Here is a 72,089-nt window from a genome sequence, read left to right as displayed (position 1 = left end):
TTGAGATGGAAACCCTTTCAAAATATAATCTATTTCTGCCACCTGTTTTTTTTTGTAGAAAAAGAATCCTTACTAAATAAGAAATCTACAAATAATAAGAAAATAAATAGTCAAACCTATACAACAACTTTTAGCCTAAATTTAAACATGTCGTTGTCTCTTATATAGATGAATTAATAGGTCTACCATTTATGGATGTAAATATTGAGATGTCTAGTTTTCAACCCAACTAGAATTGCAGTAAAATTCTATTTATAACTCCAAATATGGACAAAACAATGCATAAGGGTTTAGTCCAATAGATTTGCAACTTGTTAACATAGATATCTAGAATTATGCCAATCAAAATCATAGAAAAAATTCTACTTATAGCTTTAGATATAGACCAAACAATACATAAGGGTCTATTCCAATAGATTTGCAACTTGTTAACTAATTAGTACTTAAAAGTGCATTTTCATCAATATTTTATATTATCATATTACACTTAAAGTATCATTAAATGCCCTAACTTGAGCATGTTTTATAATAACAAGTCCGATAATATAAGATATCTTTAATTCATGGTAAATGCTCATTTTAAATGTAGGAATATCTCACAATTTAAAGGATTGATTGATGTGTTTAACTATTGAAGTTGAGAAGATAAAGAAAGGGCTAAGCTTAGAGAAGAGATATTGATTTAATTCACACTGGAACACCATTCGGTTATTGGGTCATAACTGGAGTTGTAGACCTTGGATTTAGGTCTGGATTATCTTGATGGAAAGTTAAGATATAGGCTTAAAACATTCGTGAAGAATCCAAGATTCAAAACCGTCGTTTTCAAGCTCAAATCGTAGCAACAAAAGAGAAGTCTGAATATGTCTTACAGGCCAGACACTGATACTTATTTTAAATGCAAGAATATCTCACAATTTAAAAGATTAATTGGTGTGTTTAACTATTGAAGTTGAGAATATAAAGAAAGGGCTAAGCTTAGAGAAGAGATGCTGATTTAATTCAAACTAGAACACCATTCGGTTATTGGGTTATAAGTGGAGTTGTAAACCTTGGATTTAGGTCTGGATTATCTTGATGGAAAGCTAAGATATAGGCCTAAAACTTTCGTGAAGAGTCCAAGATTCAAAACTATTGTTTTTAAGCTCAAATCGTAGCAACAAAAGAAAAGTCTGAATATATCCTACAGGCCAGACACTGTTAAGTGTTCTACCCATCTCAAGTTCTAGAAGTCCAATGAGTTCGTGCTTTTTTTGGTGGAAAGTTGAGACAAATGCCCATAATTTTGATGAAGATTATCTGTTCAAATTATGATGTTAGAAATGACGTTTTGTCCAGCCAATAAGTCAATAGTTAGCCACCAAGTCAATAGGTGGCCACCAACTCAATAATTAGTCATCAAATCAATAGTTCCAAATTTTAGCCTATAAAAGGAGGTATTTGCCACATATTTAGGCATCTTGGTTTCCAGATCAAGATCTTGCTCTTACTCTCTTTCTTTGTATTTTGTAATGTTTAAGTTTTATTTTATGTTATATTTTCATTAATATTTTATTTATGCATTTCATTTCCTTTACTATACTTAGTTAACTTATATCATACTTATGTTCTTATGTTGTTTATTTATGTTTCTCTTCTTCATTATGTTTAGCTAAGTTTATTTTGTCAAGGTGAAAAGGTTACACTAATGGTGTAAGAATAATTACAATATAAACTCAATATAGACTTTAATGTTTGATATTAATATGTTTATAATTGTTATATTATTCACTCTTAATATCTTACTTGTTAAATAGTTAATCTATATTTGTGTTGTACAACCCTTGGTACAACAAATAATTGATCCTTTCATAGTTTACTGTATGGTATAACTAACACTTGTACTATGAAAGGAACTTGATTTGTTGTTGATATAATTATCACCATGAATACCTGACAACATTTACAAGTATTGACATTACTCAAATAAAATAATTAATAAGATCATGTTAATAATTTATAATCCGATTGGAACCTCCTTTGTGTGTGGTTTCCAGTTGAGTAATAAAAGGAGTTTATATTATACTTATTTGAAATACCATTAGTGGATCCTCTAACTTTTACAATTGTTTTATCTTTATTTAATCCTTACATCAATATCTCATCTTAAAAATTCTCTTGAACTCCTTTTCATTTATTATTTGTAATTTTATATAATTGACATCCCTGTGGTTTGACCTCAGTCTAGTCAGGTTATTTATTACTTTGACACTCTTGCACTTGGGATAAGACATCAATCTTTTGATCGTGTCATTAATCCAAATTTCTACAATCAACCCAATCAATTCCTCTTGAATCCTTTTAGTTTTCAACCTTATAATAGACCCAATTAGTACCTCTATTGAATCCTTTAATGATGCTTATCGATTCACATCATTCCTCCCCTCACTTTAAAAAAATTCGACCTTGAATCATCACTCTGCTTGAATGTTAACTTTATTTAGAAAGATATATTAACATGATTTTGAGATTTTGATCTTCCTTTCTATATATATATATTGTAAGTAATCAGATAATAGATAAATTTTTTTTAACTTTTATTGCAATTAGGTTCTAGATGATAACAACAATCAAATAACGAGAAAACTAAAAGATAAAGAGATATAACCTAATTTTAGAGTTTTACTCTAATACCAAATGATGTGAACCCTAATGATATAAAGACCTAAAAACCCACAGTTAAATTAACCCTTCCCAAGAAAACTAAATTCAGGCTTGTGATTAAGTTTGACATATCGATAACCTCTATAGAGACACCAAGATTATAAGTAATTGAACTCTCACCTAACACCTATAAAGAGATACTAACAAAAAGTATAGAAGACACAACAAAGCTTGGTTGCTTTTTTTATAAGTCAAAATAGTTTCATTAGGAACCAAAAGTAAGAGCAAACTCTCATACATAAGTTTTCTTTCTGAATAATCAATGCATCTTTTATTAAAAGAATTTTTAAAAATAAATACAAGCTAATTAACCTTGTTTTACAAGGTAAAATGTCCTAAAAATGCTGAAAAAATAATAAAAAAGTTCTAAGTAAAATAGGAAAAAGATTCCTAAATCAATTGGGAAATTAATACAATTCCCACATAGTATCTTCTATATCTTATCACAAGGCTTTCTTGAACTCTTATCATTATGAAATCTTTACCTTATATAAAACAAGGTTTGTGAAATCTTCTGGTAAAATTTCAACTCAATATTATTTTTTATAATGATCGGATTAGAAACTATCAAGCGTAAAACTATGCATTAGAAAAAATAAGTCCAAAACTGCCTCTAATGTTCTTGAATGACAAGGAAACCCTGTAAAGGAAAAGTCCACAAAACAAAAGGAAACATAAGTTGGTGACATGGAAACCCTTGTCAAAACAATTCTAATTGTTGCCACCTATGCTTTCCTTGTAGAAAAAGAATTATTGCTAAATAAGAAGTCCACAAATTATAGGGAAACAAATAGTAAAACTTGTACAACAACTTTAAGCTTGACATCAAACACATTGTTCTATCTTTTCTAAATAAATTAATAGGCCTATCATATATGGATGTAAATATTAAGATGTCATGTTTCCAACCCAATCAAAATCATAACAAAATTTTACTTGTAGCTTTATATATAAACCAAACAATATATAAAGGTCTAATTCAATAGTTTTGCAACTTGTTAACTTAAATACCCAAAATTAGCCCAATCAGATTCGTAAGCAAATTCTACTTATAGCTCTATACATGAGCCAAATAATACATATAAATCTAGTTTGATAAATTTGCAACTTGTTAACCCAAATATTTAGAATAAGTCCAATCAATTCCTCTTGGATCATTTTGTTTCAGACCTTATAATAAGCCCAGTTGATATATCTAATGGATCCATTGGCAATGCTCGCTGATTTATATCATTCCCTCTCTCCTCAAAATGTTTCTACTTCAAATCATCACATTGCTTGGATGTTGACTCATTTTTAGAAAACATTAACATGATTTGAGATTTTGATATTCTTTTTATTTTTTATATAGATAAATTATAAACAAGCAGATCATAAATAATCTTTTTAAAAAAACTTTTGTCACAACTAGGTTCTAAATTGAGATAACAATGAAACTAAAAGATAAAAGGATATAACCTAATTTTAGAGTCTTTCTTTAATACCAATTTATGCAAACCTTATAGATATAAAGATCTAGAAACTCACAATCAAATTGGTCATTCCTAGAAAAGCTAGGTTTAGACTTGTGATTAAGTTTGACACATCAATAATTTGTAACCAGACATCAAGATTATAAATAATCGACCCCCCAACCAACACCTATAAAGAGACGCTAATGAGAAGTGTAGAAGACATCATAAAGCCTGTTTAGTTATTTGATAAGTCAGAGAAGTTCCATAAGGAACTAATAGTAAGAGCAAACTCTCACATACATGTTTTATTTCTAAATAATCAATCCATCTCTTATTAATTTTTTTTCTTTCAAAAAACTCAAATACAAGCTAAATAGCCTTATTTATACTAGGTAAAACATCCAAAACAATACTGTAAAAATAATAAAAAGAGTTCTAGATAAAATAGGAAATATAATCCTATATTAACAAGGAAACTAATATAATTACCACATACTAACGTCTAAACCTTATCACAATGCCTTCCGATCGTTATGAAATTTTATCCATATATAAAACAAAGCCTCTAGAAGCTTATGGTAAAATCTAGCCAAATACAACAGTCGAATTAAAAATTATGCTTGATAGTATAAAACTATACATTTGGAAAAATAAGCCTAAAATCACCTCTAGTGTCCTTGAATGATAAAGAAACTTTATCAATGAGAAAATCCACAAAACAAAAGAAAACATAAGTTGCTGACATGAAAAACCTTGCTAAAATAATTTAATTGTTGCCACCTAAGCTTTCCTAGTAGAAAATGAATCTTTGCTATAAAAAGTCTATAAATTATAAGAAAAAAATAACAAAACTCATACAACAATTTTCGGTCTGACTTCAAATAAGTCGTTATCTCTCATTTATATGAATTACTAGGTCAATCATATATCGATGAGAATCTTGAGATGTCTAGTTTTTAGTCTAGTTTGAATTGAAGTAAAACTCTAACTGTAGTTTCAGATATGAACCAAATAATACACAAAAGTCTAGTTTGACAGATTTTCAACTTGTTAACCCAAATATCTAGAACCAACTCAATCAATTTCTCTTAGAACCTGTTAGTTTCATACGTTATAATAGACCAAATTAGTACATCTAATGGATCATTTGGTGATGTTCATTGATTCACATAAACGAATTTACAAAAATATCCATTTAAGTATATAGAAAATTTCCTTTTTGGTAAAAAAAACATTTACATGCAATACATATGATCATATAAGAGATTTAACTATTGTTTTGATATATATATATATATATATATATAAGTGATTTAACTCTTATTTTGAATCCTTGTAATAATGCATGTGTGTTTTTTTTTATTGATATGAGTATGTACTTTTATTAATTTATATTGGAATCAACCACATGCTATATACATGGTTGTGAAATTTAACAAAAGTTACTTTGGCTTAGAGATATATTAGAGAATATTTATTATTATTTTTATTTAAAGGTTTGATTGATAAATGATGTAATATATAAAGATATATTGATAGATATCCTAAGAATATATGGACTTTTAAGGCTTGTTTGAAGACAAATCAATAAATAAAGTTTTGATAAATAAATAAAAATCCAATTGTTAAATTACTTTAGGTTCAATGGAAAAATGTTTGAATTCAACAATTATTTAAAACAAAAATGATTGAAAGTCATTATAATTAAACGAAGTAGTGGTTTTTGGATAATGAAAAGGAAAATGAGAGAGAAAAATTACAAGTATTGAAAACAATTGAAAATGTTCTTAATATCAAAAGACTCTAAATAATAGGACTAAAGTAGAAAGTAATATGAATATAGAGGATAAAAAACCAATCATTCTAATTGGTCTGTGTAATCATTGTTGTTAAAATCGCGAGTTAACTCGTAAAACTATATGATTTTACGAGTCAACATATATGATTTTACGAATCAACATATATCTAACGTGCAAAATCGGACTCCAAAACCAGGAAAATCGGACTTAACTCGTGCAAAATTAGTAAACTCGGTCCAATTTTACAAGTTTACTAAATTTGTGATATGAACTAAGTCAAGTTCAAATTTGGCCTTAAAATGTTTGCTGACCAGTCTTGCGAGATTGAACGTATCTTTCAAACCGTATATTGGATAGAGCTGAAATTTTATAGGGAAATATTAGACACATGAAAATATATTGTGGTAAATTTTCAACTAAAATGGAGTTTGGAAACATAATATTTCAGAGGGTCGAAGTTAGTAGACGAATCTTGTCAAATATGTCACTAGACCTTCATGTACTGTTTGAGACATATACTGAGCTACTAGTGTAATTTTGCTGCGATTAAAGTTGGGATGAAAACTAGACATCTAAAGCTTTTCAACCATATATTTTGGGCCTAGTAATTCATCTAGACGAGATAGAACAACATGTTTGAAATTAGGATTCAAATCCACCAAGAATATATGAAAATTGAAAATTCGGGCTACATGAAGGAATTTTAAAATGAATTTTTTTTATTATTCTATTTATTTATTTATTTATTTATTTAAAATAATTATTTAAAATAATTATTTTAAATTTAAATTTTTTCTAGTGCATTAGACATTGCTTAGGAGTTTATTTTATTATTGAATTTATATTAGTTAATTACTAGTTTATGTTTATTAGCTTGCAACCCAAAATGGGTCTATTAGGACTTATTGTGATGGGAACAACTATGTTGTCATCAAGTTCATGTGTACTTTTTATTATTCAGTGATTTCTCTTTATTGAGACCTTTTGTTTTGAGACTTTTTATTTTTTCATGTTATTAATTTATTGATTCATATTATCCATATCTCTTATTTTATTTATATCACTTATTGATTATAATATTATTAACTATCTTTATGAGATTTTAATATAATTTAATTTTTTGATTATAATTATTAATATATAATTAGTTAAAAAAATTATTTATAATTTTATAATTTTACCATTAAAATTTATATTGTATTTTTTATATAGCTTAAAAAAAATATTTTTAACAGCTTTGCGTGTAATTCACTGTCAAAGCAACGTGTCAGGAAGATTAAAAATCATGGGCGGGGGCGGGGGCGGGAGCGGGAGGCAGGGACAGGGCGTTTCATTTTCAAACCGACAACCAAAAAAAAAGAGAAAAGGTGCCTTTCGTGTATCTTGGATTTCGTGCACAAACTATTTTTCTCTCTCCAAAAAAAGCAAAAACACTCTTTTTTTTTTTTTAGAAGTTCCAAGGCCGCGCCTTTCATGGTGTTTCTCTCATGCTGCTTCAGTTCCCAGAGAGCTGGTTACTTACCCCACTAAGTAATTCCCTTTTCATTTGCAGATAAAAGAAATATATTGTTCGTTTCTTCCTTTAGTTAGGGTTTTTGTTTTTGTTTTTTTATTAAGGTTCAGAGTGTTAAAAGGTGAGATTTCGTGACCTTGTTTTTTGTCCTTCTGTGTTCGACCCCTTTTGAGTTCCTTCTGGGTTTATCGTTAAATCTTGAATTTGTTTTTTGAGGCTAGTTTGCTGTAATTGTTTTCCTTTCACATGTTTATGTTGAATTATGGCTCTTTAATGAGGGGGTGAGTGTGAGGTTTCTATGCTTTGAATGAGCATTTGTTTTTAATCTTATGGGTTTTGTGATTGTGTTGGAAATTCCTTGGGGTTCTCTAAATTGTGTTTTTTCTGTGCCATCGTTTTTTTTTCTTTTGTGTGTGTGTGTTTTATGAAATTTGCTCTATCGGTTCCATAGTCATGGATTTCATAACTTTAGGGCTCATATATGCTGTGGCTCTGCAGAGAAGAAGGTTGTATCTGACTAAAATATATGTTTTTTTTATCTTCACTGTTAGCACCGCTCAAAATCAGGATGGCGATTTTAGTAGATTTCCTTTGCTTCTGGTTTTAACTGCTAATTTGCTAATCAAAGATTCATATTGAGTAAACATGAGTTTAAAACCTTTTCTGCACAATATTTGATATTTTCAACATCTAGGCTCTACAGTGGGCTATGATTGTGGAGTCATTTAACTCTAAATTAATAATGAAGGTGAATTGTACACATCTATATATTCATCCAAATAACATATGTGGTGTCTAAGACTTGTTGCCCTGTGTATTTCCTGCTGATTTTATTAATGTTAAGGTATTCATTTTTTTTCTCATGCAAATATTAGGGAAAGTGAAATGCAGGTATTGATTTCTGGAATTTAAGGCTTTAGTCTTACAGGGAACTTGGTATGGTTTTTGTGAGGATTTATGTGCATCAGAGATCAGGCCTTCTTGGATATATTTGCATGTTTTATTTACTTCCCACCTGGGGATTTACTCTTGTAGTTGTTGGCATGGACATTTGATTTTGCTGTTTTTCTACTCAGTTTCATATGGTGTTTTGCAATTGCAAATTCTGTTTGTTAAGTGCTCAAAAGTGAAATCTCTTGTTTTCCAAACTCATTTTAGGCTTTGTTCAATTAACGGGGAAATATGCGAGTCAAAAAGCATGACAACAACACCACTTTTAACTCTTTCTTCATCAATGATCTGCCTTCTAGTATCCTGTTTATCACCCTCCCTTTAATCTTCCATAAGATACTTTGGTATGCTCAGTTTTGTGTACCACCAAAATGTCATTTTGGGATTTTAATCAAATGCAAGAAATGTTCCCTGAGATGCATATATTGGTATCTGTAGTTGTAGTTGTAGATGGGGGCAAATGAAATCTGCAAGTTCTAATTTTCCTAACATTCTACTGTTGAGATAACTGTTTTCAGATATGTTAATCGTGTTTGCCTGCTGATTTCCTCTTTTTTTTTGGTTGTCTAAAGGTTCTTGTATCTTGTTATGTTGTTCAGTGCTCTCTTTGTTAATTCCTTTTGTTTTATTCTTTTAGGTTCGAAGACAATAGTGATCTAGTTGATGCCAGCTGTAAGGATTATGATCTCTTCGAGCATTGAACATGAAAGATTACTTGCTACAAGGCACTGGAGAAATAATGGATTAATATAATTGAGATTTGGAGTGGGGAATGAAGCCATCGGTCCGTGTATAACAGGGTAGATGTATTATATTTGACAGTTTCTGTAAATTGTTAATGGATTCTGAAAGTCTTTAGCTGATAGAGATGATATAAAATTTGTATTTTTTTCTTTCTCTTTTCACTCCTGTGCCATTATCTATTAATACTCTTTCTCTCTCTCTCTCACACACAGGCACAGGGAGTTTCTTTAGATTATTCTCTCTCTAATAGCATGATTCTTAGGTCTGATAGATAAATTTTGTTGCAGGGCTAATGTTAGTTGGCTTGTTATTTGGCAGAACAGAGCATGTTACTATTTTTTATTACCTGTTTTGTTACTAGTTCCATTGAGCCCATTGCTTGATGCGATGATGATATTCTCCTGCTTGCAAGTACTAGGTGCATTTTCAAATTTCAGTAGCTGTCAGCTCATGTAAAGATATACTGAAGGACGAGACTTTCGGTTCTTTTTGGAAGATCCTATTAATGACTTGTATTTTGTCAATGGTCGAGTTCATGTATTAGCTGGTGGGATGGAGAATACTGCATGGAGAGAAATAGGCTCTCAGTTTCCGCCTTTATGGAAATTAGAGGTTTCCTGAGCTACAAAATGGGAAAAAGAAATTCTAGAATAGGTGTTCCCGTAGTGTTTGGCCTTTGGAGTGAAGGAAAGTGTATTTGTCTATTGCAATTGAAGGTTTTTGGTCAATTCAGGAGTCTTGCACTTTATTCTGCTGTGGCCTCTCGCAACTTGAATGAAATGCAGATGCATCTACAACAGAGCGAGAAATGTCTTACAAAATTCAAGCCATTGTCTTCCACTGCTGTCAACTCCAGTGACAAGTGGAATAAATTACTGCGGTTGTTTCAAACTTTTGGTCTAGTAATAATAGGCGGCGTTTGCCGTTCACTGTATCAGAAGTAGTGCGCAATGATATCAGTATGCGCATCACATTAGACATGGAGATAGACTCGACTTATTCAATCATCTGGTTTCTTGAAATTGGACAAGGTGAAGTTGGAAGAGATCAATTGTCTTTGTCACCTCCATTTTGAATCCTCATGACATCAACATATGATTTTCCAACGAGTTCACGTGATAAAAATCCCTTCAGGAAATCCGCCACTATCATTCTCCTATATGCTGCTGGAGTCTCTGGAGTAACAAGGCTTGGCGCAGGACCCAGTTCTCCATCCAGATTGAGGCAGTAAAAGGTGGCCACAGAAATTCGCTCTTTCTCTGAGTTAACAGTTGCTCGATGCTCAGTACTACGGTAAATCCCATTAGTCACAATCTACAAAAAAAAAAAAAAAAAATTTGTTATTCTTAACAACTATCTACAGAGCAATTTTTTTTTTTTTTTTACTAATGTTAGAAGGAGATGATATGGATCAGCTAAGCCCAAGCATGCATTATTACCTCCAACATGTCTCCAATGTTGATCACGAACGCATTGGGAAGTGGTTGAACAGGAATCCACTTCCCAGATTTCCTTATCTGTAACCCTTCCACCTCACTGACTTGGAGGAGGATTGTGAGGCCAACAGCATCAGAGTGAGAGTTCAGGCCCATGACAAGCTCTGGTTGTGGGCATGGTGGGTAATAGTTCATCCTCATCATCTGAGATCCTTCTTCGAACATGTCTTTTATCTCGTCAGGTTTCATTCTTAGAGCTTTAGCCATGAGATAGAGGATTTTCATGGCAAGATTTTTCAATTCGGCCGAGTATGCTTCCAAAGTATCTCTGCATGCATGCGAAAGAGGATAATATAAAGTACACATTGCCTTAGTTATTACCTAAAGTACTGTAGAAATATTTTTGTGTCAGTGTACGTTACGTTTCGCATCAACAAAACAAGGGGTAATTTTGCTTATTAGCTCTTTTTTTTTAAATATAACAGCTTAAAAAAATAGATGAAATAGTGTATATATTGAGAAACACAACAGTAAAACTTATTGCTATCAGAAATGTGATATTTTAAATAAATTATGAAATGAATTATATATATTATGATGTGAAGAAAGGAGAGAGGATAGAGACAAGAATAATAATAATAAAAAAAATACTAGAAGCATATTGAAGCTCCAATTATGACACAAAGTATCATAAAAAAGATTTCGACGAAATGAATTCAACGATACCAAGAAAGGTTATTAATGGTGACCGATGTGTGCCACACTCGCTGCAAAGAGGTGACAATGTCTCAATTACCTTTGGTAGCAAGTGTGGTTCACTCCAATCATCGTTGGTGATTTTTTCGGTGTCGTTTGATTTGTCAAGTCGAGATCTTTTTGATGGTACTAATAGTGTTATAATCAGAGCTTCAATGTGCCTTCAATGTTGTTTTTTCTTTCCTTTTATCTCTCCTATCTCTTCGCAAATTACAATGAGAAGAGAAGAGAGAGAAAAAAAAGAAAGAGGTTTTGAAGACATAACAAAGCTTTGATTATGAAAACATCAATACCATAAAAAAATCTTTACGAGACAAAATCAATGACCAATAATAATTAGAGTGGGTTACACTTGCCGCTAAAGGCAAATGAGATATCTACAACTTTTGGGTGACAAGTGTGGCACACTCGGTCATCGTCGGTGATCTTTTTTGGTATCGTTGAATTAATCTTGTTGATATCTTTTTAATGATACTAGTTGTATCATAATTGGAACTTCGATGTACATTCTGTTAGCGATAAACTTTCTGTTAGTTATGTTAGTAACAAATAATATCATGTTTATCTCTATTCAAAGTTGTACATATCACTTCTTATCTCATTGTATCTCTTTTTTTTTTTTTAAATTCAAATGGTTGTATACTACCAATAAATATAATGAATACTAAGCTGATAAACCATTCAGTATTTTCGCATTCATATAAGTTTCTTAACTTGGTATCATAGCTATATTTTTTTTTTCCTCGATCCATTATGGCCTCTTCCTCTGCATCACCTTCATTTATCATCCCAAATATCACCTCTGTAGGGTCTGTCAAACTTGAAGCACATAATTATCTGAACTGGATAACTCAGTTCATACCAGCCTTGAAATGTCATTACCTCCTAAGTATTGTTGATGGCTCTAAGGCATATCCTTCTCAATTCCTTGTCGATTCAACCGGCAAAACAACCTTTGATGTTAATCCAACATATCTAGTTTGGTAGAAGAAGGATCAATTTATTTTAGCATGGTTAAATGCCACCATGGATGAGAAAGTTCTTTCCACTATGTATGGACTCATTGTATCTACACAGGTTTGAAATGCTCTTGTTACCAGATTTGCTCCTCAATCTCGTTCAAGAATCATTCATCTTAAAAGACAACTCCAAACTCTACAACAAGGTAACAAATATTGTTCTGATCATTTACTCACAACAAAAAATTATCTGATCAATTCTCGGCCGTAGCAAAATCAGTTGACAATGAAGACCTTATCTCATATATTGTTAGTGGATTAAATCTCATCTTCAGCCTTTTTATCAAATCCCTTAGCTTTGTTACCCGAGACCAACCAATCACCTTTGATGCCTTTTAAGCTAAACTACTTAACTATAAGCAACTACTTGAAGCAAAAAACAAATCACAGTCATCTAATATTACTTGGTTGGTTTTCTTCACTCTTAAGCAGAAACCAGTCAATAAGAAACCAAGATTTCCTACTAAGAAAAATAATTAATTCTCAAGATCCAATCCTAATTCAACTTATTTTGCTCCTAACTCTAAACCACAGTCCATTAGATTTCTAAACAAATTTTCTTCTTATCAAATTTGTGGAAAGTCAAATCATCAGGCTCTTGATTGTTATCACCACATAAATTTTTCTTATCGAGGTAGGCATCCTTATGCTCAATTGGTAGCAATGGCAGCTTATACTCATGAGGAACAAGAACTTGAATAGCTATAGTACCTTGACAGTGGTGCAAACAATCATATCACTTTTAAACTTCAAAATTTAATCTTGCACCAGCAACCATATCATGGAAATGACAAAGTAACAGTTGGCAATGGAGGAGGTTTATATATATCACCAATAATGGTTCCTCTATGCTTGTTACACCTAAATCAAAATTTCTCCTAACCAATATTCTTTACTGTCCATCTACCTCATCAAACCTATTATTTATTCAATATTTTTGCCTTGATAACAACTGTTATTTTATACTCACAATAACTCATTTCTTTATGAAGGATTTGCAAACTATGAAAATTCTCCTTCAAGGGCCGCATAAAGCTGGTTTATATCCAATATTCATGTAGCAGTTATAATTCAATAAGTCATCTCCTAAGGCTGTTATGCTTTCTCCTTTTACTGCACTTCTAGGTGTTATTACTCCTTTTCAAGTCTGGTATTCATGGTTGGGTCATCTGTCAAACTCCATTGTTTCTAGTTTAGTCAAGAACTCGCTATTACCTGTTTCTGGATCAAAACAATCTAAGAACTTGTATGAGTCATGTCAGGTAGCTTAAGAGCCATAAACTTCATTTTCTTAAGTCGAATAATAAGTCTAGTCGTCCCCTTGAATTGATTCATTTAGATATATGAACTTCTCATATTACGTTAGTTGATGGTTGTAAATTTTATGTCTTATTTATTGATGACTTTTCCAGATTTACATGGTTGTTCCCATTGAAACAAAAATAAGAGGTGTTTACCTATTTTGTTCGTTTTCAAAGCTTAGTTGAAAACCAATTTTTAAGTACTATCAAACAACTATTAACTGACAATGGTGGTAAGTATTTATCTATTGTTTTCCAGGAATACCTCTCACAAAATGGAATTCTTCATAAACTCATATGCCCTTACACTTTAGAACAAAATAGAATCTCTGAAAAATAGTACAGATATATCACCAATACTGGTCTTACTCATTTGGCTCAGTCACATCTGTCTTTTAATTATTGGGTAGATGCATTCTTCACAACTACTTACCTCATAAACAGACTCTTTACACCTATCATGTCCAACAAATCTCTATATTTCTCTCTATTAAACAAATAGCCAGATTATTCACTACTTAAAACATTCAAGTGTTTATGTTTTCCTTTATTTAAGTTTTATAATACACATAAACTTGCTTTCAGAAGTAAAAAATGAGTATTTCTTGGATATAGTTCTAATCATTAAGGGTATCGATATCTTGATCAATAATCTACAAAGTTTATATATCTAGACATGTTGTATTTCATGAGTTGAGTTTCCTTGCTCAGGATGCATTGATTACAACTGGCAATGCTTATTCCTTGCAGAAAAATTTTCATAAGTCTTTAGTTTCCACTCAATCAGGTACCACCTCTAATGCTCTGTCTTTTTTTTAGCTATTTTACCCACTTTTCCTACTCCCAACTCATCCACTTTAGATCATAATTCCTTATCTCTTATTTTAGATCATGAATTTTTTTTTATCTCCTCTTGTTGCCACAATTTCACCAAATATTAACACACCTCTTGACCTTTCTGTTTCAGAAAATCATTATGAACCCTCATATCTTATCTCACCTCATCATATTAACACTACACTCATACCTGTTTATATATCCGCAAACTCTAACCTATGGCCAACCACAGTTTTTTTTTGTCCTAACCAATAACCAACCCTTCATTCTGAACCTTCACACTTTACATCACCTCATTATATCAATACTATACTTATACCTGACCATATATACGTAGATTCTAACCTAGATCCAACCTTAGTTCTTGCTTATCCTAATCAACAAGCAACCCTCACTTCTACCCTGACCTCTTCATCATAAATTATAACCAGATCTCAGATAAACTCTTCTAAACCAAAGCACTTTCCAGATTATCATCTTTATCATTCCACCAAACATCCTTTACAAACTCTTTTCACTGATATTTTACCATCTGAACCAACAAACTTTTCACTAATATTCTACAAGAAAAATATATTATTGATCTTCTGCATCACATGAAAATGACTCGTGCTAAACCTGCACCAATACTATGCATATCAGGTGCCAAACTCTCAAAATTCTTAGGTGATCCCCTTACTGACCCTACTAAATATAGAAGCATGGTGGAAGCTTTTCAGTATTTGACACTAACCAAACTTGATATATCCTATAGTGTCAATCAATTATGTCAATTTCTTCATTGTTCTACAAATACTCATCTCACAGCTGCCAAAAAGGTGTTAAAATATCTTAAAGGTACTCTACAATTTAGACTTTAGTTTAACAAGGGATCACTTCCACTCAATGGTTTCTGTGATTCTAATTGGGCTGGTAATCCGGATGATCAAAAATCTACCTCAAGATATTGTATTTATCTAGGCTCATGTTTGATTTCTTGGACTAACAAGAAACAATCCGTGGTGGTAAGATCAAGTACTGAAGCTGAATATCGATCAATGGCACATACAGTAGCTGAACTTTACTGGTTAAAAATGTTACTCAAAGAACTTCATATATCTTTACTTACAACTCGTTGTATTTGGGTTGATAATATTAGTGCTTTAGCACTATCTTCTAGCCCTATCTTCCATGCTAGAACAAAACATATAGAGATGGATTATTATTTTATTCGTGAGAAGATCTTTATAAAAGATATACAAACTAAATGCATCTTCATCTCAGCACAATTTTCAGACATCTTCACTAAAGGACTCTCTTCATCACGTTTCCTTTCTCTTAGAGATAAACTAATGGTTTATTATCTTCCCATTAGCTTGAAGGAGGTTGTTATCAATAAACTTTATGTAAGCTCTATTAGTAACATATAATATCATGTTTATCTATATTCAAAGTTATATAAATCACTTCTTATCTTATTGTATTTCTCTTTTAAAATTCAAATGGTTGTATGCTACCTATAAATATAATAAATACTAAGTTGATAAACCATTCAACATTTTCGTATTCATATCAGTTTCTTAACTCATCTTATGTCTTTTTTTTTTAATTTTTTCTTTTCTCATTATAATTTGTGTAGTGTGTGTGTGTGTGTCTATATATATATATATATATATATATATATATATATATATATATATATATATATATATATATATATATATATATATATATATATATATCATGTTTTTAAATAGCAACAAGTTTTAATGTTGTGTTTTTAAATCATGAAATATATATCATATAATTTTTTTTAAAAAAAAATTCAAAACAAAACTAATCATTTCTATTGAAAAAAAAAACCACGTCAAAAGTATTAATTAAGTATGTCTTTTAATAAAAAAGTCATTTAAATAATTGAATATAAACTGCGGTGAGAGCACAAACTCAATAATTGAATATGTATTCTAATATTTTTTTTGTTTTTAATTAAATTATTAATATATCAATTCTAAAAATAACAATAAAAAAACCTTTAAAAAATAACATTGATAAATTCCCAAGTATCCCTTAATCAATCATTTAGTCCATCAATTTCATCTAACAAAGCTGTTAATCAAATACAACCATCCAATTTCCTGAAATTAATTTAATTCTCACTTCGAATCACATAGAACTCACATGATAAGAAGATTTTAGTAAATTTATAGGTTTTTAATAAAAGAAAAAAGAAGAGAAATTGTGTTTGCATTTTTATTTTTTATTTAATTTCTCTTAGACGAGGAATTGTGAAAACCAGGGGGAGAGAGAGAGAGAGGACCTGAGTGGTTGAGGAAGCATGGGGAATAAATGGGGTTTCCTCGCATGCTTTGGAAGAGTGATCATGTAGAAAATATCTCCCCAATCAAGCTTCTGCTCCTCAGACACAACAAAAGCTTGTCCAAATCCCTCCATTTCTTCTGGTCTTTGCCAATACTTGCTCTTCTCCTCCATTGGTAGGTTGAACAGCTCTTGAATCCCTTCCTTCACTTTGTTAACCAATGAATCATCCACTCCATGATTTGTCAGCTGAAACACAAGGGATCGAGCAGCATTTATCGATTTGAAAGAACACCTTAATGATCTTGAGTTGTGGCTAATATGTTGGTTAATTACAGAAACAAGCACAAATAAAGTTAATAACCTGGAAGAAACCCCATTCCTTGCATGCACGGTCCATTTTATCCAGCTCTAAATCCATTTGTTCTTCAGAAACTAATCTTCGCATGTCAATTACTGGGATTTGGGGCAAGGAAGCCACCTCATTGTTGTTTATTATTGGAGGGTCTTGATCAAGACGCAAGTATCTTGTTGGGACAGTGGCCGGTGACTCCTTTGCCAGCTCCTGAACGCAGGGCACCGCGAGAGACTTCCCAAGTGTTGCTGGTTCCATGGCTCCTGATCTCTCTGCAATCTGTTCCCTTCGCTTGTTGCCTAGATATATAAGAATGCAGCCCGTCCCGTCCTTAATATATAGTAATAGAGGCACAAGTTGATCTGCCCTGCCTAGAGAGAGAGAGGAAAGAGAAGAACACGAACACGTTTCTCACCCGCGGTTTTGGACAATAGGATTTCAGAAGGTTTTAATTGGACCCTAGGGCGCAATTTCAAGTTTTTCTATCCTCTCTGGGTAGGAAGCAGATAGGATATACAAAATCATCTGATGTTTTTTTTTTATATAATTGTTTTGATGTATTAATATTAGAAATAAATTTTAAAAAATAAAAAAAATATTAATTTAATATATTTTTAAATAAAAAATACATTAAAAAACAATTATTATAACAGTAATCTCGCCTCAGTATTTTAGGAACTGTTAGTTCTTCTTATCCTATGACACATTGTTGCTTCACGGACTTGAGGGACTATTGCTGCCATTGATAGCGACCCCAAGAAAAGAGAAGAGACATATATATGTTTAAAATTCCAACTCTCAAGCTAGGAAAGAAAACAGAAAGGATATGTCTTAATTATGCTTTGATGTTGTTGTAAGATATATGGGTTGTCCGAAATGATGTCCAAAGGCCAATTCATAAGCATCAAATTAGTTTATGATCAGCTACCATAGTCTTTATATGTCAAGAGAAGCTCAAAACTATAAATCAAGAAATTAAACAAAACTTGTAGAAGCAGTGATTGTATCCCATGTCACAGGAGCACTCCAATATATAGTTCAATCAATTTTAAAAGAGGATATTTTTGGCTTAATCAAAAACAAAATTTTAATAATCATTTAAAAACTATGGTAACTGATCTTAAAAACTATTTGGGGGTGATTCCATAGTTTTGAAACCCAGCCCGGCGAGTCAATTTGGGATCTAGCTAACCCGAAACTGGAAGCGGGCCGGGTTTAAGAAAAAATAAGGAAAATCAAAACCCGGGGTGACCCGGCAAGACCCGATTAAAAACTTTTGATTTTTTTTATTAAAACGATGTCATTTTGATTTTTTTTTTAAATTACAATTAACTCAGGCAACCCGGTCAAAACCCGGAACCTGAACCTTGAACCGGACTGAATTTAAAAACTCTGGTTTAATGCATATATTTTAAACACGTATCAAACAGGCTATTAATAACTTTAATTAATTTGTTAAATTTAGAATCCAAATCTTAAATTTAATTATGTTTAATATTTTTATGTTTTTTTAAAATGTATTTTACTTAATAATATAAAAAAATTACGTATAAAAATAAATAGTAACCCGACGCTAGGATGTTTTATAAATTACAAGCATTGTTAAACAAAAATCCATCGTGTTCATGAAAGTAAATTTTTTAAAAATATATTAAAATAAACTTCTAATATATTGTATACAAAAAAGAGTGATAAAATATTATAAAAAATATTATAAAACATAATTAATTGAATATTCATGAGTTTTTTTTTAATAATCGAAAAAAAGATGTTAACATTTCCATAAAATAATTGAGGTTCAAATTAAATGAGTCTCAATACATTGAAGGCAGCTGTTTACCATTCAAATCCCCCTTTTGTTCTCAATTCAGATGCAACGCAACCCCACTGACAACTTCCGTGTTCCTCACGTTTCAATCATGCGACCTTCACCAGCACGAATGGTTTATTAAATTATTATTTTTTTGGAAAAATATTAAATTAATATATTTATTTTTTTATTATTTTAAAATATGTCAATGTTAAAAATAAAAAAATAAAAAATTATTTTAATATATTTTTAATAAAAAATTACTTTTTAAAAATAATCTTTTTAATATTTAAAAAATACACAGTTAAAAATTGATGTTGCTATTAATTATTGATGGCCCGACCTCTACATCTTCTGTGTTGTTTATAAGAAACAAGGGCCCAAAGATATGACGGACCAAAAAGTTGCTTTGACATTCCAAGTCCCAAATAAAGTTTGGATTAATTTATATTTGAGCATATTATATTGCCCAATATTTTTCTAAAATCAAGGTCGTTTGTAATGGCATGAAATTTCACATCATTTCATCATCCCATAGTTAATTTACTACGACATGACATGAAAATGGATGGTAATTTTTTTTATATTATAACACACCTCGATATTTTGCATAACAATATTAATGGATCTGTATCATTAATTGATATAGCACAATATTCATATAATTATATAATTCAACATCTTAATAGAAAAGAATATATAATACAATTAATGTGTTTATATCATTATATCTACATATTATTGGCAAATTCATGACAAATATATTTGTTTATATAAAATGCATAACATCTTAAACATCCGATTACATAGTTTATATCAAAACCTGTGAAACCATGAAATGGGGTTCTTACGCCTCTTGGTTATCCTGTTACAGTGCAAAAGTGATTATAAGAATTAAGAATAATATCTAATATAACAATAATGAATAGAAGAATGTTTTTGAAATTTTTGTTATTAACTTAGGTAAGTAAATTCTTTTTGTTACTTCATATATATTTAATACAATCCTTATAATTTCGTCAACTATGTTAATCTTATTCGCACGTCCCATTCACTCTATTTGAGTTTTAGAGACAAAAGTTAACTCCCGGTCTCTCTTGATCCGTAACCCAAGTGTCATTATCCAAATATAATTCCGTTAGTTAACCCTAATCATCCAATAAATGCATCTTTAGCCGAGACTAATTACTTTATTCAATCTCGGTCATCCCTTACGGATACTATTAGTTATAGTTAATCACAATACTCAATCCCAGTTATCCATTACGGATATCATTAGCTGAGGCTAATCACAATAGTCAATCTCGGTCATCCATTATGGATACCATTAGTCGAAGATATTCATAATATTCAAACATGGTCATCTATTACTGATACCATTAACTGAAGCTAATCACAATATTCAATCAACTATTTCATGAGCGACTTTTAGTAATCATAACTAAATAGCAATAATTTTATAAAGAAATCATTTCAAGGATCCAATATTATTATAGAAGACGGTGGAGGCCACTTACCTGCTCCTCCCGTGGGGTGTCCTCGTCAGGTCGAAGGTTCGATCCCGATTGCACCGCCTGATACATTAAATGATCACCAATCAATATATTCACATTCAGTAATTGCATAAACTAATACCATACATATCCTAAGAATACACATGTTCACATTTAAATGGCCCTCATATCATATAATCATGCAATGAAAGTCATCATATCCAAACATTTTTCTTAATTTTAAATGTATGTTACTCATGGAAATCCTAGGGTTTAATTCTAGAGTCTCATGGTGGGGTTAGGCCAAGTTGACGCTGGAATCATCAACGAGAATTATATCATTTCTGGTATGAGAAAATCTTCAACAAAAACTAAGTTACAGTCGATACAGAAAAATCATCAGTGAAAACTATGTCATTGTCAACACGAAAAATCATTAGTGAAACTAAGTCACTACGGACATAGAAAATCATCAACAAAAACTAAGTCATTTCTGACACAGAAAATCATCAACAAAAACTAAGGCATTTTTTACACCACTTTTCCCTAAGTTACGCATAAGGTCTATACCAAACTTTTCCCTTATAGCATACTTCAACCAAGTTTGGACATAGACCTTGACCAAGCCACACCTAAATTTACGAAGTAAAAGTGATAAGTAATGTTTTTATCCTATGACGATGGCTTGTATTCATCAACATTAATAAAGATAACCTAGTAACCATCATCACTTTATAAAATGGTTGTAACCCTTATTACTTTCTTTTTTTTGGCATACTATCAATTCTCATTCATCGTAGCATGGTAAAATATGTTCTAGGCACTTTAGTTTACTACATATTACCTAACACGGACAAGAGCAAGAACCATATACATTCCATAATCTCATCAAGTTCATCACAAGGTTGTCAAACAATACACAATCAAGTCTCAAGATGTACATTTTCCAAAGGTTCTCCTAACCATTATTCCATGACCGAACATAGTGTTTTCAACAATCATTCATTCCATGTTCTCAATTGTATTATCCCAATTCATCAACAAAAATTAATAGCAAATTCACATCACACAAGAGTTCCATCTCCATCTTATATCTTGTTTCTCTAAGGATATTCATCATGTAAAGTATCCTTTATGGTTTTTTCCTTTTTGGCAAGACCATTGTTGTCCATTTTCTTCCTAATTTACGCATACAATTCATTATTTATATCATAAGTATGTTAACAACAACATGTTATCACATTCATTCACTTGGTTCACAATCATGCAGGTTCATTAATCACAAAAACAAAATCAAAGTATTAACATATAATGGTTTCTGTTTCAACTCAAAACATGTCTCTAAGGCTTTACAAGATCACAATCTACACATTCCATCACTTCATTTCACTTGTTTTTTATCCTTTCAATCTAGTCAGCCTTCGTTTAGGGTTTATACATTTATAAATTATAATTATCCATATTCATCAATGTTTTTAGTAAAGATTCTGCACTTGTGTCCTTTATGAATCCATACTCTTCTTAAATCATCTCATTTAGCTGTTTTTTTTTTTTGAATTAACAAGTGTGAGAACCCTAAAACTTTCATTTGAGTTTTATCCTCTCCCTTGTCCCGAAATCATGAAGTAACAAACAAGGAAGTGATATTACTCTTACCACGCGATTTTAATCAACTTTAGGAAAGGTTTTGATGATTTTTGTTCTCTCTTCCTCTTCGTTTTTCTCGCCTTCTTTTGCTATTCCAGCCAGCCCTTTAGGCTCCTTCTTCTTCCATGTTTTTTGTCATCACTCCTTTCTATAACTCTTAATTTAGGCTTCTTCTTCTTCCATGTTTTTTGTCATCACTCCTTTCTATAACTCTCAATTCACTCAAACATTCAAGAAAGATGACATGTAAGTTGATTTTGGTAGGTTTTTCTTGGAAAGGGAAAGGTTGCTGCTGGTTTTGAGAAAGAGGAAAAGTCATCTCTTTTTCCTCCCATTGTATTTATACCCCTCTTAAATGGGATGAGGGTGTTTGGGTGTTGATCATCCTTATTCTTATTCCTCTTTTTAGTTATTTTAAGGCTGGTTTCCCCCTCACAATTCCCACCTAGAATAGGTCAGCCAATACAATTTACTTATTTTGGTTTTTACATGATTAATTTGAGGTCCTAAAGCTTTAATGGCTCAACAAAGCAAAAATATCTACCATCAAACTAGAACTAGGGTGTTTATAAAGCCCAATAAAACAATACTCTTGAATAGCTAAGTCATTAAAATCCCATCCATGCCATCCCTGAACGAGACGAGTACTTTCAATCCAACTACTACATTCGAATGTACCACCTCATGGTCAAATTTAGTCAATTTACAATCAATTTACATGTATTTAATGAAGGCACGCCTCTTGACAATGTGTCTTTTAGAGAGGAATTATATTATTGTCATCAACAATACACAACATATAAAATCCAGAACAATGACAATTTTAATTTGTAATGGCTAGTTATCACTTTGGATCTTTGTCTCCATATAGTTTAAAATTGTAAATGGAAAGGACTTTGACGATCTCATTCTTGTATGGACACACTTACCTGGGTTCAAGGCTATTTAAACAGCCTTGAACCCCAAGGTAAACAATCAACTCTTTAATAATAAAAACTTCATCTTTTTTCTCTCTAATCTTTACTTCACAAACACATACAACACAACCTCTTAAGGCTCATTTCCTTCGTCATATGCTAACTTAAGAATTTGAAGGTCTTCTAAATCCATAAAAGAGACTTGTTTTGCGATTGTTGTAGTTGCCCGAACCCAACATTTAACTTTAATTTACTTTTTCCAGCAAAATTAAGGATAAAAAACATCTCAATAAAACTCCTCTTGTCGAATGAAACTCATTAACACTAATAACAAAAATTTTTTTGCCATAATATGAACAACCAATGAATTTCTCTCTTCTTTCTCATTTTTCAATGACTACCTCGATCTTCTCTCAAAACAGGGACTTAAACATAAATAGAATGAAGTTTTGGACCAGTTTGTATGATTGTCAAACTACAAGAACCAAGTTAAAATTTAACAAAAATCTCAAGGCATATTTTTTTCAAAAAAAAGCTGAATGAACGTATCTGGACATCAAAGGCTGCATTTTATATTTACTTTCAATTTTAGTCCTCTTATTTTTAATTTTGTTTAAATAATAAAACCAAAAGTTTTCTAGTAAAATTGAGCATCAATTCAATATCGATATATTTTTTTAATATAATGATAACCAAATAGAAAGAAAATGAAAACAAATCACCAAACTCAATTCTAAAAAAATAAATCATGGAAAGAGAATTGAAATTTTTTTTGTCAAGATGAAAAAAAGAAGAAAAAAAGAAGTTACAGTTACAATCTACTATGTTTTCACCTCTAATTCACAATAATTGTACAGTGAAAACACCACATATTTTAGTTTAATATTAATGTTAATGTTAATATACACCTTTCTATGTATTACGTAATCTGCTCATAGGATGAAACATGGTTAATTTATGTGCTCTTGCACAAGGGCATTTCTGTGGGTTGTAAAGAAAAAACTAATGGATCTTCGTTGGGGAAATTAAACCTGGTAGCTGTGTGATTGAAGGTGTTCTTAGGTGCACGAAGATCCCTCTCTTTGCTGCTTCTGGGCTCCTACATGTACTAATGAGTCAAACGAAGTTTAAGTGTTAGCACTCGACACTACTTCCAAGTACTCTTTCGCAAATCAATTCAGTTGGATCATTGAATCAGATTCTATGAAAAAAAACCGTGAGCTGGTTGCAGTGTAGCCCTTGTAGCAGGCCATGGCGATGATAGAGTGCTTTCAGCTGTATTGCTAGTCAGACAAAAAGAACTATTGGCTTGGCTATAATTTTTTATAGCCTTTAGACTTGAGAGTCACTAACTTTATGGCTCTACGGGCTTTTAATAAAAGCTTTCTATTCTCATAAAAAAAAATATTCATATTCATGCATGAATTAGCTTTAATATGACAGGACAGAGAGACACCCCTACAGCACACTTTACATTTATTACACTGGACATAGCTCGGCAGTCCTTTATTGCTTCAACATACACTATAACATAACCATAACATATTGTACAAGCTAGCAGTCTCTCGACATGTGGAGAGATGTCAATTGCCATCAAGCAGTTTAGCCTCTTCAGCTCCTTCAATTTTCATGTCCTCCAAGAATGATTTCCCATGGAGCTTGCGGGAGAAGAAGTCTTTGACGTATTTTTCCATCCCTATTCTTCGAAATAATGGTGGATTTTGTGGGCTGATTAAACTAGTCAAAGGACCAACCTCTGCCTCGAATTTGGGGCTGACAAAAAAAGCCATAGAGAGCCTTTCTTCCTTGGAATTTGTCGTGGCCCTGTGCTCAATGCTTTTATAGACACCGTTGCTCAGAATCTACCAAAAACCGAGAAAAAACAAATCTTGAAATTAGCTAGGGTTTAAAATAAATAAATAGAAGACTAAGACTCAATATATCACGTGCTAGATTTCTTCTTATTTTATTATTTTTTTAGGTGAGAGAGAGGTGGAGATAAGCATTGCGAACCTCAAGAATGTCTCCCACATTTACTACAAGAGCATCTGGGATGAATTTCACCGGAATCCAAACCCCATCCCTTTTTATCTGAAGACCATCTACACCATTGACTTGATTAAGTATGGTGATGCCAGTGGCGTCTGAGTGAGGTCTGAAGCCTCTAACAAGTTCTGGCTGTGGGCATGGGGGATAGCATGTCATTCTCACTGATTGTAACCCATCATCAAAAATCTCCCCAATCTCCTTCAAGTCCACTTTCAGAGCTTCTGCTATAAACCCAAGCAGTTTCATCGCAAGTCTTTGCAATTCCAGCAGATAACATTCCAAGGGATTCCTGCATGCAGAAATGAAAAAATATGAATACGCACACACACACACACACACACACACACTCCATAAGAGAAAGGAGGGGAGATAGAGGGGAAAGGAGCTGGACCTGAATGATGGTGGGAGCTCTGGGAAAAGATGTGGCTTCCTGTGATGAATAGGATTGGTAATCATATAGAATCTATCACCCCAGTCAAGTATTTCATCTAATTTTGTATTGCCATACCCTTGAAAATCATCTGGCCTTACCATGTATTTCCTTTTATCTTCCAATGGAAGATTATAAAATTCTTCAATCTCATGTTTCAGCTGCTCCAGCAGTGATGAGCTAACACCATGGTTCACCAACTGTATAAATAATCTCTTGACTGTCAGTGTATGTTTGGTGTTGTTGTTGTCTTATATATATATATATATATATATATATATATATATATATCAAAATGAGCAGCCAAGTGATCGTAATTATGTTAACTATCTATAAAAGTCGAAAGAAACATAAGAGATAGCGGGGAACAAAATTAACCTGAAAGAAACCCCATTCTTTGCAAGAGGAGTGCAACTTTTCTAGCTCCGAATCCGTCGTATCCACCGAGACCAACAGCTTGAAATCAATGGTGGGAAGAGTTGGAAGGGGATGATCAGTGCAAACAGAAAAGGTTGGGTTTTGTTGATCTATGTGAACATATTCTTGGGGGACTGAGATTATGGGCTCTTTGACGAGCTCCATAACACTAATTACAGAATGAACATCTAAGCTATCTGACTTCGAGGATGCCATTGCTTCGGAAAACTGCGCTATACCACTATCTAAACTTTGTGGATCCTGCTTGTATATATAGCTCAAAAGTGTTAGCAAATTATGCGGGTTGGACATGAGCAGTTTTTTTTTTAATTAAAATAATAATATCAAAATATCTTGTTAATTATGTTGATATTTTTCATCTAAAAATAAAGTGTACACACACACACGTGTGTATGTGTTAATTCTCTGTTCGAGATCACAATGTTTAACCAAGGTAAAAGATGATGTGTTCATTGTATTGATAGAAGTAAGAACACTAAAATGTAATAATTTAGAAATTTAGTCTTACAAAAATTGTATTTTTAAAAGTTCTTTTTATATTTGAACTCTAAAAAATCAAGCATTACTAATTAAAGAAAAAATATAGAAATATAAGTAAAACTTAATTATAGTAAGTTTATTTTACATATATATTATTGTTAAGAGGTTAAAAAATTGAAATAACCCTTTAAAATATGAAAATCACATGGCAACCTAAAGAAAATTCAAAAGATTTGAGTCCTACAAAACTTATTTCATTGCCATCATATGTTTATCATTTTTTATATTTTTTCTAGGGTTTTTTTTATTAAGTTTTTAAATATTTGATATTTCCATTAACGGGTTTCAAGTCCATATATACCTACAGTGAGAATATAAGGATATATGATGATGGAATACGTACCTCTCCTAATATATAGTCTTATGCTCAATGAATCAATCAATGAACTAAAATAATATATTAGGTTTAGTTTGAAAAAGATATTATACAATGTGAAAGGGTGCTATATTCAAACCGCATATAAAACATGGTCCCCTTACCAAAGTCCTTGGTACGAAAAGACACGTCTCTATAAGTTAAAACAACGCTTTATTATGTAATTTGACTGGCACGTTTTTAAATTTGTTTTTTTAGAGATTAGAGGTTTGAATTTTATAAACATAAAGCTACTAGACACTTCTATAGTTGTTAATTTTAGGGTTCGTGAAATTAGTTGAGGTACATGTAAGCTGATTTGAACACTTACGTTAATAAAAAAAACTTTATTCTTATATTTTAAAAGTGTTTTTTAATTAATTTTTTTATTTTTTTAAATTAAATATTTTTTGATATTTTTATATTATTTTGATGTGCTGATGTTAAAAATAATTTTTTTAAAAAAATAATAATATTATTATTTTAATAGTACATTTCCAAATAAAAAATATTGTAAAAAGCAACCACTACACTTTTAAATATTTTTTAAAATAAATATATTTATTTAATATATTTTTGAAACTTAACTAACAACTTTCCTTTACCATCTTATACTAGCACTATAATCTTTTTTCTTCTTTGTCAATTTCTAGCTAGGATCACTACTAGAAAACCAGAGAAAATCAACGGAATTACTGACAGACTTTTTCTGTCGGTAATAATTACCGACGTAAATAATTCCATCTCAAAATCTGTCTGTATATACCAACGGACCATTTTGCCGACGGGGTATACAGTTTGTCTGGAAATATGCAACGGCGTGGTGACGTCAGACGATTTTACCGACGGAATGACTGAGAGATTCAAACTGAGATAGCCATACAGTGACGTGGCACTGTCACCAGTGGAATCACTGATGGAATCACTGACAGATTCATTCCGTCGGTGATTCCATCGGAAAAAAACCATTATATACCCACCCATCAGCCGACACTCTCTTCCTCTGTTTCTCCTTCTTTTTCTTTCCCATCCCATCTTTCCCCTCCCAAACTGCAACCAACCACCCATCCCAACTCTCCACTATTCTCAACACGAGCACTCAAGTTAATTTTTTATATCTTGTACGTGGTCACAATATCTGTTTCTTGTAGATGTTATCATTTTTTTGTAAGTAAATCTATCCTTTTTAGTTTTAATATTTAATTGTGAATTTTATTGTTGTAGTATATATATTTTGTTAACGTTTGTACTTGTTTAATTGTTATTTGTCAAAGAAACTTGTAGTATGAATGTATAATTTTGTAGTTGTTATAGTTTGTTTTAGATTTTGTCAAATTATATTTGTTTGTAAATTGTTGAAATTTTGTTTGAATTACACCGAATTAAATGTGTCGTTGTGATGAAATAAATAATTAATAGCTTGTTTAACGAGTTTTGTTTAATTGTTATCAATTCTATTTCGAAGTTGTGATTTCTATAAATTTATATATGTATAAATTTGTATGTATGAACGTTGAACGTTGATAATTGATAATAAATATTTAACATAAGTGTTGTTTTAGTTTGTTGGATAATGTCGGGGAAAACCAATATTTTTGTTATGTTTTATAGAGATTCAATAGAAGTCATGGATGTATCGGGACTCACCCCAAGGATTGCGGAGGATGGATTATTGTAACGGTGTCCAGGGTTTTATTAATTTCACAACATCTATTTCGAGGAATTTTACTGATGGCGGTATTAGGTGTCCATGCAGGAAGTGTAAAAATTTAAAGTTTCTGCATCAAGATGTTATAACGATGCATCTTCTAACCAAAGGGTTCATGGAAGATTACCTGTGTTGGTATGCTCACGGAGAACTATTTGTTCCTGATGAGAGCATGAAAGAACAGGTGGTTGGGTCAACTTCTAGTGCTAGCAACATGCATGAAGTTGGAAATGAGAACAGTAATCCTTACAAGAATATGGTTATGGATGCAATGAGAATGAGTGAAGGTAATGTCAGGGAATGTTCAATCGTAGAAGAAGAACCTAATGTAGATACAACAAGGTTTTTTGATCTGTTGAGAGATTTTGACGAACCATTATGGGATGGCTGCACGAACCACAGTAAATTATCAGCCGTAGCACAGGTGTTCACCATCAAGTTAGATCACGGGTTGAGTGAGACCGGTTATGACAAAATTATTGAATGGGCGAGAAGCATTTTACCTGAAGGGAACATGCTGAAAGAGAACTTCTATGCTGCCAAGTCCATGATGAAACCCCCCGGTTTAGGATACCATAAAATTGATATATGCCCTAACTTCTGCATGTTATACTACCTTGAAAATGCTGAGATGACCGAGTGCATGACATGCGGGCATTCCTGTTACAAACCCAGAACTGATAGAGGGAAGACTCTCGTGGCATATAAAAAACTTAGATACTTCCTAATCACACCTAGACTGTAGAGGTTATTCATGTCATCAAGGACTGCTGAGCACATGACATGGCACCAATCACACCATGCAGTTGATGGAGTGATGGTTCATCCTTCTAACGGTGAAGTCTGGAAACACTTTAACAGTATGCATCCTCACTTTTCAGCTGAATCAAGGAATGTGCGTCTTGGGTTGTGTACAGACGGATTCAACCCATTCAGGTCATTTGCTGCTCCTTATTCTTGTTGGCCGGTCATACTGACGGTTTATAACTAGCCACCAGGGATGTGTATGAGGCCGGAGTTCATGTTTTTATCTATGGTCATACCAGGTTCGAGCAGTCCGGGGCGAAATATAGATGTTTGTCTTCGTCCGTTGATTGATGAATTGGCGCAGTTATGGTCCTCCGGAGCTCTGACTTATGACATCTCGAGGAAACAAAATTTTGTTATGAAAGCGACTTTGATGTGGACTATCAATGATTTCCCAGCTTATGGAATGGTTTCTGGTTGGAGCACGCATGGAAAGCTAGCATGTCCATACTGTATGGAGAACAACAGGGCATTCAGCTAACAAACGGGGGTAAAGCTTCTTTTTTTTACTGTCACCGTTGTTTCTTGCCACATAACCATAGGTACAGAAAGAACAGAAAGGATTTCTTTATTGGCAGAGTTGAAAATGATGTTGCACTCTCGCGTCTTTTCGATGAAGAATTGTTTGATGTTGTGTCAGAGTACAGTGAAATTGTGTTTGGTCTCCAATTAGGTAAGCATAAGTTTTCTGGTTTTGGTTTGACCCATAATTGGGTGAAGCGAAGTATCTTTTGGAAGCTTCCTTATTGAAAGACCAATTTTCTCCGCTATAACCTTGACGTCATGCACATTGAAAAGAATGTGTTTGAGAACATTTTCAACACCGTCATAGATGTGAAAGGGAAGACAAAGGACAACATCAAGGCTAGATTGGATGTAGCACTATTCTATAATCTTAAAAATATGGAGTTGGTTTGTGATGGGTCACGGGTCGCAAATCCAAGAGCAAGTTTCGTGATAGAGAAAAATGCACAACTACTAGTCTACAAATGGCTTAAGACTCTACGTTTCCCCAATGGACACGCCTCAAACATATCAAGGTTGGTTAATACGGAGGAATGCATATTATATAGAATGAAGAGTCATGACTGCCATGTGTTTATGCAAACACTCATCCCATTAACTTTTTGTGATTTGTTGCCAAAGGGGATATAGGATGCACTAACGGAGATTAGTCATTTCTTCAGAGATATATGCTCCAGCAAGTTGAATGTTGATCACATTGAAAGGCTTGAAAAGAATATCGTCAAGACGGTATGCAAACTTGAGATGATATTCCCTCCATCATTTTTTGACTCATTGGAGCATCTACCCGTACATTTACCGTTTGAGGTAAAAGTTGGAGGACCGGTCCAGTACAGATGGATGAATCCATTCGAGAGGTTAGATATTACATGAGCTATGTAATTTATAATTAAATGTTTTTATTTTAATGTTTTTAATTGATAATTTTTTATTAATATATATAGGTACTTGTTTAATCTTAAAAAAAAGGTTAAGAACAATGCGCATGTTGAGGCGTCAATATGTGAGGCCTATATTGTTGAGGAGATCTCAACATTTATCTCATACTATTTCGAACCTCATTTGAGAACGGGGATAAATCGTGTTCCATGGTATGATGATGGTGGTGAAGTGCCTTCAAGTGGGAACTTGTCAATATTCTCCAATCCTGGACGACCCACACCTAAACATGCCGTGAGATGAAGATATTTGTCTGAAATAAAGTTCAGACAAGCACACAATTATGTCCTATTTAACTATGATGAGCTGAGACCTTTTATTAAGTAAGTAAATGTTCGACTTAAATTTTGTCAAGAGTGTACTATTTATGTTTTGTGATACCATACACTCATATAATTTGGAAAAATCTTGCAAGCAATATCGATGATACTTACTGTCTAATAACTCACAATTGACCGAATCCCAGATCTTTCAATTACAAGATGAACAATTTGCCACATGGTTTAGAACACATGTAAGTCCTATCACAAACTCATTATCTCTTGCAATGTAATTAATTGTAGTCAATGTTACATAATATCCGTTTATTGATCATTGTTGTATTTAATTTACAAGCTAGGTTTATCAAATGGGAGGTGGTGTGCTATAACAGGTATTTTGTCAATGGATATGTCTTTCATACTGAAGAATACGAGCATGGAAGACATACAACAGCAGTGTTTGTATTAAGGGATTGACTTCTAGTGAGTTTGAAGTTGACTACTACGGTAGATTGGAAGAGGTTATCGAACTGTAATATCATAGCGAGCAAAATAGAGTGTTTTTATTCAAATGATATTGGTATGACACAACTGACAGATAAATCAGAGTAGATCCTCACTATGGTCTCGTTAAAATCAACTCAAAATCTAGACACCGCAACGTAAACGACATCTTTGTTTTCGCAAAGCAATGCCAACAAGTTTATTACACATACACTCCTTCCTTTAGAAAGGACCGATAAAAAGTTGATTGGTTATCCGTTTTAAAAACAAAACCCAAGGGTCGTGTCAAGGTTGTTCAGGATGAGAACGAAGACACAAGTGTGATAGATGAAGTCTTTCAAGCTAGTGAGTTGGTTGAACTATACCGAGTTGCTCCGTCGATTGACTTAGAAGAAAAATTGAATTTTCGTGTTTTCAACGATTGTCTTGTTGATGTTGACGCAGAGGAGTTGAACGTTGTTCTGAGCTCTACTAGTAGAAAAAAGAATGTTGTTGAAGAAGATGATAATGAAATTGAAGAGTGCGATGAAGCTGATGATAACAATTCAATAAAGGACGAAGATGAAAATTCCGACTAACTAAACATTTTAAAAAGCCTTATTTTATAATGTAATAATTTGAAACATGAAATATTTATTCTTCTTTAATGTTCAGCCCTTGTTATTGTGATGTGTGTGCTGTAAGATTGCAATTCAAGATTTTGTGACAGGGTTACATAAAAAAAAATAAGAAAAATTTACGGTTTCACCGACGGGTATACCGACGGACTATAATCGGTCGGTATTTCATAGAGAGTTGAAAAATATTTACGGGATTGTGCCACTTTCACCGACGGACAATAACCCGTCGATATTTCACAAAGAATTGAAAAAAATTTACGGGATTGTGCCACTTTCACCGACGGATTCACTAACGGCCAATAACCTGTCAGTATTTCATAGAGAGTTGCAAAAGAAGTACAGGATTGTGCCACAATCACCGACAGGTACACTGATGGATTTGCCAACGTAATATACCGACGGACTCACCGACGGATTTACGTATATCCCGAAGCACGCATGTCTGACACGTGTCTGTCTGCACAAATACTGACGGATTTGCCGACGGATCGAAAAGTCTGGTAGGATTTTCAAAAAAATTTTGATGCGCATTTCAATTAATTTCCGACGGTATTACCAACGGAATTTCATGCCACCGACAACAATTAATGTCTGGTTGCATTAATTGCCATATAAAACACCGTCGAAAAAATTGCCATATAAAACACCCCCTTCCCCCCCATTTGGTTCGTTTTTTTCTCTCGGCTCAGTTTCTCTTCTTCTCCATTTCTCTTCTCCTCTCCGGTTGCATTTGGCTTTTTGAAGAGATTTACCCCTATTTGGTGGTAGTTTTAAAAGGTATGTATTCTTTTTTCTTTATCTTTGTATTTTTTTTATTTTAATTATGATTATTTTTTTTGGTGTTCTTTGTTTTGTGTATTGTTTATAGATAAAATCTTAAATTCAACACACTATTAAGGTCAACATTTTTTTATTCCCAAATTTATTTTGAATTGATATAGTGTTTTTTAGTTTTGTGTATTGTTTGTTTTGTGTTTATGTTGTTTTGTGTTGTGTTTTTTAGTTTTTTCATTTTATTTTTTCATTTTATGATATTATTGTTTGTATTGCTATAATTGTTATTGTTGAATTTATGTTAAAAATGTTAATTTATATATATATAGAATTACATTTAATTAGTTTATCTTAATTTAGGATATTATTGTTTGTATTGGTATAATTGTTATTGTTGAATTTATGTTTAAAATGTTAATTTATATATATAGAATTACATTTAATTATTTTATCTTAATTTAGGATATTATTGTTTACATGTCATTGTTATTGCTTGTTATTACATTTTTATATTTATGTGTACACGTTAATTTCTATTTTGAGGTCCATTAGGGTTGATCGTGTTAGGAATTATATTGATTTAGTTACCTTTTGTTTTTGACCATGTAATTATTTATAAATTAAGATTCTTGTCTCCTAAAACTTGAAATGTAATATTAATCCATAAATTTGAATGTATGACTTTAATCTAATGTTTGTAACTCTAAGTACCAATTTAACAATGAATGTTCATAGTTGAAATTGATTCTTTTACTTGAATATCATTATATGATGTTATTGAATAAAATGTTGTGTTGATGATGATGAGTTGGGTTGAGATCCAGGATGATTGGATTGGGATGTGAAATAAAATTAAAAGTGTAATATGATTGTGTCGATAACTTGGGACCCCCCAGTATAGTGGAGACTCTATTGAATTTTTTTAAAAAATAATCAAAGTTAATTATGTAATTATTCGTATAAATTTGTGTAGATGCGTAGAATAAAATCTATAGCACGTCTTCAGAAGATGGTTGCAGCTAGTTCTTCTAGCAGCGAGGAGGACATATCCTTAGGTGCTGATCACAGCGAGGAATCTACGCTAACTTGTGATGCTGCCTCTTCTAGCGCGGTTTCACAGCGCAGAAGCGGTGTGTCTTCACAGCGGGGTCAATTCACCCGCAAGTACCAGGCACAATGGAAGGATGACCTCTCAATGTAAGTTTGTTTAGGTTTTAGTTTTTTTATATATATACTTATAACATAATTTATGAACAACTAATTAAAATTACTACTTTTATTTAATTTCAAGTTCACAAACATTGAGGCTGCAAGGACTATAACATTGGCGTTTAAATCATCGATGAAGATTCTATTGTTTCAATAAAGCCAGGTTTCCAGACATCCTGAGTGGAAACCTAATATCGATGCATGGTTTAAGCGATTTCAGATCGGTGTTAATTTTTAATTTTCAGCTTATTTTTAATAAATGATTTTTATAATTTTATATCTTGTATTATTTTTATTTTATATGAATTATTTATGTACACGGAACAAATTTGAGTGGGATAGGGCGACAACAATGTTGTTAGGAGGGTATGAGAGAATCACGCGACAACTAGGTAACATCGAAAATAATATTTATTTTTGTTTTATAATTTTATATTTTAAATTCTAATTTCTTACTATGGAAGTAGGTTGCATGATTTTTGGTATGACACCCAAAAAAAATCAAAAAGACATGCGAGGGATAACAGTCTTGAAGGATGGAATGAGGTGGTGGTTTGGCAGGAATTCAAATCGCCATTCATCTCGGGGCAAATATGGACGGCATATATTGAGCACGTGACCTCAGAGCGGTTCTCACGGCGCTCACAGTCCGGGGCTGACAACCGGAACCGGCAAATTCATGGTTCGGTGACCACGCACACTGGCGGATCCGTCCCATTTAGCGCACATGCAAAGCGCATGGTAAGATTAATTTTAATGAAATATATCATTAATTAATTTGTCGTTCCTTATAATATATTTAAGTTTCAACCTATTTTTTCCTTACAGGCTGCGTCTCTTGGACGTGAGCCGAGTCCAATGGAGCTGTTTGTAGAGACGCATGTTATTATTTTCATGGACAACGGTGCTCAGCACTTCGTGGTATGTTCGTTCATTCATTTTATTTTGTAAGTTATTATTTTCTTGAATTGCATCTTGAATTGCATTTGATGATTTTTTTACCGACGGAATTTTCAGGAGACCTATAATAGCCGGTTGAGGGAGAGATATGGGGACAATTCGTCGACCCATCCAGATTTTGATCCAGATTTGTGGATGGAGGCGGGATCATCTGGTGGACCCGATAAAAATCAGGTTTACGGGCTCTCCAACACTACGGTTGAAAACTTGCGTTCGGCTCGTGGTGTCTTAACCGTTGGAAGCTCTCCATCAGTATCGAACACCCAGTCTGAGGAGTTCAATGCGTTGAAACAACAATATCAACAACTCTCGACGAATTATGATGAGCTCCGTCAAATAGTCATGGAGATGAGATCAAAGATGGGTGACGATACTTATGCAGCTTCTTTTTGGCCGTATGGTCCCGGGAACAACCAGCCTCCTCCTCCTCCTCCTCCTCCAACTCCGCCGCTATTCTAGTTTAATTTTGTTTTTAAACACATTAAATTTGTAATGAATATTATTTAACATTACTTTTATATTTTTAATGTTTAATCCATTTTTATTTGTTTATTAAGGTTTTTTACTATTAATAAATTATTTTTTATATATATTTCGAAATACATACCGACAGATAATATCCGTCAGTATTTCACAGAGAGTTGCCAAACAATTACTAGCCATGCCATAATTACCGACGGATATATTCCATCAGTGATTACATACAGACGGATATACCGATGGATATTATCCGTCAGTATTTCACAGAGAATTGAAAAACAATTACGACCGATGCCATAATTACCGATGGAATATCCGTCGATAATTACCATTGAAATTGCAGACAGATTTATTCCATCGGTAATGTTCCCGCTGGAAACGTTTTTTTTGGCACGCGCGTATCCGCTTGTAAGATTGTCGGTGTTCTGTCAGTGGGTGTTTTTTTATTTGTGACAAACTTAACGACTGAAATGGGAGTTACCGACGACTAGTATACCGATGGACTTGTTCCGTCAGTAATTATTTCACCGGTGGAGTTCATTCCTGTCACCGACAGAATTAGTCCGTCGGTAAAACTGTTTAATGGTGTAGTGGATAATAATAATGATATATATTAAAAAAAATTTAAATATTCTACAAATATATTTATATAATATAAATATATATTTTAGATTAAATTTGAATAGGTTACGGATCAAGTTTGACAATATTTATACACTACATATTATTTATTAAATGTAAAATATACTTATTTGTTCAAATCGGTCAGTATTAATTAAATTCAAAATAAATTATCATCCCATGTACTTAATGATTAATTCATCATGTCTCAATAACACATTACCAATTATCAATACATAAAATGTTTAATTATCTTTTATTAATGAACAAAAACAAAACCCTTAGCCCTACATAATGGGAGAAAAGGGTCAAATAAAAAATTGTCACTTCCCTATAGTCTTTACCTTTAATCCGTCCACCATCTTTAGAATACAGTTGATTAATTGAACGAGAGCTAATCTAAAGAAAACCAATGTCAATATATATATATATATATATATATATATATATATATATATATATATATATATGCACGTGCAGGTAATGGTGGAGGCATGTAATGGGCTCTAGCTTAGATCAATATTTTATCAATATTTTTTTACTAATTTTATGTAAAATAAATACAATTCTCGATTGAGGTATCAAAAACTTCTAAAAATTTATGTAGAGCCTTCTAATATAATGCTTTAACTTGGGTTAAAATTTCAGAATTTTTAGAGAAATTCAGAAATTTGATAAAAAAATCACAATTTAACCAGTTTTACGTTATTGGATGTAATTTTCAATCCGACCATCAGATTGAGCTGTAATTTTACGAGGAATCTTAAAATATATTGAATAAAATCTGATTAAAATTTTAAGATGAACATAGTTTGGTAGTGCTAAAAAAACATTGTTAACTAAAAGCAAAACGACTCATCAAGGGTAAAATTAATATTTGGCATTAAAAATAAAACAAATTAGTTCTTATATATATATATATATATATATATATATATATATATATATATATGTTGCCAACTAGGAGGAAGCAGAATATAGGAAAAGAAAGAAAAGAAAAGACGAGAGAGAAAAGTAAGGGAAAAACATAAAAAAAAATCTAAAGAAAAAAATAAAAAAAAATGAGAAAATAGCCTTATAAACTTACAAAGTCGAACTTATAAAATACTAATATAAGGAAGAATCAAGTGAAGGAAGGAGGAATTGAGAGAGGAAAAAAATTTAATTATTTTTTTTTCTAGTTAACATGAGATTGTTATTTTATCCCGGTTGAGGGGTTGTTATAATATCGATTCAGATTCGATTATAGATGAATTATATTATATTTCACAAAACATCGAAGGATGTAACTTCAATAATGAATTTGTTTTTACTTTCACTTCAATTTTATATACTTTTAAATTTATTTTTTAATATTTTGGGTAGTGTATTTAAATTAAAACTTTACTGTTAATTTTAAAAATTTATGCACATGAGTTAATAATTTATCTTAAAAAAATTTATATATTTATTTAATAGCTTAGGGCAGGAAAAATTCTTGATTCCACCTTTATGCGTGTGTGTTATTTCTCTGTTTGAGATCACAATGTTTAAACAAATGTAAAAGATGATGTGTTCATTGTATAGATGGAAGAAAAAACACTAAAATGTAATAATTTAGAAATTTAGTCTTAAAAAAGTTGTATTTTTAAAAATTCTTTTTATATTTGAACTCTAAAAAATCAAGCATTACTAATTGACATCATATGTTTATCATTTTTTATATTTTTTCTAGGGTTTTTTAGTTTTTAAATATATATTTGATATTAATTTCCATTAACGGGTTTCAAGTCCAAACTTACAGTGAGAATTTAATGAAGATGGAATACGTACCTCTCCTAATATATAGTCTTATGCTCAATGAATCAATCAATGAACTAAAATAATATATTAGGTTTAGTTTGAAAAGGATATTATACAATATGAAAGGGTACTATATTTAAACCGCATATAAAACATGGTCCCCTTACCAAAGTCCTTGGTACGAAAATACACGTCTCTAGCTATAAGTTAAAACAACACTTTATTCTTGTATTTTATAAGTTTTTTTTAAAAAATAATTTTTTATTTAATTTTTTAAATTAATATTTTTTTGATATTTTTATATTATTTTGATATGCTATGTTAAAAATAATTTTTTTAAATAATAATAAAATTATTATTTTAATAAATTTTCAAATACAAAATACTTTGAAAACCAATTTTTACTGCGCTGCTTTCAGATATTTTTTAAAATAAATATAATTATTTAATGTATTTTTGAAACTTAAGTAACAGCTTTCCTTTACCATCTTATCTTATATGTAATCTTTTTTCATGGATGTCAATTTCTAGATAGGATAATAATAAGGATATATATTAAAAAAATCTAAATATTTTACAAATATATTTATATAATATAAATATATATTTTAGGTTAAATTTAAGTAAGTTACTGGTCGGGTTTCAACAATATTTATACTCTACTTATTATTTATCAAGTTTAAAATATATTTAATTGTTCAGGCCAATCAGTATCAATTAGATTTAAATTAAATTATCATCTCTTATATCTCAATAACACATTACCCATTATTATCAATACATAAAAAGTTTAATTATCTTTTATTAATGAACAAAAACAAAACCCTTAGCCCTACATAATGGGATAAAAGGGTCAAATAAAAAATGGTCACTTCCCTTTAGTCCTTACCTTTAATCCTTCCACTATCTTTAGAATATGGTTCATATTTTTTATTCCTAGTAATATTTTATTAAAACATACTTTAAAAGTTAGTGCGTATATGCTACAAAAATACTTATTCTACTTAAATATACATTTTCCCGAGTAATTGAAAATTTCTTTTATTTATTAATCATAAATCTATATAACAGTATGCACAATAATTTATTGAGAATCACGTAAAAATTCCACCACGAAGTAAAATATAGTTAATATTCCAATAAAAAAGTGGACTAGCTAGTTCACAGGAGCTCCACTGCCTGTCAGATTAATTTCTTTTTAATAATATTTAAAAAAATTTAAATCTGTTGTAGCATGCTTTTTTAGTATAAAAAATCTTTTTAATTATAAACTAAAAATTTAATGCATGTGCTTAATAAAAAAGTAAAAAATTATATATTTACCAATAAATATTAAAAAAAAAGTTGATAATACTAACCAAAAACTAAGAGAAATAAATATAAATTAACATATTTGATCTTATGCAGTGTAGGGCCCTTCAAATTTTTTTATACAATTATATTACAATTTGTTTTTGTAATAACATTAATGTTTTTTAGGCTTCAATGGTGTTGAAAAAAATAAATCAAGCTTGAGAGTTTTTTTTTTAAAAAAAAAAAAAAAACTTATTTGGAGAATATTTGAGCTGAGGTATCATTTTATTGTTGCTACAAGAGTATTTTTAGATGTTTCCAGGTGAGATGGGTTAAAAAACAATTGTTCCAAAAAACCCCAACGCAGTTTTCATGGCATTTCTCCGATGATCGGAAACTTGGCAAACATATGATGCATTGTCTGCTTCTTCTTTTTTTGTTTTAAAAAGAAATTTGGTGGAGCAAGTGTCATCCGTCTAATGAGAAAAAATATTTAGGTGCACTGCATGGGCTACTAGGCATACACATCAAATCTTATTTTTAATAGGGGTGGTTTGCTATGCCACCTAGATATGTGTTTGACCTTTTTTTAAATTAAAATTTAATTTTTTTAAAATTAATTACTTTAAAATCTATTACATATATTATTTTGTTAAATTCTTAAATTAATTAATAGATCTTAGATATTGTATTATATTATTAAATATATAAAAACAATTTTGACTTGAAATTCTTGAAGTAAAATAATTTTTTTACTGATTACATGGGTTGTTTTTAAACTTGTCAAGTCTATCGCATTGCATTACATCAGATAATCCTTAAACAATTTAATTTGAAACTTAAATAAGGTAAGGAGTTAGATTATACGGTTTTGATATTGATATATTAGATCGGGTCTAACGACACTCCTAAGGAATTCTCAGCAATATTGTATTATTCTTATATTTTTAAATATAATTGCATTAGAATTAATATTATGTTATTATTTTTTTAATTAAAACTTTCTTTTGAAATAATGATAGAATGTTGTCTGAGAGAAAACAAATTTCCAAAAATCATTTAATATTTGTTTCTTAGCCTTGCAATTTAATATTTAGTTACTGTTAACATCTTCTTTTTCTTCTTCTTCTTGGTTTTTTTTTGTAACATTTACTAGCGTATATGAAGTCAATCTATTTTATTAAACGTGGGCATTGAATCTTGAATTCACAGATAATAGTTTTCAAAGTATGTTAGCGACGCCGCATGTTGTTTTCTACGACGTAAAAAAGCTTCTACTCCAACGCATAGCATCCTATCCCACGTACCTCCAGGGTGCGGATATGAACATATATAGAGATAAATGTTCATATGTACAGAAAGCAAAAGGAAGATTGTGTCAACTTCTAGAAGAGTTGATCCCTTCTCTAGAAGATTTGAGTAAAGAACCTTCAAAGATTTCTCGATTAAACAGTGTAAGCACATGCATATAGAAGAAATCCCAGAAAATATATGTAACTGCGAAAGATGGTGTTCATGTGCTCGACCCCAAGAACTGGTCCTCTGTGACTGTCAAAAGTCCTCCCTCTCGTATCTCTGGCATCCATTTGAAAAGGATGGAAAGAGAAACGGATCAGTGATCAGTGTCGACATAGACGACGGAAGATGCTTCGTTATCGATATTTAATTGGCAGTCAAATCAAGATGAAGTATCCATTGCTGCTTGTATTTTCTTGTTATAATGCAACGGAGAAGTCAAGCTGGTTGCGTAATGGATGATACTTTTTTCGCCGACTATATCTTTCTTACAGGTTACTTGAAGCATGATCTAATCCACCTCCATAATACGGCCAAAAACGTGCTTAATTCCCATTTTCTATAATAAAATTGATTCAATTAAGTGGGCATGACAACCTGTGATTACTACCTTTCACTTTATTATTAATTAATTATCGGTAAACAACCATGCTTGTGATTGAGATCGGCTTGGACTCCTTCAAAATGTCGTGTATATTCTATGAACCACCAGGTAATTAACAATTAATGACAAACTTTATATATGTTTGTTTATTCACTTTTTTTTTTACAATTAATTTGTATGGTATAAAATACTGTATTAATTTATGTTTTGTTTTCTTGTTGTTCCTAGTTTTATAAATGTTTTTATTTGATTTTTAAAGAAGTAACTTAAAGTTATAAAACTCCCCTCATGTTAAATTCAACTTCTATACCATTTATGAACATTAGAGTTTAAGAGAAGGTGTTTTATTAAGAGAAAGAGAAGACAACTCTCGTCAAGAATTCTCACATACATATCACACATGGAAGTAAATTTAGTTGGGCACCAAAAAACTCACCTAATAAAATCTTACACTACCGGAAAATTACAGATCACCAACATAATATTTTGTCGGTGTTTAAACACTGATTCAATCAAAAATACAATTACTGATGGAATAACGAATGAAATCATGTCGTCAAAAAATATATCGTCAGTGATTTTTATTTTATAGGTCAATCTGTCGGTAGTATAATCACCGATGGATTTACCAATGGAATTATTGCGCCAAGCAAAAAACATTACCAACATTAATTCTCTCGGTAAATTCATAGGTGATTGTGGCATATTACTGATAGAATACACCATTGGTAAATCCATCGGTGATTATATGCATATTACCGATGAAATTAACCTGTCGGACTTAATCTGATAGAATTACATCTAATAGTGGCAAGTCTTGTAATTTCTTTTCAAGTCTCTGGAACTCTCTGAGGGACTTAATCTGTCAGTAATTTCGTTGGCTTTTCAAAGTTCATCGGTATTATATGTAATTATTAAAAAAAAATTAAAACAACAATACAATTAAAAAATTAAAACAGAATTAAATTAAAATCAAAAAGCAAATTTGTATGATTAATTTTAAAAAATTATTAAAAATACAATTTAACTATCTAGTGGACAGAAGCTGAAGGAGGAGACGAATACAGATATTCACTAGAACTAGGATGGCAACAAGAGGGAGCACAAGTACCAGTGAGAGTTGCCAACAGCTTCTCGATGACACTCAATTTATCCTTTAATTGAGTCATCTTAGCTCTAAGTTAGGTCGTCTCAACTTAAACTTGTTCTTATACAATCGCTTGGATGGCTAGAGATTATTGGCTCGATCCCGATTGCAAGGTCCCAACGGTTAAGATACCGCAGCCCACCCGCATATCCTCAACCATAGTGTTGAAGATACCATAAACTTGTATTGGGTCCATCAATAGATCTAGCCTCTAACCATAAATTTAGATCTAGTTCTGAATGGGTCGAAGAATTGTACTTGTATCTCTTATGCAATCGATTGTTATATGTTTCTTGAAAAAAAATAAGTAAGAAAATATAAATATAATAATAACTTAAAAAATATTGAAATCTAACTTACCACGGACTTTTAGGCTTAACTATCCACGAACTGTTGCATCCCTTTCCGATGGTCCTCTTTATGCACGTGGGTTTCAACAAAAAGCTCAATTGATCTTGGATCGCGTCTAAGCACCGTAGCCTACAAAAGAAAGCTATTATTAGCTAAATATTTTCATATAATACAAAAATTTTAAAAATAATTATCATATAAAATATAATCTTACCATCCACTTTGCATGTGAAACAAATAGAATGGATTCACTAGTGTGCGTGGTCATGAAACCATGAATCTTCTTGGTTTGGTTCTCTGAACCAGACTATCCTTAAGAAACACTCAGACATCATGTACTAGATATAAACACTCCAAATACCCTTCAAGACCTTTATTTTTTGCATATTTATTTGCCTTTTTTTTTTTGCCTCGTACCAGAAATCATGCAACCTAGTTCATACAAAAAATTGCAAGTTAAGATTATGAAAAATAAAATTTTAATAATTTTTTTAAAAATAGCACAATTTGAATTCAATTTTACCTAATAGCTATGTGATTCTCCCATACTTTTATGGCCATGCCGTTGTCAACCTCCTTCCAATAGAATTTGTTCTTATATATATATTAACCTTAAACTTTTCGAACCAACCATCAATCATAGGCTTCAATTTAGAATTTTTTGAAACCTAGCTTTATTAAAACAAAGGCACTTTCATCGATGATTTCATCGCCAATATTATCGTGCAAGTAACCTCAACATTTGAAAACTTGAAGTTTCAATTGTTTATTAAGATTAATTATTCAAACTTTATCCTTTGTTGTTTATTCGGGAAAGGAAAACAAACTTACATGTTGTGATCGGGTTTCCACTGAGCAATATACTTCCCGATGAATACATCCTGCTCGGAAAAGACACCCCCTCTGCGAGTCGCACTCCCACTTAATGAGTCTGCATCAAGAGAGAGTCCTTGTGCCTGAGATGCCTCATTATGGTTGGCACCAAGCAGCTCATGCTTATCAGAAACTCTGTCAGAAGAACCAGTAACGTTCTTGTTCATATTTGTCTCTAATATTTAATTTATGTATATATTTAGATGAAGAAATTCTACTATTGACCCAACATTCTCCTTTCAATAACCTTCATAATTTTACTCTATTTAGAACTTAATTTAAGTTAGTTTATGAGATTAGCATCAACATAGTCATTTCCCCCTAAATTTCCTCACAATTAGGAATTTTCTTCCCTTTTCATGCCAGGTATGAACACAACTGTCATCATAATAACAAAACTAAAATCTATCTAATTCTCACCATTAATTATCTCTAGCCTGTTTGGAAATGTGATTGCGGTTGCTTTTCAAATTACTTTTTATTTATAAATATATCAAAATAATATTTTTTTTTATTTTTTAAAATTAGCACATCAAAATGATCTAAAAACACCAAAAAAATATTAATTTGAAGTAAAGAAAAATAAAAAAAATTCAATTTTTTTCAAAAGTGCTTTTGAAACGCAAAAACAAATAAGGCCTTAAGCATAATAAATTGACATCTTTTTTTTACAAACCAACTACCAAGATAATAAATAATAGTTATCTTCAATTTAAATCTTCCATCACAACCAACAATTCTTATTCACTTTAAGCACAACAATATTTCAATTACTTTAAGCACAACAATATTTCAATTACAGAAAAAAAAATTTTCAATTAATTCAAGTTATACCAAAAATAATAATATCAAAATCACTAATCTCAAATAATAATAATGTCACAATTTAGTTTTCACTATTAATCAACAATTAAACCAAACCTATCCAAAATAATAATTTTAAGCAAAAATTATCAATCCTTCACAATTAACATTTATCACAAAGTTGTAAGAACATCCACAAATACTGTAGGTGCAACGGATAATGCCAAGAAATACATTGAGGCCGATGTTTCAGAGCATGTTCTGGTCCTTCTATGGAAGGATCTTTCACCTTCAAACCATAGTTATTAAACCCGGCCAAAGAGTTGGGTCCCGGGTTTCATGGGTTAACCCGGCAACTCGGGTCAACCCAGAAAATTTTTTAAAAAATTAAAGTTTTAATATTTTATATGAAAAAATTAAGAAAATCCATGTAAATATAAGCTATACATATTATAAATAATAAAGTTTAAAAGAATATTTTAAAAAGTTTTTTATTTCACATTAAAAAGATATTATATTAAGCTTTTAAGTTAAAATATTTAAATCGAAAAAGTTTATTATCTTACATTGAAAAAATATAGTTTGTTTTCTTGTGAACATAGAGTATATATACAAATATGTTTCAAATCCCACATTGAAAAAAGATAGCTTGTTTCTTGGGAATATAGAGTATATATACTAATGAGTTTTTAATCCCATATTGAAAAAATATAACTTTTTTTTTTAGGGAACATAAAATATATAAACTAATGGATTTGAAATACCACATTGAAAAAAGATAAACTTTTTTATTGGGAACATAGAGTATATATACTAATGGGTTTCAAATCCCACATTAAAAAGATATTATGTTATCATTTTAAGTTGAAGTATTTAAACCAAGACGTTTTTTATCCCATATTGGAAAAACATAATTTTTTTCTTGGGAATATAGAGTATATATACCAATGGGTTTTAAATCCCATATTTAAAAAAAAAACGGGTCTTGGTAGGTCTCGTCCAGGTCGCCCGGGTCACGGGTTGATCCGCCGAGTCGACCGGGTTTGACCGGGTCATTGCACTAACCGGTATTTTAACAAATCTAGACCGGTCTAACCCCTGAGTCGGCTGGGTCCCGGGTCGACCCGCCGGGCAGGTTCGGGTTTAATAACTATGCTTCGAACCATAGTTTTGAAACCCGGACCGGCCCGACGGGTCGACCGGGCCTGGAACCGGTTCAGATCTAAGTAAAAACCCATTGAGGAGTTAGCCCGGCGAAACTCGATTGACCTAGAACCCAAGCGACGCAAATAAACTCGACTGAAACCCGACCTCTTTTTATATATATATATATATATATAATTACATCATTTTGACCTTTTAAAAAGCCAAAATGATGAAGATGAAAAGCAAAATCACATAGAGAAAACCAAAATGAACAGTTTCAACAAATGCACAGTTACCAAAATTTGAAAGGAATTTGAAGTATCAACACCAAGGTTTTTGTTTTTTTTGTTGTTCTTAACTTCAGCGCTGTTGAGGCTTTGCATATTTCTACATTCTTTAAAGAGTCGGCGCTGGAAAATTCAGCCATGAAAACTCAGGAGTAGTAGATATACTTTTTGGAAACAAGGTTGAAATGTTGTTCGGTAAGAATTTAAAATTATTTTTTATTTAAAATTAATTTTTCATGTTTTTTTTATTGTTTTGACATAATAATATTGAAAATAAATTTTAAAAAATAAAAAAAAATATATTTTTTTAATATATTTTAAAAAATAATGGCTTATCCCAGTAACAAATCCTTCGTTTGGGCTTTGTTTTAAAATTAGATGGAAAGAAGTTTAGGCTTTTTTATTTTTATATTTCAAAAATATTTTAAAAAAAATTGAGATTTTTTATTTTTATTTTTAATTAATATTTTTTAGTATTTTAAAATCATTTTAACGTGCTATATTAAAAATAAAATTTTAAAAATAAAAATATATATTATTTCAATATATTTATAAAAAATATATATATTAAAAAGTAATGCTAAGTAAATATTTGATGGAGTTCATTCTCTTTTAAGAACTAGCGACCCTATATTCTAGCCTGAAGTGTATAATTGGATTGTCAATGACATTGCAGAATTTCATATGGAATCCATTTTAGCGAATTGCTTATAGATGCATTAGCTGCTGCTTTGCATTTTGTGTCTAATTCATAGTAATTAGTGCACATTGCCTTTTTTTTTTTTTTAATCAATCCGGATCAACCCATTTGACCTGATCATTAACCGGATTAGATTTCAAAACCATGCTTCAAACACAACGTGGGGGTTTCTGGATGGATTTTCTCTTGGTCTCATTTTCGAAGGGTTGACTTTTCACTTGAACCACTTGGCTTCGGGCTCCTGTCGATGGTTGGTTGGAAAACATTTGGTCCAGCCAGATGGAGACACGTATTGACCTTTCAATCACATAGAAGAAAATCCCAGCACGGCTATTCGATAGCTCAAGTGCAAGTGTAAGCATATCCACACACGCGCGCGCGCGCGCGCACGTGTGTGAACCGTTCATACGACGCGAGAGAAAAAATCATTTACAAGTGCTCTCAAGAGACGAATGGTGAGTTGACCAGCGGACTCTTATCTTCGACCTATAAATACAGCTACTTCTACGTTACAACGATCCCTCTATCCCCACTACAAAATTAATGCCATTTACACCCCAACTTTTTCCCATAAAGATGTTGTCAACTGGCAGAGAAATCTGTCGAGCTTCTAACAGAGTATCTCTCCTTCCTCTCCATCTTCATCCAGAAACTCCTCATCCACGTCTTCAATGTCATCTTTTATAAACAATCCCAACCGCTCAAGTGGGCTACCAATGCAAGCTCCCTTTACCACTTCCATCCTTCCACTGCCAAAATGGTAATTCAGTGATATTGAACAGCCACAGAGCATCTCCAGTTCTTTTAGAATATCTAGGTTCTGTTCGATCCCAGTAGTTTTTTCCATCTGCGGTGACAATCAAAAGCAACAAGAGCCAATTTCAAGCAACAGCAACCAGGAGAATCCAGATCTACAAATTCAATTGTAAATAGCAGGTAAACCTTTTGCAGTTCAATTCGAGCAGCTTCTCGTTCCCTCTCCCGTTGCCTTTTCATTTCCGTCTCTTCCCTCCTTCGCGTGGCAGCTTCAGCAGCTCGGATTTGTGCTTCAATCCTAGCCTTCTCTGTATTGTCATAAAACCAAAGCCCACATTTAAAACAAAAGATGACAACTGGTATGAACATAAAAAGATTTGACATGCAACAGAGAAGGCAGAAGAGAGCTCGCTTAGAAAACTTGGCAATTTACATTCCATATACAGATCCCATACGATATATAATGGACCAAAATAGAAAAAAGTGGACACCAATTAGACAAGGATGAATAATATAATCATCTAATTTCAATCTCTCACAAAAATATACAAATATGATGACCAAAATTGCAAAATTTTCAACACCAAATCAACAAAGACATAATACAACCATCTAATTCCAAACACATTCATGATGGCATTCAAGATATAATGGCAACAGTTGGGTGGAAAAAAACGACAGCAAATCAACAAAGACAGCCCAAAAGGTAAGAGTATCCAAACCATGCCTCTTCAGCAAACCGTTGTATTAAGAGTTCTAGACAATTCTAAAAAGGAATACATGAATTTGCTATATTTAGAAAGATATTGAGTTACTTAAATCACCTTCCTGCTGCCGCCTTTGCAATCTTTCCTTCACCTGCCGCATCTTCATTGGATCAGCTTTATCACCCTAACAATAAGAAAGACAAAATGAAAATCAGGCATCCATATCATTGTTTGCCTCATCTCATTCTAAAGAGTTCAAAATTCAACACCCCACCCAAAAAATATGACTTACATTATCAAGCACTGCCTTATTTTGAGCTTTTAAGATGGTATCTGCGAATCGATGCTTTATTGTTGCATAACGAAGAGCTTTACTTGGAGACAATGGTACAGCAAAAAGAGAGCTCAACTCTAACAGACAACAAAAAAATCAGAACTAAAATCAGGTGAAATTACCAGCACCAGCACTTAATTCAGAAATTACAAGTAACCAACCTTCTCCAGAAGCTGCATCTGTTGCAGGAGTTGTAAGCTGGGAACCAGGACATATATTCTCATCATCCAAAGCACTAACAGCCTCTATTATATCAGTTGCAACACCATTGCAAAAGTCAGATAAACATAAGCTAAGCATTTTAATATTAAAAATACCAAAAGAGAGAATTTTCTAACCATCAGAATCTGGATCTGACTTGCTCGTTTGTGTGGCAGGCATGATTTTCGCCTGAAAAAACAGAATTTGAAACAAAGCTTGATCAGACATTCCACAAAATGAATTTTGACAGACACTAGGATAAATCATGGGGGGCATATTAACACACCAGTTTTGAGGTATCAGTGCTGCATGCATGCTGATCCCTCCCAGATGATCTCTCAGAAGATATATCTAAGCCAAGGAAAAAGATACAATGGTCAGAGAAATATTAGATATCAAAACAGAGGCAGAGGAAGAAAATAGAGATGAGATATCCACCTGAGTTTGTATGGTATGAATCAATTTGGAGGCTGCATCGGCAAGCATTACTGCCACATTTACCACAGTTTGAAGCAACTGGAATCAACATTGGCTTCACAGTTGTAGAGCCACATGCATGTCTACCGCCACCATCAGCACCTATAAGATGCATTGTTAATTAGACCTCAATAAAAGAGCCACAAAGCAGAAACACTACTCTTGCCATTTCATACCTTTGTAAGAGTTCGGCACAAGGGACTTGCGCATCTCTGCTGGTTTAGTAGGCTTTGCCTATAAACAAAGCAGAAATAATACAGCCTTGAATTACTAAAAGACTTCGAAAATATATACAAGAAAAGCCAAAATACATAGAACATAGCAGATTTCAATTACTAAAAAACTGTGAATATACATTACAACAACCAAATTACATGGGACATATATACATTAATCATTGTTTGTGGATAAAACCGTATTCTAGTTTTTCATTACAGACCAATCCATCCAAAATCTGAAGGAATAACTTACTTCCGTAATAACACTTGCATTGGACAAGTTCCTTATCACGTTTTCTTTGGATGTTTTTGATCTCTTTGGCAGAGTAGTACAGTGCACAGAAGGCATACTGAGACAATTCTGTTTGGCATTGACGATTTGTGTTGTGCATCCACTTGAAATCTTTCCACTTCCAAACTTTGGTCCTTCATGATTCCAGTTTTCCTCTAAAGCTTTCCACCCTGTCTCAAAAATCCCATTCAGTTCCTCCGCCATTCTATGGACATTATTTGATGGAGGATTATACAGCATGGCATTTGAAAAGGTCAGTCTGATATCAGCTGCAAACTCATTGATGCTACCATAAAAATTCTTTCCTAGCTTGGACTTTACTGTTCCTAAATCCATGGGATTTGATATAACAGTGAAATAATCAGGAATCTTCAGTGCTACTGGATCCACAGGCTTATTAAAAACCCATCCAGCTGGATGAGCCATCAGTGATTTTAGAAGGGAAGAACACTGTTGTGTCACACTACGATCCATCTTCTGCCTCTTCTGCTGTTGACACTCTATCATCTCTGGTGGTCCACGCTTCCTAGAAACTGGGGCCACAGATTTCTGTTTTGTCATCTGAGAACCATGATTCTCACCCATAGAAGCGCTGCAACTCTGTTCAGCACCAAGCAACTTTTTCCCAGGAATAGCTTGTATTCTTTGGGAAGCAATCTTAATCGTTAACTTCTTCATTGTTACATTCCCAGAAGCAATCATTGTGATGAGCTGAAAGTAGCTGAGAAGAGTAACCCCAGATTTCCTGCTTATCAGACAGCACCAAAATCAACCTTATATGACCAGCAGCACTGAAACAAGCAATGCCCTGTCAGCACTGAGCCAAGAAAAAAGTAGAGATCTCTGCGTAAGTTTCACAGCAAATAAGAAAAGCCTATAAAGGAAAAACTGTAAATTTAATTGAAAGAAACCAGCAAAGCAGGGAGGTCCATGAAAAAACCCTCAAATCAAATATCAACCAAATATCACGCAGCTCGGTTGTTTAACAAGATAAAACACAGAAAAGAACATACATTCAATACAAAATTACATTAAAAAGATAAACTCTTTTTATCATCTCCGCTTTGAGTTAAATCACAACAACAGTTATTTTACCACAAAATCAACAACGCTTATCTCAATCCACACACACAAAAAAAAACCCTAAAACCAGATCATGAACACGAAAGACAAAATAGAATAAAAATAGGGTTTTCAGAGATTGAAATCGAATCACAAAGAACAAAATAAAAACAATCAAACCAAAAGAGCCAAAACGCAGATTTCGAAATCCATACACAAAAAACTAAATTCCCATGGATCTCACGTAAGAAAAACAAAGTCCGAAATCGAAATTCAACAGACTAAAAGTTTGTGTTTAAAGAAAAACTTACCGGGATCGAATCGGAGTCCGCAGAAGATAGTGGGTCCAGTATTGAGAGGCTGCTGCGGGAGAAGATTTACTTCAAGGAATAGAAGAGAAGGCGCTAGTGGTACTACTAGCAGCACATAAGGAGAGAGAAAGAAAGTGATCTCTAAATCTAAAATCTATTCTAGGGTTTTTCTTTTATTTTTACGTATTTTGTTGTCTGGTCTCCTTCTTCTTCTTTTTTTTTTTTTTTTTGTCGCTCTGTTACGTCACCTGCAGAATGCTGGCTGGCTTTGTTTATTGTTTACCGGGAGATCCGCAGGTATATTACCGCGTTCTTGTTTAATGACCTTTTTGTCCTGGTTAAGGTCGGTTGCTGGTTTTATTACAGTACTGTTTTTTGGGCTCGTTGGTTTTGACGATAAACTTTTTAGTAATTTTAGATTTTATCGCCTCTCCTCTCAAAATCAGGATAAGTTTACGAGTTGAAAGGTGATGATTGCATGTATCTGAGCTGAGGTTATATGACCGGTTTCTAATTTCGCAAGTCTTAATTTATTCCTCAATTTCAATCTTAACATCCATCCTTATCAGGCCCGACTTTGGCAAATTGATTGTATAAGTTGATTTTTATTAAAAAAAAAAAGAATGTTTTTTTTTAATACATGAAATAATTTTTTATTTTTTTATTTTTGATATTAACATTTTAAAAATACGAGAAAACACTTAGAAATATTAATTTAATATTTTTTTTCAAGTAATATACATTAATGAAACACATTTAAAAAAAACAGAAGTTACACTTTTCAAACACTCATTTAAAAGCTCACTAACATGGTAAGTTAACTTGGTAATCTAGAGTTTTCATCAAATCAAGTAACAACTATGTTAATAAAAAAAAAAAGTTTGCATTTAGCCATCATAGCAATAGTATTTATTTAAATAACTCTTTATTTGTAAATCTTTTTTTTTTCAGAAATTGAACAATGATTAATTAATAGTAATTGTTAAAAATTCTAATTTGTTATATATTTATCTATTGTCTAAGGCCTTGTTTGTTTTTAGAAAAATACTTTTCTGAAAACAATTTTTCTTACTTTTCTATGTTTGGTAAACTTATAGAAAGTTAGTCAATGAAAAATAAATTTTAGTCATAGGAAAAGTTAAACTTTAATGCATGGAAAGTGTTTTCCTTTTCTTATACTTAGAAAACACTTTCCTCTCTTGACAAAGAAACATCTCATTTTGACTTCTGGACACTGGAACAAAATCTCTCCCTCTCTCTCTGTCTCAAATAGTTTTACTAAAAATCTCTACAAAAAAACACTTTTATGTGGCTGTTGAAAATCTCTCTCTTAAATCTCTTTCCTAGAATAAAAAATCATCATAATAATTTCCTTTTTATTCTTTGTTATCTACAAGAATCTCTATTAAAGCATTAAATTATCTTATTTCAGGTGACTCTTTTTCTCAAATGTCTCTCTATTATCTACCTTTTGTTTTCCTCTTCTTTGTTTGGATTTATAGTTGTGATTGTAGCATAAATCTTGTGATCTTGTTAATTTGTTGTGTTTTTCATGTTTTGTTTGGTTTTTTTGGGGAAAAAACATAACAACCCCATGCTTTGTTTTGTATAAGATGCTTATAAGAAATTGAACGGCCTTTGCTTTTAAAAATCTCAGATGCTATTGTTTGGAATTATTTATGCAATGGACTCTTCATATCTTTGAAAATTACTAGGTGCTCTAATGAATGCAAGTAAGACAGTCATTCAACAATTTTTATCGTAATTTTAAGCCTAATTTTCCATGAAAGTACTCGATCTGGTTTCTCTATACCAGGAGAAACATATGTGTTAAGAGCAAAAATAAGGTTATACAATGTTGAGATTAATATTGCAGAATATAACTCCAAATTAAGAATAATTGATTTTCTCCTTACTAGAAAATAAATGGTAGTCTACGAAAAATATTTGGTAGTCTAAAAGCTCTTTTTTGCATGTATTCATAGACAAGGATCTTCTCTTCATCTTCAAGACAAATAACCAAAAGCTTTACAATGTTCGGATGAGACACCCTTCCTAGTAAACTGATCTCGGTCTGTACCAATAAATGATGGCAAGTAAGAGCACAAACAATTTGTTACCATGAAACTGTAAAGGGATTGAGTAAATTTTGCAAGAAAATTATATTTTCAAACCATAAAATATAAGGATTGAGAACTGTCACCATATTATGGTATTGGGCCATGTTGTTTGCATATGTGAGCACACCGGCTATTGCCAAACTTTACCACCAACTTGACCATTCATTCATTAGCTATTACATATATTTGCATATGTAATCCACTTTAAAGCCTTGTTTGTTTAAAGAATCAAATATCATTGCAATAATTATGATACAGTATCAACTCCTCTTCTTTCTAACTTTTAATTTATAATGTGTGTCATTTTGATAATAATTTCTTGTATTAATTGTGTAAGTATATGATATGCTTTTTGAATGTTTATTTCCTTAAAAATTTTAGGTTTTGTTATTAGAAAACTTCACTTGCTTATTATGGATAGTAAGATTATTCATGTAGCATGTATGAGAGCAGCTGTAACTGTTATAGCTGCAGGGGTAGCTATTATTAAACGAGAAAGAAATAGAATTTATATATCAAGAGAACTACGTATAAATGCAATTGCTTAACGAAAATTCTATATTGATAGCATTTTGAATCAAGGTGATAAACATTGTGTCGAACAAATTCATATAAAACCAGTTGTATTATATAATTTGTGTGATGTTCTCACAAGTCGTGACCTATTACAATCAACTCAAAATGTGTCTATTAGGGAGCAAGTAATTGTGTTCTTACAAATTATAAACCGAACCAAAGATTTTGTTTTATTAGTGGTATATACTATAGATCTGTTGAAACTATCCATCGTTACTTCAGAATTGTATTAAAAGTAGTTCTTAAGTTATACAAACGCCTTATTAAAGACCTAGGGGATACAGTTCCCACTGAGATAATAAATAATCGCAGATTCTATCTTTATTTTAAGGTATGAGAACAATACCAATATTTTTATACGTTAATTAATTACATCTAGAAGAAAAAGTTATAAATTATTTTTTCATGTTTATATAGGATTGTGTGGGAGCAATTGATGGTACATATGTTCTTGCAAATGTTCCTATTGAAATTTAGGAAAGTTTTGAGGTTGAAAAGAGGGAACAACATAAAATGTTTTAGCAGCTATAACTTTTGATTTGAAGTTTATATACGTTTTAGCTAGATGGAAAGAAAGTGCACACGATTCTCGAGTTTTAGGTGATGCACTATCAAAACTTAGCGATCTAAAAATTCCAGAAGGTATAAATTAAATATTTCTTATATGCAATAAACATACAAATTGTCTAATTAGATAAAGATAGTAATAGGTTTTATTTTTTATTTGTAGGGAATATTATCTTGGTGATGTTGGTTAAGGTATTCGAAAAGGAATCATTTCTTATTTTTGTGGAGTTCGATACCACTTGAATGAGTTTATAGAACATTCACCAGAAAATAAAAAGGAGCTATTTAATCTTTGACACTCTTCATTGAGAACCGCTATTGAGCGAGGGTTTGGTATTTTGAAGAGTCGTTTTAGAACAATTGATGGAAAACCTTTATAAAACACAAGTGAATGTTGTGCTTGCATGTTGTATTATTCATAATCACATAATAGGAGTTGATCCTTATGACCTTTTTTATAGAAGAAATATATTCAAAAAATGAACCAATTAGAAGAACAATCAGCTTACGGGAGGAGAGGGAAGAGAATAGGGAGTGGATAACAAAAGAAGAAATGATTGCATCAATCATGTGGAATTATTATAACATTCAAAGAAACTAGTAATTGAGTGTTAATTATATGTGTTTGTTTTTATTACATCTTTAGTTTGTATTATTTTTGTTATATATTTGGATTGTTTGTTGACTTTATTATAAATTTTTATATATTTCATGTATTCTTTTTTAAATATTAATTGTATTTGTTTTGTATAAAACTAATTCAATCTAAATATTGTATGATTTTTATTTTGAATAAATTTATGATTTTTTTTATAGAAATGAGTACCACGAAGAATTAAAAATGCAAGGGTAAGCACTTCACATGGTTTAAGCTTATGTCTCACATGCTACTTGAGATATTAGTCGAGGAGGCACTTAAAGGAAACAAGCTTTCTTCCACCTTTAAAGCGAAATCTTTTGTTAAGGTGACTATAGAAATTAGTTAAAAGTTCAATGTGCAATGTAAGCATAAGCATGTGGACAATCATTTGAAAACTGTGGAAAAAAAATGAGGAATAATAACCAAACTTAAAAATAAAAGTGCCTTTGGTTAGGATGATTGTTTGAAGATGATTACAGTTTCGAAAAATATATATGATGAAGAAGTAAAGGTATGATAAATAGTATACTTTTTGTAATTTTACATTTACTTTTGTTTCCAAAACTTTATACAAGGAATTAAAAATTGCATATTCTAATCTTTATGAATAGGCACACCCTATTATGATAAGTATGTCAACAAAACACTTGATATGTATGAAGCAATGATAATTATTGTTGGAAAAGACATGACAATCAGAAATTATGTTAAATCATATGCTGATATCAACCTGGAAACAAGGTTGTCAATTCCTTCCGTTTCGCCCGGAATGGCCGAAACATTTCATACCAATTCAAAAAATAGAACAAAACGGAACAATTTTCATCTCATTTTAAATCTCGGTCCGTTCCAGATTTTTCGGCTAAATTTTAGCCAGAATGTTTCAGTTTCATTCCACATGTTCTGTTCCGCTCTTGAAAAGCCATTGAATCAAATTGAATCTTGTTCAATTTAATTAATTAAACCACCTAAGTATAAAAACCTTTTTTCATTGCAATAACAATGATATTAATAATAATTTTAAAAATTATTATTACTATTTTCATTAACAATGATATTAATTTTTTAAAATTAGATTTATCAGTAATATATATGGTTTATATTCATGTTATTTTTTTTATGTTTATATTTTATAGGAATTTGAGCAAAACAAGGGATGCTTTAAATTCCATTAGCCTTGATAACATTGACCTAACTTTATAATATTTGTGTTAAAACATTTTACTTTCATAACATTTTGATATTTTGTTTAAATTGAATTATTTTAAGTTAAAGATCTATTTAATCTTAACTATTTAAAAATATTTTAAATTTTAAAATTATATTTGTTTGTCATTGTGTTTATATTGCATAATTTATAATTAATTTATTTTGAATTTGAATTATGTTTATATATATATATATATATATATATATATATATATATATATATATATATATGAATAGTACAACCTCGAAACGGCACGCCGAAACCCTTCGAAATTGAAATATTTCATTCCAATTGATAAATGAAACACTTACTGAAACGGAATTGACAACTTTGCCTGGAAGAGAACACTGAAGTGCAATTTATTTCAATTGAAAATGAAGGGGGATATGAAGAAACTTTGAAAGGTAAAGAGACATTTTCCTCTAGTGCACAAAAAATGCAACATAGGAAGAGAAATTGAATGTATGAAGATGATGGTGTTGAAAAGTTGTCTTAAAAGATTGGAGATGTAGCATCTGTAATTCAAAGCCTAAGCAAAAATCAACTTGATGTTAATGAGTTATATACAGAAGTGATGGAAACTGAAGGCTTTGAGGAGATCACTCTTGGTGATGCTTTTGATAACTTGGTCAAAAATGAAATGTTGGAAAAAGCATTTATGGTAAAAAAATGCTAATTTGAGGAAAAATTGGGTTCAAAATTATATAAACCAACACTACTGCAGGCTTGATTGCTAAGATGATTTTACAATTATAAGAAAGTCTATGTTTGTTATTTGATAAGTATGTTGACCTGTTTTATTTGGTCTAATATGTTTATAATTGTTAATTTGAAGTGTATGACATCAAAACTTAATATTTATGCATGTCAATATATGATGTAAGATGTTTATATTTATTTCCTAATGCTATATATATATATATATATATATATATATTAAAGGGATAATTGTCCATAACCGTTTAAAAAAACCATCTTTATCCAAAAAAAAACCCATCAAAATACTTTTGTATCTATTTATCTCTAAAAAAAAATTCATACCAAAAAAACCCAAATATCTAACGCTTACTTTATACCATTAACTAATTTAGCTTTCTTAATACTACTAAAAAATTATTTTGAGCGTTTACAAATGAAAAAAAATATTAATAGGTTTTACTTAAGAAATATTTCACAAGGTTATATATCTATAATATTATATTTAAAATATTTATATTACATATATAGTTATATTTTATAAAATAAGCTATATATAAATATATGATATAACAAAAACAATTCATCATTATACTTTTTAGATCTCATTCTTTTATTATAAGTGATTAAATATTTATATTTAATATTCTATATATGTGAGATAAAAAATTTTAAAAATAAAATATTAAAACATTAATAAGTTATTTTTCAGCTCATTTTTCATGACATAATGAAACACTGGAAAATGTTTTCCAAGTTATTTTCCATGACACTACCAAACATCAGAAAATAATTCACTTTCGAAGAATCCACTTTTTAAGGAAACTATTTTTCAAAAAGAAACTATTTTCCAGCAAACAAATGGGACATAAGATGAAATCTAGATTGTCATATTGATACATGTATGCATATAGTTAATATGTGGATTGGTTATGGCAATGTATGCTGTCAAAAATTATTAGTGAGTTGAATACTACAATCTAAAGCCAATATAGATGAGTTCTTTGTTTAGTTTAACTATAAGAAAAAAGCATGTAAATAAAACTAAGTTTGCTGAATAATTCTATAAACATGAGATCAAACTGAAGCTTTAAAACATAACGAGCATGTTTGAATAAAATTGCACAAACAATATCTAAAATAGGTTGTTAAGAACACTTATTTGTTAAAACACTTTGAATCTAATTTAGATGAAGATTTGTTGTTGTTAAAGATCAATCATTTATCATAAAAGCTTTATTGCTCGTTTCTTGGTGTAAGCAAAATGATTACAATCAACCTTTTAAGATTCCAACAACACTACCTTATTTAGTTGCACTACTAAACAAGGTTCACAAACTTGAGAAAATGACTTAAAATCTTTATACAATATAATAGAATCTAAGCTCTGGAGAAGAAGAAAAAGTAAAGAAAAAAACCAAAGCATAAACTAAAGGAAAGTAAATTGAAAAGATGAGTTGAAGAATCATAATGACCCGAGTTGAGCTAGCATGTATATGTGGCTTAAGCCTAAAAAAACATAATAAGCCTAGGGCCTTTCCCTTTTTAAAGCTTTGGTGCGCTTTAATCTCAGTTTTAACTCTTCAAGTTTTCATTATATAAGCTACAATAAAATCTTATAATCTTTAAATGTGGGATTGAGGGTTCTTAGGTAAGTTTGGTCACGCCAAACTAGTATAGCAGGTAAAAAAAATCACAACTTTTGATATAATCATTGGATTAGGCTCGAATTTCTTTAGGAGATTCTTAAGGCCCTTTTCTTTAAGGGAGACTGTTTAGTCATCTACTCCCAACCAGAAGACCTCCAATTAGGCCCAAGAGATCTTATTTGAGCCAATTTTATTTATTTATTCTAGATTTTATGTTATCTTTCTTTTATACATTAGGATTTTGAAGTGTTACCTAGTAGAGGTTAGTTTTTTAACCTATTTAAAGAAGTTATAAAGCTCTTTAAGAGGCTAATTATTAGACTTATTTTCAGAAAATAAAACTATGAATTTAGAGTTCATATCAACAACCTTTTCATTCATTAAATTCTATTTTTTATGCATTTATTGGTGTGTTTTTGTACTTTTACTTGCATCAATATGTATTAAAGTCCAATGATCCTAAGTTTTATTACTTGATGTGTGTTGCAATTCCAAGTTCTTTTATGTATTGTGTGCCACATAACAATCATGATAAGAAGAGGTCATGTAGTAGGGCATGGTCAGATAGGAGGGGATGAGGAGGCTCCCTCCCATGAGAGAAATGTTTAAGAGCTCGTTATTGAGGACATGTAGAGGTAGGTTAAAAAGTTGACTTATTAGTTGGAATAGAGGGATTTAAGAGACTATGGTTGAGAAGAAAATGATCGTAGGTTCTTGGTTAATACTAAAAACTAATACTAAAGGTAGGAGTAAAGAAGATAACCTTTTGACCAGGATGAAAATAAAACTAAAGATTTTAGGTTCCATATCAAGATCCCTGAATTTATTAAAACCTTACGAACAAAGGAATTCATAAATTAGTTAAATGAGGTTGAAAAGATTTTTTTTTATTTTTTAGAATGAGGTTCCTGGACAGATGTGAGTGAAAATGATCATAATCAGATTAGTTAAATGAGGTTGAAAAGATTTTTTTTATTTTTTAGAATGAGGTTCCTGGACAAATGTGAGTGAAAATGATCATAATCAGATTGAAGGTCCAAACATTTGTTTGGTGGGAACAACTAAAGATGACATAGAAGAGATAATGAAAGTAAAAAATCAATTATTACGACAAAATGAAGAAAAAGATAAAGGAACACATATTTCTTTTCAATTGTGCCCAAGTATGTATTAGAGGCTCCACATGCTGAAATAAGAAGGGAAGTCTATCAAAGATTACATTGATAATTTCTAATAGTTAATGGCCAGGAATGACTTGAAATAAATAAAAGAGTAGTTGGTGGCGAGGTATCTAAGTGAGTTATGATAGCCTATTCAAGACGTGTTGTGTCTCTAGTTTTTATGGATAATTTTATAGGCATGTTTGAGGATGCTAACTATGGAGAAGTAGCAAGATGATATGGTTGTTAGTAAAAGTTTTCGAGCATATCAAAACAATCAAGAAAAATGAAATAATAATCAAAAGATGACCACCACATAACCTAAACAAACTCAATAAACTCAACAGATGATAGGTCATGATTCTGGATTTACTTTCAGGATTCACTATTTTAGATGTGGTGAATCAGGTCACTAGGCTAGCAAGTGTAGTTAACTAAAAAGTTGTTTAGGAAAGAATCTGTTGATAAAAGAGCCTATGAATATAATTAATCCTATCAATGATGATGACTTAGACGTTGAAAGAGAGATTTTTCTAGGAGATAATGATATTATCTTTGTTATCATAAAGAGTTTATTGATGTCTAAGTGTAATTTAGAAGAGGATTGATAGCTCACTAGTATTTTACACTCTACGTGCACTATAAAAGACAAGGTCTATAATTTAATTATAAGTAGTGATAACTGTAAGAATGTGGTGCCCATAAAAATGGTGAAAAAACTTCAGTGAAAGATTAAAAGTCATCCAAAGCCCTACAAGGTGATGTGGATGAGTAAAGACACTAAGGTAATTATGAATAAACATTATCTTGTTTCCTTTTTGATAGGACAAAAACAGTTTGATAATGTTTGGTATAATATAAGTCAATGGATACATGTAATGTTTTGTTAAGGAGTCTATAACAGTTTGATATGAGTGTTGTGCATGACAAGAGAAAGAAAAAATACCCCCTTAATATTAAAAGGAAATGTATAATATTAGCACCCATAAAATAGAGGATAGAGATAAAATGAAAAATGTATTGTCATTGATTCAGTTTATAAAAGAAATAAGGAATGAACAAGTGGTGTATACCTTAATAACTAGTAATAGCAAAATTAGGAAAGAGAAAGATGATAATAGTCCTAAAAAAATATATGGCGTAGTAACATAATTTGTAGTTTTGATGTCGAAAGAGCTATCTTGGAGATTGCCCCACTTGAGAGGTATACAACTCCAGATTGATTTGATTTTGAATTCTAGCCTACCAAAAAGGCCAGCATATAGGCTCAACCTTAAGAAAGTTGAAGTGTTGTAGAGCTTGATGGTGGAGTTAATAGAAAAAGGGTGTATTTGAGATAACATAAGCCTTTATGAAGTTCTTATTCTTGTGGTCCTAAAAAAAGATAGTTCTTAACACATATGTGTTGATAGTTAAGCCATTAATTGGATCACAATAAAGTACATGTATTCAATACCGTGACTAGATGATATGTTGGATTACTTAGTGAGGTTCATGGTGTTTTCTAAGATAGATCTCAAGAATCATTATATAAGTATTAAGTTATGGGATAAATGGAAGATAACATTTAAAACATAACATGGGTTATACGAATAGATAGTTATGTCATGGTCTATCTAGCGCTCCCAACACTTTAATGAGATTTATGCATCAAGTATTAAGGTCATTTATGGGCATATTCATTGTGTTTTATTTCGATGATATCCTGAATCATAATTCTATTCGGGAGTACCGTTTAGAGCATCTACGAGTTATTTTAATACCTTGTTTAAGGAGTAATTAGTTATTAACCATAAAAAATGTCAATTCTTTACCAATACTGTTACTTTTGTAGGTTTTATTATATCTATGAATAAAGTTTATACTAAGAAGTTAAAGGTCATAATGATTATGGAATGACTAACGCTGAGAAGCATCCATGATGTCCAAAGTTTTCATGGATTTACATCTTTCTATAAGAGATTCATCTAGAACTTTAGTTCATTGATTGGAAATATCATAAAGTTTTTAAAAGGATGAAATTTTAAGTGGAATAATGAAGTCAAAACCAACTTTTAGTTAGTCAAGAAAAAGATGATTGAAGCTCTGGTATTAGTGCTACCAGAAATTGACAAATTGTTTAAAGTAAATTGTGAATTATTTAGGGTATATGTTTTTAGCTAGGATGGGCAGTCAATAACCCCTTTTTTTTTAGTAAAAAGTTACCCAACTCAAAGAAGAATTACTTCACTTATGATCTAAAGTTTTATGTTATTGTTTAGACTTTGAAGCATTGATGACATTACCTTATACATAAGGAATTTATTCTTATTACCGATCATGAAGCTCTAAAATAGATAAATGAGAAATAAAAATTGAGTCGTTGACATGCTAAATAGGTGTTTTTTTTTCCAGGGATTTACCTTCTTATTGAGGCATTAATCTAACAACCTCAACAAAGTGGCTAATGCCCTCAGTAAATGGATTACTCTACTCAGTACCATGCTTACCCAGGTGACAGGGTTTGATACTTTATATAACCTATATCCTGGTGATTATTCTTTTAGATAGATTTATATAGAATTGGCAAATAGAGGTAAGCGAGATAACTTTATAGTTGTGAATGGTTATTTGTTTTATGGTTTGCAAGTATATATCTTAGATTGCTCCTTATAGAAACATATCATTCGTGAGTTGCACTATGAGAGATACTTTAGGTATGACAAGACATTGGCCTTCATGTCATTAGGTTACTGTTGGTATAAAATGTCAGGCTAGGTATATAATTTTATGAAGAGATGTGTTGTTTGTTAGATGGATGTAAGGTATTTGTAAAATGCTGAGTTGTACACTCCATTATCGGTTCATAATATTATATGATTAAATGTTAGTATGGATTTTATGTTGGGCATACCTTTTACCCAACGAGCTATAAATTCTATCTTTATTTTTATGGATAGATTCTTAAAGATGACTCATTTTATAACATGTCAAAAGACCATAGTTATGTCCTGGGTAGCCCACATTTACTTTAACAAAGTGGTTCATTTATATGGCATCTATGTATAAGTTCCTAGCTTATACTCATCGTACGAGAGTAATGTTTAAAGTTAGTGATCTTGTATGGGTAATACTCACCTTTAACAGGTTTCTAGTAGGCAAGTACAAATAAATTAAAGGAAAAAGAAAAGATAGGCCTTTATGGAGTGTTGTGGAAGATCAATGATAATGCTTACAAACTTTGCCTTCCCAACCATTTGAAGACTTATAATGTTTTAATGTGAAACTCTTGACACCTTATTTGAAGACTTATAAATAGAACTCAAGGACTAGTTATCTTCAAACCGTGTAGAATGATGCAATCAAGCTAGTAGTACCATATCTAAATAAAGATCTACCCCAAACAAATTACATGGATGACCTAACATATGTTTTTATAGATTAATAAGATACGACTAGGCCTAAAAAGAGGACTTGTTGTGCCTACCAGCATAGTGGCTAAAAAAAACAATAGCTTTTGATCCGACCATTGAATTGGGCTTAAATATTTGTATGAGATTCTCGAGCCCTTATTCCATAAACAAGGTTGATCCATCATATGTCCTATAACCCTTAAATTAGGCCTTAAAGATCTCGTTTGAGCTAATTTTATATATTTTTCTGGATTTTATGTTTAGTTTCGGGTTTTATGTTATCTTTCCTTTATGCATTAGGATTCTAACATATTTAAAATAGTTATAAACCTCTTTAAGAGTCATAATTATTATAGTCATTTTTAGAGAATAAAATTATGAATTTAGAATGCGTATCAACAACCTTTTTTGCCCATCAAATTCTATCTTTTATATTTATATCTTTTGATTCCACCATAGATCTTGCTAAATATGTTTGCTTATAGGAGTTTTATGACATAATTGCTCTAGCATGTGTGAAGACATATCCACTGGTAGATTTTGAATTCTTAATATTGGATATCCAATTTAAATTATTATACCTTTCTAGTACTACTAGATATACAACATAATGTAGCTCAAAGTATAAGATGCACCTCAAATATTTTAGTATCTTATTCAAAAAAATTTTATCGAGTATGTTATATTGAGTCTTGTACAATTCATAACATATATCAAGTTCCAAATTATTTAAGAATATTCTAATTAATTTATTCTCTTACCTTTGTTTTTGGACAAATGTATACCTAACTCCATAAGTATTTTGATAGTAATATTTTCACCATTAAAAAAATTATTGAAAACTTTTTCAACAAGTGAGATTGAAACAATACTAATCCATCAGATGCTTTAGAAATTTGTATTCATAGAATGATATTTGCAACATGTCATATTTATTAGTTAATATATTCTTAGCATACTTGATTATATGCTCATTACTGCTTAAAATTAGCATATAGTCCACATAAAAAAACACATAATGACATAAAATTTATTTATGTTTTTCACATAAATATATTTATTAAGTTCGTTAATTTTAAAATTATTTACAACATGACCTTATCAATTTTTTCATGCTATTGTTTAAAATTTTATTTCAAATTATACAAAGCTTTGACAAGCTTAAAATCTTTCTTTTCTTATCATTTAACAATGAGCCCCTTAAGTTGTTTTATGTAGATCTCTTTGTCAAGGATCACTATTTGAGGAAGTTTTTTCTTACATCTATTTAAAGTATTTCAAGCTTGTTAATAGTTGCAATGGATATCAATATTTTTATATAGGTTACTCTTTATACATATGAATATATGTCAAAATATTCAACACCTTCTTAATGTTTAAGTCCTTTAACAACAATTCTTACATTATATTTTTTTAATAATTCAATCAATTTTCACCTTCCTCTTGAAGATCCATTTATGATATAATAATTTAATTTCAGGTGGAAGATTCACTAGTTGTCATACATGATTATATATAATAAATATAACTTCATTATTGATGCCTCTTTCTAATATGAAGCTTTAGGAAAAACCATTGTCATAGAGTAACTTCAAGATTGATTTTTTAAAAAGTATGGTAAAAAATTAGGATCAAATGTTTTGGTCATTTTCGCCCTCTTACTCCTTTTTTGTTCAACTTTATTATCTTTTATTTGATGATGATCACTAGAACTAGCTTCAATCACCCATTTTAAGGAATAAATTTCTTGTATTTTTTTAATGGGAACATATCTTTAAAAAATATAACATTTTTTTATTCCTTTATTATATTAAGATGTATATCTTTAATATTTAACTTGTATATGAGAAATCGATATGTATTATTTTATAAGTATATTCGATAAATATACAATCCATAATTTTAAGCTTTATATTAATATTTTTAGGATCAGACACTGCTATTTTTGCAAGACACCTCCATACTTTGAAATATTTGTAAAAATATCTTCTAAAACATAACATTCTTTTTCACAATTTATATGGTGTCTTTTCTAACAAGGATCACTATTTGAGGAAGTTTTTTCTTACATCTATTTAAAGTATTTCAAGCTTGTTAATAGTTGCAATGGATATCAATATTTTTATGTAGGTTACTCTTTATACATATGAATATATGTCAAAATATTCAACATCTTCTTAATGTTTAAATCCTTTAACAACAATTCTTACATTATATTTTTTTAATAATTCCATCAATTTTCACCTTCCTCTTGAAGATCCATTTATGATATAATGATTTAATTTAGGGTGGAAGATTCATTAGTTGTCATACATGATTATATATAATGAATATAACTTCATTAGTGATGCCTCTTTCTAATATGAAGCTTTAGGAAAAACCATTGTCATAGAGTAACTTCAAGGTTGATTTTTTAACAAGTATGGTAGAAAATTAGGATCAAATGTTTTGGTCATTTTTGCTCTCTTACTCCTTTTTTGTTCAACTTTGTTATCTTTTATTTGATGATGATCACTATAACTAGCTTCAATCATCCATTTTAAGGAATAAATTTCTTGTACTTTTTTAATGGGAACACATCTTCAAAAAAATATAAAATTTTTTTATTCCTTTATTATATTAAGATATATATCTTTAATATTTGACTTATATGAGAAATCGATATGTATTATTTTATAAGTATATTCGATAAATATACAATCCATAATTTTAAGCTTTATATTAATATTTTTAGGATCAGACATTGCTATTTTTGCAAGACACCTCCATACTTTGAGATATTTGTAAAAATATCTTCTAAAACATAACATTCTTTTTCACAATTTATATGGTGTCTTTTCTAACAAGGGTCACTATTTGAGAAAGTTTTTTCTTACATCTATTTAAAGTATTTCAAGCTTGTTAATAGTTGCAATGGATATCAATATTTTTATGTAGGTTACTCTTTATACATATGAATATATGTCAAAATATTCAACACTTTCTTAATGTTTAAGTCCTTTAACAACAATTCTTACATTATATTTTTTAATAATTCCATCAATTTTCACCTTCTTCTTGAAGATCCATTTATGATATAATGATTTAATTTTGGGTGGAAGATTCACTAGTTATCATACATGATTATATATAATGAATATAACTTCATTATTGATGCCTCTTTCTAATATGAAACTTTAGGAAAAACCATTGTCAAAGAGTAACTTCATTATTGATGTCTCTTTCTTTAACCCCTTTTTTTTCATAGTGGATTTTGGAACAACAACTAATGTAGAATACAAGATGAAATTCTCTTCATTTATCAATCTTAATTACCTCCTATTAAAACAAAATTAACCTAACATTTTTTTTGCTTTAAAATATGACTTTTTTGCTTAAATCAGGTTAAAAAAGAGAAGAATACTACTTAGATTTATTCACAAGTTAGATAAATAAAAATAGATTGGTAAAAAAATAATTTCTATGGGCCAAAAAATATTTTACAATAAACTCAAGCCTTAACCCCAAGACTCGAGCTCGAGCCCATTTTGATATAAGTGAACATGTATAGCTTAAGTCTAAATCTCACTTTCCCCCTTCTAAAAACTTTGGTTTCATGTGAGTCCAATTTTAACTCTACAACTTCTCATTATATAAACTACAAGAAAATTTTGTAATCTTTTAATGTAGGATTGAGGGTTATTGAGTTTGCAAAGCATGCTAATCAATTTTTTTTTAATCTAGTTAATATTTTATGTTAAAATATTTTTATTAAAAAATCATTTTCAACAAAGTCTTGACTTTAAAAATAAATGGATTTTATTTTTAATCTAACATCAAATATGTCCATTACCGATGTTTTTAAATAAATTTCTAACAATGTAGTACTTGCATCATGAAGTTGTGTTAGTATCATGGTTTAAGGTTTAAGTATGCAAGATAAAAATAAAACATAGTATTTAATATATAAATTCTTAGTCTTGAAAACTACAATTTTGATGTCATAACATCCTCTTCCAACTTCAATTTAAATTTTCAAACAAAAAATCAAACATAATTTTAAATTGTTTTATATATTTAAAGTTTTAATGAAGTTATTTTATCCTTATGTGTAAGTATTTATGTTTTATAAATTCAGGATTTTTTAATTTTTTAATTGTATTAAACATCTGTTTTAATAGAGACATGGGTGACAAACTTTCAAGGCAACATCCAGATAGTTTATGATGTTTTTAAGTATCTATTAAGGTGTAAAGTTTACATGATGTGCAGAACGCATAATTATATGATAAGTAAAGGGAAAAAAGGTTGATTTTATAATTATAGGTTACCAAGTGTAAGAGTACATGCAACATGCAGCAAGCAGCATGAATCTTGCAGTTGTTCTTGGTAAGCTGAATCCTGATCATGCGTGGATTTATGAACTTTTGCACAAAAACTTCATGTTAATAGAATGAAAACTCTTGTCATTTATGATATGAAATTCTTTAAGCATTGTTCATTGTTCCTAAACATAGTGTTAAATAAGAATTGAGATAATTTGTTGCCACCAATGAATCTAGGAATCAAAGATGAGAAGAGAAAATAAAATGAGAAAAAAGTAAGGGAATTATTGCAAAGCATTAATTAGGTCATATCGGGTTTTTTCGTACTTTTTTTTTTAACCCGGTCAGGTTCCAACCCCAGGTCGGTCGGGTCTAGGATCGACCCGTCAGACCGAGTTTCAAAACTATGCTTGTGGTAAAACTTATCAGCAAAAAAATAAACCTACTGAACATTAAAAAAAAAAAAAAAAAACCTCACACAAACTTTGAGCACACATACTTGATGTGAAGGGACTCCTTGAAGAAGATCTGCATCAACGCAAGAGAAGGCAGTAATGGAAAACAGGGATAAATAAAACTTAGATTGAGAAGAACTCAGGTTTTTGAAAGAGAGATCAAGAAGAAATCAAGAGAAAGCTTAGATTTTCCTTTCTAGTAGCTTATTAGAATATCCAGGCTAAATGAGTTTTTAGTTTTTTTTTTTGTATAATGTTCTATAGTTGGAGATCTAATGAATGAATTCCTTCACCAAATGAGTTTTAGCCCATAGAATTACAAGCACAAGCCTTAAGGCATGTCCTAGTGTACATCCATCATGCATGGAGCAATTAACAAAGAAAAAAAAAGTTCTATCTGGATTCTAGAGAGTGGATACTTGTTATATTCATGCACTGTTCACAATTAATGGTCAAGTACTTTGAACAAAATTATAAATGACATTTTTTAAAATATTTAAAAAATATTTTTTATTGTTTTCTATATATATCTGATAAGTATGATCTTGGATAATCTTCATTTCATACTTGTTGTTTTCTGTTAAGTGTGATCAATCTTCATTTCATAAAGTATAATTGATAAATATACTTTATTTTTTGAGTTTTTTGAGCTTTTATGTGCCTATTTTTAATTGTTCACAATAAATATATCTTATTTAATTTGCAGAATTGTCTTCATCTAGAACCCTGTGGTTTAAATTTGAACTAAAACCCTTCGATTGTTAGTACAGAAAATAGGTCTAATGAGGTTCTTCCTATTGTTAGACACTTCTGGACATTGTGATCAAATAAATAGGACTTGATCAGATGAAACACTTGTTTTTCTGGCAAGTAATTAGTAATTTCTCCTAAGCTGATGAACAATATATAACACTGTTTTTCTTCTTAATCTTCTATTAAACCAGCTGAAGTAAAAGGCATTGTTCATTGTATTATAATAATACCATAAGTCTAGGATAAACATGGAGATGAAAGCCTTTATAGCCAATCAAGTGGAGGAGATGATGAGAAAGACAGGCAATGACACTGGCAGTGTGGCAACACCCTGTTCGAGGCATCAAAAAACGTGGCAGGCTATGGATTAAGGACTGGTACGATGTTGCAGCTCACTAATGCAGTGATTCTGGTTTAGCCTTCGGAAACTATTTTGCTTCCTCCCTCTTATTTCTGCTCTGCAGATCACTGACATGCATGCTTCGAGGACGCCCTCAAATCTTTGCAAGGATTGTCAAAGACCATGAAGTAATTTTAGTCTACTTTTAATGACGACGCAGGAGGAAATCCTGTCTTGGATTGCTGCCATTATGAATAACCTGCAAATCGGACAGTTCTTTCAGCAGTCCTATTTTATTTCGAGCTGCAGGCACTGTTCAACTTCAATTAACACCAGTGCATGTACAACTTCTGCTTCCATCACATTCTACAGATTTCAATTGCCACTTCTTTTCAACATATAAATAAAAGAGGAATAAGACCTTACCGCGCAATGCTAGTTGATGTATTCATGCATATGAAGCTAGCAATGGCTCTCTTGAACCTTCACCATATTTGCTGCTATAATAGTAGAAGAGTGCTAATTGAACTATCCCCAAAATTGTTCCAATTCCATTTGGTACCTGCATTTTCCCAACAGAAACGTATGGATGAATAAATAAAGTGGACAGAATCTCCCTTTTCTATCTGACCTTCATGTTAAGTTTACATTGATTTCATAAGTGTTCTACGTGGAGAAACATGCTTACATAAAGGAAAGGATCAAACTTGAGCACTCCGTAAGTGGAGAAAGAGAGACTCATCAAGAACGTTGATAGGGAAAGATAGAATGGCATGTATTCAACACTCTGGGTTTTGATCACCAAATTCTGGCACCACAAACACGTACAAAAACCATGAGACAGAGTGCCGGGAATGAATCTGAATTGAGATTTACATGAGGGCTTCTTATGGACTTACAATTATAAAAAGGGGTGAAGCAAACATTGAAATGAGAGAAAAGACACTTAAATATCCAACAACCATCTGACGCAAATGAGTTTCCAAGAATCTCAGGCTCACAAATACCACCATACCAAAGAACGCAAATACTGCAATGAGTAATGCTGACATCCTCAGCTGCAAGAATATTAGAAGAACACGAAGATGATCAAGCTCAAATAAACAAAAAAAAAAAAAAGAGCAATAACTTTTGCGGAAATGCCGAATTCAAGAAAAAGTTGGGAACAACTGTTACCTTCTTGGATTTATCAGCATAAATGATGAAGATGATTGCGTAGATTAACTGGAAAGCAGCCCCGATTGAATTTACAGTTGCAACCAATATAACTCCAGGCGTTACAAAAGGCATGCCATACCAGAGGCAGATCAAGCAATTCAATAGAGCGTATATGCAAGGCAATTCTGAGAACTGTTCAGTTGATTGGTTTCTGATAATTCTCCTAAATGTTGGTCTGAAAGAGACAAGGTTTTTGTAAGAAAAAATTCTCCATTCCAATTCTTAACTCAGAGACAAGGGATTATAACTAGCTAGCTAGCTTCTTACATTGGCGACACAAATAACACAAAAGCAAAGAGGTTCCCTGAAATTAAGAAGCAGCTATTAGAATACTTGTAAATATCCATTGATGAGTAAATGAGGCAACAGACAATTGATCATACAGTGAATTCAGAAATATTTCAGTGCATATTCAGAGGCCACAAATTTAAGAGACCCTTCACATGAGTTAGTTATTGTTCATGACAGTATTATATGTTTCCATCACCATTCTTGTATTTTCAGTCATTTTCTGAGTTCATCATGGAAATAAAGAAAATATTTTAGGCCATCCCTCCGCTATCTGGAACCACTATAGAGCAAAAGGCTTCAACAGATAGTATCTCACAGTTCTCCTACAAAGACAAGTTTATTCTCTAATTTTTAGTTATATGGTTCTACACCATCTTTGGGCAACATCTCAAAGACCATAAATGGCCACCAAGGGGAAGGAAATCACAAAAGGTTTTGGAAAGTTGACGAATCCATGTGCTTGACAAAGAACACATGAAAAGAATCATTCCGTTGGTTAATTTCTATTTAAGACAGAAACAAAGCTACAACTTGAACCACTTATCATTAAAGTAGCACCGTTATGAAACAGCAGAAAAGGAAATAGATATGTTACCAGCAAGTCCAGCTGCATCACTGCAACCTGAAGACAACACAGTTGAGAGCATCTGTCAATCTCTTCAAACCTCAAACTGATATAAAACTCTCTCTCTCTCTCTCTCCCCCCTCTACCTCTCTGTACCTTTGTAGCACAAGGAGACTTGTATTTATGTTGACTTAATCCACTGTGTTAGAATATTCTAAATCGCTCAGGAGCAGATTCATATCAAACTGCTGATGCTTTTGTTCAAATACAAGACAAAAAATTGCAGAATCTTCTCTGCTAGACATGGACTTTTATTGTTCTTAGAAAGAGAACCTCATGTACATGAAGTAGAAAAATATCATCTGGTGGTCCATATAGACTGCAAGTGGGACTTATCACCTGGAAAAGATAATAAAATTAAGAGGACATGCACATTTTGGATATATTTTTGTGAGTATTTGAGATGGAATTACATGTTTTATATATATTAATTACATCACAGTAACACTGTTGTGTAATATTCACTCTCACAACATATTATGGATCACTGTTAGTCCTACAGTTTTTTTATTCTTTTTAAATTTTGGTCATTTATTTTTTTTTTCAATCAGATTCTTCCAAGTTATATTATCATGATTTTATCAATCAAAGTTTTTTCTTACTTTACATGCTTTAACATACGCAAAGATCCAGAAATTTTTTGGCGATTTTGAAAAATGTAACTTCTTTATTGTAATTAAAAATCAAATTAAAATAACAAAGACCAAAATAAATAAATAAATAATAAAATAACTCAATGTTTAAAAGGCATGTAAAATTACTTTTTATCCTTGAAGTCTTAGTTTGCGCAATATTTGATCCTTGAAATTCATGGACTTAAGTTCCTGTTATATTCTTTATTTTTTTCACTTTTCAATCCCTAAATTTTAAGAGAGAGGAAGTAAAGTTGTCGAGAAAAGTTATTAAAAAGAAAGAGATCGGTTATAATTTTGATCATGAAAAGGACCAATCTTAGTTTTAATAGGATTGTTTGGGAGAGAGTAGTTTCATGAAGGTGGCTTAGATTTTTAATCTTGTTAAAAAAAAATATTAGAGCTCAAGAAGATTTTTTTATTCAGTTTAATTTTGGACTAGAAGGAGTTTTTGGGTTAAAATGGGTTTGATAAGGTCCCTAGCATTTTTTTAGATGATTTCATGTTAAAATAAGTTTAAATTTTGGCCATCAAAATTGTCATCTACCTTTTTTTAAAAATAGAAAAA

The 72,089-nt window shown here is 31.2% G+C and overlaps 4 protein-coding genes and 1 long non-coding RNA gene across 6 annotated transcripts; 1 reads left to right on the top strand and 4 right to left on the bottom strand.

Moving 5' to 3' along the window:
• The first annotated feature begins 7,278 nt into the window (after positions 1 to 7,278).
• On the top strand, positions 7,279 to 9,325 carry LOC133698981 (uncharacterized). The gene is made up of 2 exons (XR_009843220.1): positions 7,279 to 7,486; positions 9,058 to 9,325. It is a non-coding gene; the product is annotated as an uncharacterized LOC133698981 (long non-coding RNA).
• A 609-nt stretch (positions 9,326 to 9,934) lies between these two features.
• LOC133698950 (protein SRG1-like) lies at positions 9,935 to 17,687 on the bottom strand. Its single transcript, XM_062122065.1, has 4 exons — positions 17,176 to 17,687; positions 16,813 to 17,060; positions 10,604 to 10,928; positions 9,935 to 10,478 (listed from the first exon to the last, which is right to left on the bottom strand). Exons 1-4 carry the CDS (start codon positions 17,422 to 17,424, stop codon positions 10,212 to 10,214), a joined length of 1,089 nt encoding a protein of 362 aa, XP_061978049.1. The 5' UTR covers positions 17,425 to 17,687; the 3' UTR covers positions 9,935 to 10,211.
• A 6,929-nt stretch (positions 17,688 to 24,616) lies between these two features.
• On the bottom strand, positions 24,617 to 26,145 carry LOC133669170 (oxoglutarate-dependent flavonoid 7-O-demethylase 1-like). The gene is made up of 4 exons (XM_062089255.1): positions 25,891 to 26,145; positions 25,474 to 25,712; positions 25,047 to 25,371; positions 24,617 to 24,895 (listed from the first exon to the last, which is right to left on the bottom strand). The coding sequence occupies exons 1-4, from the start codon at positions 26,143 to 26,145 to the stop codon at positions 24,617 to 24,619; spliced, it is 1,098 nt and encodes a 365-aa protein (XP_061945239.1).
• A 20,699-nt stretch (positions 26,146 to 46,844) lies between these two features.
• Positions 46,845 to 51,169, bottom strand: LOC133676273 (transcription factor GTE12-like). 2 transcript variants are annotated; one of them, XM_062097926.1, is made up of 11 exons: positions 50,894 to 51,169; positions 49,482 to 50,337; positions 49,187 to 49,244; positions 48,972 to 49,112; positions 48,820 to 48,884; positions 48,671 to 48,722; positions 48,494 to 48,577; positions 48,291 to 48,409; positions 48,116 to 48,182; positions 47,478 to 47,599; positions 46,845 to 47,382 (listed from the first exon to the last, which is right to left on the bottom strand). In XM_062097926.1, exons 2-11 carry the CDS (start codon positions 50,220 to 50,222, stop codon positions 47,146 to 47,148), a joined length of 1,686 nt encoding a protein of 561 aa, XP_061953910.1. In that variant the 5' UTR covers positions 50,223 to 50,337; positions 50,894 to 51,169; the 3' UTR covers positions 46,845 to 47,145. The 2 variants fall into 2 exon arrangements, with proteins under 2 accessions (XP_061953910.1, XP_061953919.1); XM_062097935.1 differs by having other exon boundaries at positions 49,482 to 50,311.
• Positions 51,170 to 68,607: 17,438 nt separating this feature from the next.
• LOC133699520 (bidirectional sugar transporter SWEET2a-like) lies at positions 68,608 to 71,199 on the bottom strand. The gene is made up of 7 exons (XM_062122801.1): positions 70,860 to 71,199; positions 70,241 to 70,277; positions 69,932 to 70,148; positions 69,655 to 69,813; positions 69,444 to 69,563; positions 69,182 to 69,317; positions 68,608 to 69,014 (listed from the first exon to the last, which is right to left on the bottom strand). The coding sequence occupies exons 1-6, from the start codon at positions 70,909 to 70,911 to the stop codon at positions 69,204 to 69,206; spliced, it is 699 nt and encodes a 232-aa protein (XP_061978785.1). The 5' UTR covers positions 70,912 to 71,199; the 3' UTR covers positions 68,608 to 69,014; positions 69,182 to 69,203.
• Between the last annotated feature and the right edge of the window lie 890 nt (positions 71,200 to 72,089).

Source organism: Populus nigra, chromosome 1 (genome assembly GCF_951802175.1).
Source record: "Populus nigra chromosome 1, ddPopNigr1.1, whole genome shotgun sequence".
Lineage (NCBI taxonomy): Eukaryota > Viridiplantae > Streptophyta > Magnoliopsida > Malpighiales > Salicaceae > Populus > Populus nigra.
Note: the sequence above shows the minus strand (reverse complement) of the source record. Positions and strands in the feature narration are given on the sequence as shown.

What these genes read in the sequence shown, in the direction of transcription:
- LOC133698950 (XM_062122065.1), bottom strand. Translation starts at nt 17,424, where the DNA reads ATGGAACCAGCAACACTTGGGAAGTCTCTCGCGGTGCCCTGCGTTCAG. An exon ending in ATGCTTCCTCAACCACTCAG is followed by an intron (nt 10,929 to 16,812) that starts GTCCTCTCTCTC and finishes GCATGCATGCAG; the next exon opens with AGATACTTTGGAAGCATACT. An exon ending in ACATTGGAGACATGTTGGAG is followed by an intron (nt 10,479 to 10,603) that starts GTAATAATGCAT and finishes TTTTTTTTGTAG; the next exon opens with ATTGTGACTAATGGGATTTA.
- LOC133676273 (XM_062097926.1), bottom strand. Translation starts at nt 50,222, where the DNA reads ATGATTGCTTCTGGGAATGTAACAATGAAGAAGTTAACGATTAAGATT. An exon ending in TTCATACCATACAAACTCAG is followed by an intron (nt 48,885 to 48,971) that starts GTGGATATCTCA and finishes TCCTTGGCTTAG; the next exon opens with ATATATCTTCTGAGAGATCA. An exon ending in GCAAAGGCGGCAGCAGGAAG is followed by an intron (nt 47,600 to 48,115) that starts GTGATTTAAGTA and finishes ATGACAATACAG; the next exon opens with AGAAGGCTAGGATTGAAGCA.
- LOC133699520 (XM_062122801.1), bottom strand. Translation starts at nt 70,911, where the DNA reads ATGCTCTCAACTGTGTTGTCTTCAGGTTGCAGTGATGCAGCTGGACTT. An exon ending in GTGTTATTTGTGTCGCCAAT is followed by an intron (nt 70,149 to 70,240) that starts GTAAGAAGCTAG and finishes TGTCTCTTTCAG; the next exon opens with ACCAACATTTAGGAGAATTA. An exon ending in AGTTTGATCCTTTCCTTTAT is followed by an intron (nt 69,318 to 69,443) that starts GTAAGCATGTTT and finishes GGGAAAATGCAG; the next exon opens with GTACCAAATGGAATTGGAAC.
- LOC133669170 (XM_062089255.1), bottom strand. Translation starts at nt 26,145, where the DNA reads ATGGCATCCTCGAAGTCAGATAGCTTAGATGTTCATTCTGTAATTAGT. An exon ending in GAGCTCCCACCATCATTCAG is followed by an intron (nt 25,372 to 25,473) that starts GTCCAGCTCCTT and finishes TTCTGCATGCAG; the next exon opens with GAATCCCTTGGAATGTTATC. An exon ending in ATGTGGGAGACATTCTTGAG is followed by an intron (nt 24,896 to 25,046) that starts GTTCGCAATGCT and finishes GGTTTTTGGTAG; the next exon opens with ATTCTGAGCAACGGTGTCTA.